We start from the raw sequence: 72,089 nt of genomic DNA on the forward strand, positions 1-72,089 counted from the left end.
ATTTGGGGAAATTGGTTGTGGGTATTAGGGTTTAGGTGATGTTTATATATAAAGTTGTTAAATTTATATAAATATGAAGGTTTCAACATCAGGGTTGTGTCAGCAACAGCCTCTTGAAGGTATTGTATCTCCTTTATTTTTTTCTTATTTATTACTTTCAGTTTTTAAATTTTGTTGAATGTTGATACTAATTAGTTTGAATGTGAGTAGTATTTTATCGGTTAGTTGTGTGTGGATTTTACTGGGTACGTTTGTTGTTGTTGTTATCGGTTAGTTGTGGTATGTTTGTTTACTATGGTAAGAAAGTTGAACGGGTGAACCGTATAAGAGTCGAAAGATAGGATTAGTTTATTTAGTACGTTTATTGGTTTGTTGTGGTATGTTAATTATAATATGCTAAGTAGTTAATGCGGTAAAATATCGGATATCGGTCAAGTACCGATATTTGAGATATCGGTTATTGCAGTGGGATATCGGTAATTATAATATCATGCTAAATTTATATATATAGCAATTTAACACTAATAATTCGGTATATTCCCTTACCATTAACAAATTAACCTTTTGCAACTTCCAAAACACTAACAATTGTAGCAAGTAGGAACTGACCAAGACTTAAAACACTAAGATTTAACACTAACAACTAACAATTAAGACTTAAAACACTAATAGCAACAATTAGAAGAAAAATGAATGGTAGAACTAAGAAGAAAGTACTAATATCGGGAAAATCGGTGATATATCTGTTAAATATCGGTACCAATATTTTGCACCGATATCTCGGCAGGGACTGATAACCGATGTATCACTGATATATCGGGATATTAACTACAAAGGGGATATGATAAGAATATTAAAGTTTATTTGGTTGTTAAAAGTTAATCCTAATTAGTTCGAATGTGAAAGAATGAAGAAAGTTAAACAGGCATGTGCGCAGCTTCCTTGGGGCGGGAGGGGGTGCCCGCCCCCCGAACTTTTCGACGCGTAGTGTTATGAACAGTACCTTCGTATAGAAATTTTTAGGTATATACGTTTTTGCCCCTCGGAATTGGGAAAAATTGACCCCCCAAGCTTCGCCAATATAAACAGGTGAACCATAAAATAGTCAAAAAATAGGGTTAGTTTATTTAGTATGTTTATAGGTTTGTTGTGGTATGTTTATTTGGTATGATAAGAATATTAAGGTTTATATGGTTTCCTAATTTGAGTCTAATTAGGTGTGTTGGTGAATAAGTTAGAATTTTTATATAAATAGAGGGTTAGTGCCTATGTAATATATGTTCAAGTTTATTCTATAAAAAGTAAAAAACCGATTGTTCGTTCGAGTGTTGTTTTTGGGGCCTGATTTCGAATATACATCCCTTTTCAGTTGCTCTCTTTGTCATCCTTTATGTTAATGCTTGTGTGTTGTAAATTTGTAATCTTGAAAGGAGAAAAGAAATGCTTGAATTCAGAGCTATGGCATGCTTGTGCGGGCCCTCTCGTGTCGTTACCGATGGTCGGAAGTCGAGTGGTTTACTTCCCTCAGGGCCATAGTGAGCAGGTTTCTAACACTTACTATTTGTTTTAACTTGCATTGCAATGGGTGTGTATGTTGAGTGATCTGAATTGGAATTGGAAGCCAGGTTGCCGCAACTACTAACAAAGAAGTGGATGCTCACATACCGAATTATCCAAATTTGCCGCCTCAGTTGATCTGTCAGCTTCACAATGTCACAATGCATGCAAGTGTTAATGTGTTATCTTTTCGTTCGTGTTACTTTAATTATATGATCATTGAGGAATCTAAATTTTGGTTTTAAAAAGCACACATAATGCACGAGGTAGGGGTGTTCAGAATTCGATTCGGATTCGTAAAATTCGAAATTCGACTCAATTTGAATTCGAGGCCAGTAAATCGAATACGAATTTATAATTTTAAATTTGATTTGAAATTTGAATTCAAATTATACATAATTATTTATTTATTATATTTATACATAATACACACATATAACTTTAATTTGGGCTATAGTATAAACTAATCTATAAATTTAATCTAAGTCCTAAAATAGCCCATTACCAAGCCCAAATAGCCCATAACGAATTTACATATCTTAAAAGAATTTGAATCAAAACGAATTAATTAGAATTTATCCAAATTATTCGAATTCAAACTTTTAATCGAGTTCGAATCGAATTGACCAGTTTTTAATCGAATTCAAATTCCAGCATATAAAAAAATTAGTCGAAAAAGATTCGAGTAATTCGAAAATTCGTTAATCGATTCGATGAACACCCCTAGCACGAGGCGCTGAGGCCTCATGCAGTTCTGGGTCACAATTGGTTAATTTTAGGTTTCGTAGGAGGTTTATACGTGAAAACAACCTAAGGGATGCAGAGATTATGAAAGGCTTACTCGATAAATAGAATAAAGCTTATTTGACTGTACATACTACATAGACACGCTCCTAACATACATGATGTGAGGCCTTCGCGCCTCGGCTTTTGGGACCAAAACGCCTCGAAGCTCCTTACGCTTTTTTAAACCAAGATCCGAGAACCTAAAACTCATAAGAAGGATTGTTCGATTGTGTAATTGCAGGCGGATGTTGAAACCGATGAAGTGTATGCCCAAATGACATTGCAGCCCTTGACCCCTGTAATCTTTTGTTATAAAATTAAAGTTTGGATTTTTTTATATTTAGTCGAAAGTTTTTATAATTTCGATGTGATGCATTTTAGCAAGAACAAAAAGATACGTTTCTTCCTGTTGAGTTGGGTACTCCAAGCAGACAGCCAACTAATTACTTTTGCAAGACGTTAACCGCTAGCGATACGAGTACCCATGGAGGATTCTCTGTCCCTCGCCGTGCAGCAGAAAAAGTCTTCCCTCCGTTGGTAATTACTTTTCTACCCTTCTGGTTTTACTGTTACCAACAGAAATGGAAGATGACGCTCTTTTTTGGTTCTACAGGATTTTTCCCAGCAGCCACCTGCACAGGAACTTATTGCGCGGGATCTCCATGACGTTGAATGGAAGTTTAGGCATATTTTTCGGGGTGGGTATCTATGTCATTTCACCATTTGAGCTGTCATACGAATCTATTATTCATCACGTATATTTTTTCATCAGGCATAATTGCTCATATGCCATATAAGAATCATCTTGTTGCCTTTAGGTCAATGCTAGAATCATAGAATATCTAGGGCTGACAATAGGTCACCTGTATAAGACACGATTAGACCTGTTTACTGAAAGGTACACTACGTGATTTAAAAAAAAAATTAGGAGGCTGGGATCCATCATTTCTTCTTCTTGGTACATAAAAACATACAGCTGTGTTATAGACATGAGATATAAAGTAGTTAAACGAGTTGTGTTCGTGTTTAATAATTGTGTTAATCGCGTTGACAGATACCTGTTAAACACGATAAGACACGATTTGAATATCATGTTTTGTTCATCGCGTGCAGGGCAGCCCAAACGCCACCTTCTTACCACAGGGTGGAGTGTGTTTGTTAGTGCAAAGAGGCTTGTTGCAGGAGATTCTGTGCTTTTTATTTGGTATTTAATTTAATATATTAACATTACATATAATTAGTCTTTATTTTATATTTATTATATGAATATAAATGGCATGTTACTATGTCTGTTAACCGCCTAATATTTTTATGGGTGTTAAACAAAAATTTAGGAACGAAAAAAATCAACTCCTTTTGGGGATCCGCAGAGCGAGCCGCCCACAAACCGTAATGCCATCGTCTGTTTTATCAAGTGATAGCATGCACATCGGCCTCCTCGCTGCTGCTGCTCATGCAGCTGCTACAAATAGCTGTTTTACCGTATTCTATAATCCAAGGTGACAAAAACATATATAACAAGTTTGCTAGTTTGTTTGTGAATTGTGACTATTTCTGTTTTTTTTTTTTTATTAAAATCTTATTGTATTCAGGGCAAGTCCATGCGAATTTGTTATTCCTCTTTCGAAATATGTGAAAGCTGTGTATCATACTCGTGTTTCTGTTGGGATGCGTTTCCGGATGCTCTTTGAAACTGAAGAATCAAGTGTCAGGAGGTAAATTATCTTATCTGGAAGACTGGAATTAATCAATGCCAACCAAAATGAACAATATATTATTCTGATATATAATATTAGTAATCAGTTGTTTCATTATTATCGGGTAGTATAATACATGATCTTTATCTTGTTAATGCTATATCTTAAGTGAGTATTATTATTATTGTCTAGGTACATGGGTACAATAACCGGCATTGCTGACTTGGATCCTGTTCGCTGGCCCAATTCTCATTGGCGATCTGTTAAGGTAAATCAGAGAAATATTATTTTCCATTTGTATATAAGTCTTAGGAAAACAAGCCGGTTGGGTAGGTGGGTGAAATGGGTTCGGACCAAAATGGGTTCGGGTCAAAACGGTCCGTTTGAAAAAAGTATCAACTTGGAATCGTTGATCTCTACCTTAGTTTTAGAAAGCGCGCCTAGGCGCGAGGCGCATCAAGGCTCAGGGTCCCTCGCTGCGCCTAGAGTAAACCCAAGAAGCGGTGCGCTTAGGCGCTTTTTTGTTAGGCAATGAGGCACTGAAGCGTGCACTTTAAGGACCTTATACGAAAATTACATGTTTAGCTTAGAAACAGCCATACCTGCGAGGACATGAAGATGAAACACTTGCCTATTGACAAAAATGGAGATGAAACGGCTATTATATTGCCAGAAAGAACGATTTAAAGAGCTTGAGCGAAGGAGATGTAAGAGTGATGGCTAGATATGAAATAGAGATGGAGATAGAGAGTGACTGCTGAACATTTTTAGGGTTTACACCCTTTTTACTTTTTATCTTTTGTTTTCACAAAATTACATTTTCATCCTTAATGTTATATTGGTTTAAAATTTTAACCCAAAACTTTTTCTAACTTATTTCTTTTCCTTTTCTTTGCTTTTATGGAGTTTTATTGATTGTACATATAACTTCATTAGTTGTACTTTGAGTGTATAGTAGAGATTTTGTGCTTCTTAGGTTGTACATATGGGTTATTTAAATATTAAAGCATATATAGAGGTTGCTTGTGTCTAAATTTTGGGTAAATTGATACTAGAAACCTTTGGGAAATATATAAAACATATATATAATTAACTGCTCCTCGCTTACGAAGAGCGGTGTGCTCTTGCGCCTTGTGCTTTGCGCCTCGGTTTTAGACCTTGTCGCTTTTGTGCGCTTCTCGCTTTTTATAACCAAGATCTCTACAATTACTGCCCCTAGGATAAACATTAAAAAACTTCTCAGCATTTGTAAGATTTGATAAACCATTATGTTTTCATTTTCTCTCGGGTAGGTTGGTTGGGATGAATCAACAGCGGGTGAGAGGCAGCCACGTGTATCATTATGGGAAATTGAACCGCTAACTACTTTTCCCATGTACCCATCACTGTTTCCCCTTCGTCTGAAACGCCCTTGGTATCCCGGAGCCTCATCTTTTCAAGGTATCTATTTGTTTTACTTTTAAGAGTAAAGTACACAGATGGTCCCTGTGATTTACCAAAATTTTTTATTTGGTCCCTAGCTTTCCAAAAGTACACAAATGGTCCCTGTGGTTTGCACTTTGTAACGCATTTAGTCCCCAGCTTTTTCCAAAAGTACACGGATAGTCCCTGTGGTTTGCATTTTGTAACACATTTAGTCTCTAACTTGGACATGCTAAAACCTTTAAATTTGTTGGTTGGGCCTAAATATGTTACAAAGTGCAAACCACAGGGAGTATCTGTGTACTTTTGGAAAAAGTTGGGGACCAAATCCAAAATTTTGGTAAACCACAGGGACCATCCGTATACTTTACTCTACTTTTAATAGTGATCAAACCATTTTCTTTTAACTTGTAAAATCGTGTTTTTTTTTGTTTTGTTACACAGACGGTAGAGATGATGTGGTTAACGGGATGGCATTTATGAGAGGTGAAACCGGGGACCAAGGACTCAACTCTCTGAACTTTCAATCGGTTGGCATGCTTCCGTGGATGCAACAAAGACTAGACCCATCGTTAGTTCAAAGTAATCTTAATCAGCAGTACCAAGCCGCATTACTCGGTTTAGGAGTCGGAGACGCTTTAAAACCACAATTTATTCAGTTTCAGCAGCAGCCCGTTCAATACCCTCCACAACATTCGGTTTCAAACGCATCAAACCCGCTTTTCCAACACTCTCAGCAACCAATTCCTCAACAATTTATGCAAGGTCAAAGTCAAATACCTCAGCAAGTTAACAGTCAACCAGAGGAACAACAGCAGCAGCAGCAGCAGCAAGTCAACGGTCAACAGCAGCCGAATTCATTTACCGAGCCATTCGTAATCCCACACGAGCAGCTTCGAACAAAGCCGCAATCAAGTGTCCCGTCCCACTCTTTTCAGAAAACAGAATTTATGGACCCGCTTTTGAGTTTCTCAAGAACCGATCAACCGAACCAGCAATCATGGGGGTCGAGGTTTGCTCAACCGCAAGCCAACGTGTCGTCGGGTGCACCATCGGTTTTGCCGTATCCCGAGAAAACCAATGGTACGGACCAAGAAACCTCTGTACGGAACCATGGTTTATTTGGTGGAAACAATATCGATTCATCTGGGCTTCTACTTCCAGCTACTGTGTCAAACGTTGGTACTTCATCAACCGAAACCGACTTAACCGCCACTATGCCGTCAGGGGGTTCTGAGTTTCAGAACTCTCCTTACTTCGGTTACATGCAAGATTCTTCTGAGTTGTTGCACAACACAGTACCGACTGAACCACCGAACCCTAACCGTACATTTGTCAAGGTAAAAGAACTGAAACCAACAACCATATGGTAGGGGTGCTAAACGGGTCGTTTTTGTGGGTCAGCGGGTTCAACCCGACTCAAAGCCGAAAATTTTAGACGAACCCGAACACGACCCGAACCATAATTTGTGTCATACATATGAACCCGAACAGGCGAACACGACCCGAATCTTCGTGGCTTGACTTGAACACGACCCATTTAACCCTAAGTTTTTATTTTTTAATTGTTTTTCGCAAAATAATATATTAAATTTAATATTTTACTACAAAAAGCAAAAATGTATATAATACAATTATAATTATAAAAGATTTTGTCAATTTCTCTTTATAAGTTATAATTATGGCATGAAATACCCACCGAATTTAATTTATGACATAAAACATATTGTAAAAAAACAGAATATAATATAGATGGGTTAAGAGGGTCAACACGCTAACCCAACCAGGTTGACACGAACCTGACCCGTTTAGCTAAACGGGTTTGCGGGTTTAACCTAAAACTGACCCAAACCCATTTAGACTAAACTCAACCCAGCAATTTCGTTTTAGGTTCGTGTCATGTCAGAAATTCACCCCTTATCGTATGGTGTCAGTATTAAAGCTTCTATCTTTCCCCATTTTTTGTTAAAATTAGTCGCGGGTCTCTTGTGTTTTCAGGTTTACAAATCGGGTTCAGTTGGGAGGTCACTAGACATAACGCGGTTCAACAACTATCCTGAACTTAGAGAAGAACTGGGTCAGATGTTTAACATCGAGGGGTTGCTTGAAGACCCTCAAAGATCAGGCTGGCAGCTTGTATTCGTCGACAGGGAGAACGATGTGCTTCTTCTTGGAGACGGACCCTGGGAGTAAGTCAAATTACCTATTTACCCATCATTACTTGTCAACATGGTTGTAAAAATCGCGCCTAGCCTCCGATTAATCGCTAGTCCGGGGTTCACCTAGTCATTTTCACCTAATCAGCCAATTAATCGTTGGCGGTCAACGGTGATCAAATCCGGTCCTAATCGGCTAAAAATCGGTGGTAGACTAGCAATTCCGGCCAAAACCTGTAAATTATGGCAATTAATCCTATCTACTTCAAAATATGGGTCGAAGGTGTTAAAACATGTCTACTTAGAAAAGTTACATAAAAATGTGTGTATACATATAAAACTGAAAATTACATATAAAATCCCAATCTGGTAAATCCCGATTAATTGCTAGTCGGTACCCCAACTGCCGACTAGCACCTAGCGATTCTTACAACACTGCTTGTCAAACAAGAAAAGAAATAGTTACTAGTGTGTAACATGTGCAGGGCATTTGTAAATAGTGTCTGGTATATCAAGATTCTTTCGCCTGAAGATGTGCAGAAACTTGGAAAGCAAGAGTTGGAAAGCTTCAGCCAAAACTCTAGTGAACGAATCGGAAATGACAGTAGAGACCTTTCTGGACTTCCTCCAATTAATGGGTTCACTTAATTTTTCGGAATCATTAAAGTAACCAGAATCTTGTTTGTGGGTCCCTTTGCTTTTGATAGCGTATGTCGTGCTACTACTTTGTGGGTCCCTTTGTATCGTATATGAGTCGGTTATGGTCACGTTTGGTAGGTATTTTAGTTGTAATGTGGTAATTTGGTATATGTTAGACAAGATTGGAAACTTTAGAACATATATGGAGCCAATGTTGACCCTACCTTTGTAATGATATGATACTAAACATGTTAATTATTAGGGATTTTATGTTCTTTTGTCATAATTGCCATATAATTGGGGGTTCAAGATTCAGGCAAAAGTTGATTGTTAATGATGTTTTGTTGTACAATGTTTTTTAAGGTCCCTAATGGATTATAAAAGAATGTTTACTTTCTTCATGGTCAACAATTTTCGAAAATTTCTAGATAAATATAAAAATCAAATTTCTTGGTCCAAGAAGCTAAGAATTGTAGCATAAATTTGCTTGGTATAAGGTGAAGCAAGTTCAATAATCTGGAAAGTAGATAAATCATTATTATTTTGTTTATGAATAGTTACAAGTTAGGTAATACTATGATTATACTTTTTACTTGTACATCATTTTTTATTTTATTAAAAATGACTCTAATATCTATATCTATACAATCTAATAAAAGCCATACCTGGGGACACATATCCCTCATCTAGGGCCTCAAAATCTCATTTTCCCGCCATTTCTCTTAACTCTTCATTCCCCTGATGTGAACACATACGCGGGATCCGAATGACTCATTCGGGTCAATAATGTTCATTTCATATATAAAGCAACAACCCTCATTCTTCTCCTTAAATTGCATATGATATAGGTTTTTTGATTTCATTTGATACGATTTAAGATTTGCGTTTTTTTTTTCTGAGATTGATCGTATTTAGGTCATCCTCAAGTACATGCCTAATGAGGCTTTGTTGTTGAAGGTGTACGACGATGTTGCAGGTTCTTGGTGGTGGCTAGGGTTCGTATGGTGTAAGAACGACGATGGTCTAACATCGAGTGGTGGGTATTGTTATTTTATATTTGTTAAGCTTTGCGTAACTCAAAAAGAATTCTTGACAGGTGGATCTTAATTCTCAATCATTTCTTGGACCTGAAAATATGCCACTTTCTGTCTTATAACAACCACCACTTGACCTTTATTCCCTTTTTCAGAAGCTTCATTCAAGGTAGACATGAGATCGTGTCTTAGTACAGGTTTTACTATTTTTTTTTTCTCTCACCAGCAACTTTATATTTTTCTTAATGATTTAGTGAGTCCGTACATGAAGTTGTAAGCTGGGGATTCAAGGATCAACACCTACAGATTGAAGTTACCACTTTCTATTTGAGAAAATTTGCAAAGAAAAGAATGTTAAGATTCCAAATTGACAATGCAGGGAGTAAGAAGTATTTTTTGTCGATAGGTGAAAAAGTTTAGTTTTCAACAACTTTAGGTGCTTTTGGTGCACAACTATCATTTAAACATGAGAGATGAAACAACTTGATCCATAACGTGCATTTCCCCTTTGGATCCTTAACCTCAAGGATTTAGCTGGAACGTTTGAGGAAGCTATGAGCATTGAGCAATGTCGGAGCAAAGTTCCCATGTAATGAAGGACGAGCTTTAAAAAATATTTTTTTTTCTAAGGTGAGTTTGTTAGTTATATGTATTCTTATATGATCATAATATTATATAATAATGCAATAATATGTAACTAATTATATTTATAATGAGAACTTTATATTTAAGGAGTTTAATTTGCACGTTTTTTTCGAAAGTTAAGTGTTCATGGAAAGCAAATACGACTGCGGAGGTACGTTACGAGCTCCGCCCCTCGGTTTGCAAAGTCTGTGCCTCTGTGGTCTAGAACAAAAAGCTTATGAAAGCAAGCCCATGTCGGGTCATTTTCTACTACGGAAATAAGTTGCTAACACTCTTTTCGTTGCAGTTTGTAACAGGAAAGGTACATCGATATGTAAAATAATTTCGGAGATCAAATCCGGAGCCACCTGGATTTACTTGAATGTAAGTTGGGTTAAATTTTATGTTGCATTGTTTTTTCTATTTAATATGCGATGAAAATAGTAAAAAAAAAACAATGTGCTTTTTTGCATGCTCTACCTTTGTATATCTCACATCAAGCTTGAATATACAAAGCAGCTTCTTAACAAAGTTTTGCCATTATAAATGGATGGTAAAAAAAACCCATAATGGTGTTAGCTGTATGATTTTGCAATAGGTATATATAGCCGCAAATCAAGATCCGCTCTACTTTTGTGAAGCCCATAATGATGTTAGCTGTACGATTTTGCATTAGCTATATATAGCTGCGAATAAAGACCCGCTCTACTTTTGTGAAGCATGTTCTTTGTAAAAATGCATGGTATATACACCTGCAAGTTAAGTTTTAATACACGGTTATGATACATTTAGATAATTGTAAGTGAGATGAAGCCTTTTGTAATATTACTTATAATATATAATTATACTGATCTTATATATCTGGTGTGAATGTTGAATTTTAGGATCAAGATGTCTTCATATGGTCATCAGATGGATTGCGAATATTATGCATGAGGTGTCTCGGGTCATGAGGGGTCGGGTATGCATATTGAATCATGAATGTGAATATTTTGTGCGAAGTATCTCGAGGCAATTATCATTCTATCATTTGGGGAGTTTGGTAAGAACAAGGTAATTATCGAATGAAAATGATAGCTTGCCGGAATTAATAAGCCCAATTCGAGAGGGGCGTAACTCTCCGATACAAAGGTTTCAAATAACAAAAAACAAGAACAGAAAACCAAATGACAAAAACGTGAAATTAAAGCTACCACTACTAAATTAATTAACTACTGCTAACTCCCCACTAGCCACTACATTTCTTCTCGGGTCACGTTCTTCTTTCTTCTAGAATATATTCTCATTAGTCGAATCGTATTAGAGTCTCGAGTCAAGAATTAGCTTTAGTTTTCCATCTTCTAATTAGCATTACCCCTTATTTTATAGGTTTCATTTTCACATATGTTGATCTGTTACAAAGGTTTAATACATTGGTATTTATTGAAGCCTCTTATTTCCAATTTTGACATTTTATTTTTATTTGATTTGCAAATGGTCAACTGAAATTTTCCTAATGGTGCCTACTTGCTGCAACAGTTGCACTCTTCTTTCTATTCATTTCATACAATTTAATTTGGCTTTTTTTTTTTAATAAAGTTAAATTTTCATTCCAATCATCAGGGCAAATTACATAAGGATAGCAGGTAGACGAGCAACTAACTGCGCCGCCATCCCTTTCTGAATAGAAAACCCTAATCTACTAAAAACAAAGCCTCGCCCCTGAGGGGTCGAAAAGTTGCTGTGGACCACACGCTGAACCCTGGACAAGAAACGAACTGCCTCTGGCGCCAAAGAGCCAAACGTGTCAAACGAACTGCCTTTGGCTTCTAAGTTGTATAAGTTTATAGTAACTATTCAAAGAGCTACATGTTGATAGTCAAAATGATTACAATTGAGTTTCTAAAGTATGTGTTTGTATGATTTTCATGACAGATATGAGATATGTGTAATTAGCACCACTCTCAGTTCCCCAGTTTCATTAATTACCTCGCTTTCATCCTTGCACGGGTCAAGGTAATTTGGTTATTTATTTGTTTGTTTGGTAGCAAAATGGATGATCATGAGCATAAATGTATTCAGAAACAAACAAGTTTGCTTTTTTAGTCAATATCCATCTCGCGCACGCACAATCACACACTCTAAAAATGTGAAGTTGTTAAACTGTACTTTATAACTAGAAACTTATAAAAGAATAATAATGTCCTAGGGGTCGAACACGTTGAAAGTAATACCAAGTCTACTTTTAATGCATATGGTCACATGTCTGGCCTTTGCAAGTATGTATTTTCGTCATCCCACAAGTTTATGGCTTATGGTTAACTGCATAATGTTGGTTATGTAATCTAAAATTTGTTTAGGATTTTTGGGGTTCATAGTAATAGTCATGTTTGTAAGGATGGTGTCAATAATGAGTTATATAAATTCACATGAGAATAAGACTTTGAAGATGATTTGGCATCACGTTTGGAAATCATTTTACACCACCTAATATGCGAATTTGGGAAATACCAAGTCATTTTTAATCCTCTAATCTCTATTGTTGGCTAGGTGTAAAACATTTGGTTTCACAACTCAAATGGCTTTTTTTTTTTCAAATTGTATGCAATTATATGTCTCTAAAAATAGTTTCTTAAATAACAATAGTGTATTAGATAGACATATTCACGCCAACTTATTTTGATACATTTTTTAATGGTTTATAGAGTATGAATCTCACATTTTGTTCATGAAGGTATTCGTCCTTTAGCAAATGCAGATGCAATTTGTTTCTTTTACGATTTTCCTTTTCCTTATCCTTATTTTCTCTCACTTCATTGAATTGACGATTAGCTGATTAAGTAGCTTATGGTGTGAATTGCAGCATTTGGATACTACCATTTTGGCAAAGTTGCAACAACTTTCAAATTCATACAAATACTTTTTCCTACTTTTGGAGTGTTTTAAATTTATAGGACATGTAGCAGGATACTTATTTATCTTTTCATTTTGTATGCAATTCATTTGTGTACTTGCTTTCTTTCATTTTCATTCACATTTAATCACTGTTTAAAATAACAGTTCTCATTGTTACTGGATAATGATGGGAGTTTTTCATACTCATACCAGTGATAGAGTGATTACTATGACCACCGATTGGGAAGATATTAACTTGGACTAACTTTTTTGCTATAATTTTTTATATTTACATTTATATTTTATGATTTTGTACAATTATCATCTTTGTTTTGAGTTTGTTACCGTAATTATGATCAAAAAGTCAAAAGAACGTTTTTTTTATACTATAATCATATCTAAATTGAAACCGTCACACTATTTTAGTAATTTTAAAAAGTAATAAAATTGTTTTATCATCTTTTTTTTTATTTTTATAATTTTGAAGGCGTGACGACGCCACCAAGTAAAGCACTAAACTTTTGCCCGAAGATTTAACATGTTTGGACCTTTTGTTGTTTAGTATAAAACTGTGTAAACATTAAATCCACAAACGAAACATGTGACACACGATATCCAATAACATCATCTTTAATCATAGATAGTGATTAACAAGTTTAGAAATAAACTTTGAGTTTTTATCCTAAGTAGTATTTTAAAGTTTTTGGATGGTATGATATGATTCAAGTCAAACAAATTTGGTTAGATGATTATTGTTTTTTCAATTGGTCAACAACGAATGCGATTTTATTAGTTACGAAGCTCCAAAAAGCAGAAGTATTAGAGTAATAGGCTATCTATTGATATCTCGAACTACAGAAACGTAATTTCATTATTTATTTTTCTTTTCGTTTTATTTATATCAATAATAGTACGTTGGTTGTTTTATTTACTTTATGAACCTGAGAACTCCATAATAATTTTTTTGGAGAATTTCGTTATAATCATCATAAACGTATAATGTTCTTTGTCAATACCACGAAAACATATTATTTTGTCAAACCGCGAAATTCACAGGTATTAGCACTAGTTCTACATAAAGCACGGGTGAAGGATAGTGGGGGCGGGAGGGGGTAGCCGACCCCCTGAACTTTTCGCTCAATAGTGGAGAGTATGTAGCTTTCGTATAGAATTTTTGGGTAGATACGTTTTCGACCCCCCGGTCGGAAATCTCAAGCTTCACCATTAACATAAAGTATACTAAAAATGACTCTAATGTCCTACATAAAGTATATTGGACGACCATCACATCACATATCACCAATGACTTTCGGACTATATTTTTTTGGTGACAACGAAGAAAATTTTACGTTCATGTTAGAAAACTTAATAGTAACATAATAGATAATAGGCACATAAAACAATTTTAAACACGTTTAAACTTACCCCCCCCCCCCCCCATCCATTTGTAAGAACATAAGAAACCGAAAATAATCATAGGGTGAAGGAGATTACAACATTTGTAGTGTTTGTTGTACAGAGTGATGAAGTGGAATACAAGGAATCAGGAGTTTCCCTCTACATATATCCACAAAATATTTACCGATTCAGGCGGTAGGAACTTAAAATTCATTATGATTTGCACATAATACATGAATTTTCCGGCCAATTTGCGAGTCTTGTACGTGTTGTATTGAATTTTATCAGCAAAGCATACTTTTTGTAACGATATGTAAGTAAAAGATTATAGTCGAGATTATCTAGTATGAATGTATGATGCGAAGTCAAGTCCTTCGGGTTTTTATGGTTTGAAAGTAGATCGAAGTTCAAGCCTGTCTCTTGGTTGTGCAACTTTGTAATTATGTAGTTTATGTGTGTTGTGTTCTTGGTTGGCCGCCCTGTTTCGTGGGTTGGTTAGTGCTTTTTAATGAAGGTTATGTTTAAAAAAAGTGGGTACCCGACTATGTTACCGTGTAACTCCTTCCTACTAGTGATAGCAATGAGTCAGGTTCGGGTCGGGTATTGGTAATCCCATACCCATACCTGCTTGTAAAATCGTGTCCCATACCCGACCCCATACCCGTTGGGTATCGGGTATACCCATTAGTTTGTTAAAAGATATACGTTGGGATTTCCAAATACATTTCTCTACTATTATAATTATTATATAATTTTATTTATATAACAACTATTATAAACAAAAAATGTACTTTACATACATATAAGTTTTATCATAAACTAATAATAACTTTAATATACTTATACACTGATGCGTGTGTAGTGTGTATATAATTTAGATATATTATTAAGCCCTTTTTACACCTTTAGCCAAGTTTTAAATTTATAAAACACGATATTTACTAACACTAAACACACATATGGGCAAGTGCACCCATCGTGGACGTAGTATAGTGTTGGTAAGATACCGAGGTCGTCCAAGGACACAAGAGCTTTTAGTACCGGTTTATCCTCAACGTCTAATCAAATCAAAAAGTTAGAAAAAAGGTTTTTAAACTAAGAAAATAAAAACTAAGTAAATGCTGAAAAATAAAAATAAAATAAAAACAGATAGACAAGATGAATCACTTGGTTCCGACTCGTGTATTAGTATAACCTTTGATTATTTTCGCACTTTTGCACTTGTTTAAGAGATTATCTTAGTTATTGTAGTAGGCCCCTCTTTTGAAGGTGACGTACCCTCAACCCAGTAGTTTGAGTCAGCAAGGATACAATCCTAAAGGGTTGGATTATTGGAAGATAATGAATTAAGTTATTAATGCAAATTATGGTAGGCCCCGCTTTTGGCGGTGACGTTACCCTCGGCTAAGTAGTCTGAGTCAGCATGGATACAGTCCTAAATAGCCGGGTTATAGTATTAATAGTAGTTAACTTATGAGGGGGTCAAAGAGTTTGGATCCCCGCCATCCAATACCTATGGGCATTGAAGGAGATCCTACTAAATTTGACCCAGGTCCCTTGCAGGACCTCTAAACGCTGAACAAGGGCAAGACCCTTACCAAACCGTTCCCTTAACCCCCGACCAGGTAGCCAACATACCTCCATATAGACCGTGGAGATATGAATGGTGAAAATCTTTTATTTTATATAGACAGTAAAATAATGCCAAGACACCACGGACAAACGATAAGGAAAGATCACCTTCAACATAAGCAACTAGTTATTAAAGTCATTAATACAAAACCAAATAAAAAGTGCAAAAGATTAAAAATAAAAAGTATTATACTAAACACTTGTCTTCACCAAGTGATGTAAGAGACTTAGGCAAACATGGCCTTGATTGTCAAGAACTCTTACGATCAATCTTGGATCCCGAGACGACTCACACACTCTACGATGGACAATGGATGATGGTGGTGGATGATGGTGTTATGGTGGTGGTGGGTGGTGGATGAAGTGTGAGAGAAGTGGTGTGCCAAGGGATGGATTGGAATGAAACCAAGCACTCCTATTTATAGGCTGAACAGAAGGCTGGGCACGGCCCCGTGTCCGCTGGACACGCCCCCGTGCCCGTCTGACACTATCTCTCTTCATTAATTGTAATTCGCAATTACAATTAATGCGCCTGTTGTACTTTCGCCACGCCCCCGTGCTCACTGGACACGGCCCCGTGGTGGGCAATAGAAGCTTCTACAGGTTTGTCTTTTCTGCTGCTTCTTGGGCACGGCCCCGTGCTGGCTGAGCACGGGGCGTGTTCAGGCTTCTGTTTTCTCTTCTTCGCTTGGGAGGATGCCGTTGAGGGTTCGGGCAGTCTACTTTTATTCCTTTTCTTGTATTTATGTTAGAATTAGCTGTCTTTTTGCTTCTTTTGTGAATTTGAGCTCATTTCATCCTGAAAATACAAAAGGAAGACAAAAACACTCTTTTTCCAATATTAGTACTTAAAAAGGGTTAGTTTTATGCCTTAATTGATGTCATTTATATGTTGCATTTTACACACATCAAATACCCCCACACTTGAACTTTTGCTTGTCCTCAAGCAAAACTCTTTAAATGTGGCTTACACTCCCAAATGGAATGGGTAGAAGAGAAGGTTTTTGACTTGTCATAGAGTGTCGGGAATCCAAGATCTTTTTGGGTTTTATTTTTATTTATTTACAATCCTATTCGTTATGATTTATTTAGAACGTTTCATAGGATAAATTACTTATTCGGGCATAACATGCCTTTTTAAAATTCCATTTATATACAAGTTCACATACCTCACGGGAGAAATCACTCAACACTCGGCCGAAGGTGTATTTTTTTTTAGTGAATCACTCGAGAGCGGCATGGAACTTACGCCTTCCATAGGCTTGCCAAGCAATCAATCCTCCTCCTTTTTAACTTTATACCTTTGTAAATATCAAGAGGACTTTTTGGGTGAAAGGTCAGGCTTGGGCTAAAGGTGGGTGGTTGGGTTAGTGGTTAGTAAAAGGGCGAAAGGCGTAAAAAGCGTCGGTTTTCGTAACACATTTTGTTTTTAGTGACTTTTTATTTTGAAGTATTTCTCCAAACAAGCTTTTGTTTGCATAGCTTTGTTTGTTTTTTACTTCATCATTTTTTTTTCAGTCACATAAAAGATCGAGCTTGCGAAAAACCGAGCTTGTTACTAAAATAAAGGGTGAAAAATAAAAAGGGTTTTTTGGTGGGTAAAAAGGGTTTAGGGTAAAGAAACGAAAGGTTTAGGCTCAAAGGGGTTAACTAGGGGGATTTTGGGTATATGGTAAAAAAAATTGAAAAATAATGGTGTAGAAAGAAAAAAATGGTTAGTCCTAATGCCTCCATCATTTACTTACTTGGGTTTAAGTTGGTAAGGACCGGGAATGAATCGTCGTGGCAAGTTCTAGAGTTGTAAGAACCAAGCGACTATTCACACAAGAAACGAAAAATGAGCATTTAGTCTAAAGATGTAAATTTGTATGCTCAATAAAGGCTCAAAACTCACTTTTGTGGGAATGGGTTTTTAATGTGATCAAGTATATATAATAAAATTTTAACTAGACTTGTTATGCCGTTTCATAATTTTCTTATGTTGGTTCTTGTTATCACGACGCTCTCGGTTGTAAATTTTATAAAAATATAACCTTATTAATCTTGTGATTCCTAACTTAAACTTTAGACAAGTAAGAAAAATTGAAAATTTTTGAAAAAAATTTGGGGTGTTAAGCGGTTCCAATAGAGTTTTGTGTAAGGCTTGTTGTTAGGACTTGCAAAATTTCAAAGTGTTAGCTTCCCCCCCACACTTAAATTACACATTGTCCTCAATGTGTCCCAAAAATAAATTTTTAGGTTGATTGGATGTGCAATGTGGTGTTAAAAAGCAAAGATTTATGTTACTGGCAGTCTGGACACGGCCCCGTGTTCGCTGGACACGACCCCGTGTTCGCTGGACACGACCCCGTGTTGAACTGCCAGTATCGAAAACTTACAGAAGGTGAACACGGGGGCGTGTTGGTTAGACACGGCCCCGTGTCTGGCAAATAATTGCAGGTCAGTAACCAAACAGCAGGTCTGGGAGATGAACACGGGGGCGTGTCGGCTGGACACGTCCCCGTGTGGACAGTCTGTGAGCCTGAAAAACAGGTTTCGTCTCCCGGTTTCTCCATTTTGGTCCTGTAAGTGCTAAGGTTTAGCACTCTAACCTTTGATTTGTACCTGTTTCATCACTCAATACCACACCAAGCAAACATAAAACATCCTACATTACCATAGTTAATTGTCTCCAAGCATAAAGTAGAAAAATAAAACGGAAATAAAAAGTAGTTCAGGAAAGTAAATTGTTCAACAAGTGGCACGCAGGCCATAAATTGTTCGATAGAAAAGGGTACTTAAACCTGTGGGCTCATCATCAACCCGCTCCTTATCCCTTCAAACGTCCATGTCTTCATCGCTATCATCACCTCCATCCCCATGCCCCGCCATGTACTCCCGGATGCTACCGATATCATCTTGTATATCGTTGATGTTGCGCTCAATAGCTCCAACCCGGTGGTATGTGTTGTTGGCGAGGTTGTAGGTGTTCCTGGTACACATGAGGTTTTCCTGCAAAAGATCATGTAAGCTTTGAAAGTTAGGAAAACCGCCTCCTTGTGAGGAGGATTGACCCGGATCACCATGGGGTTGGTACTGGTAGTGGGGAGGTGGTGCATGAAGAACTAGGGCCTCCTGTGGGTTCCATGCATAGCCTTGCGTTCTTTGGAAGCTCACAGTCCCGTCTTCCGCCTCATAAAGCAAGTTCATGGCTCGGCAAATGTGGTAGTCAACTCGTCCCGACCATGGACTCCTTTCAAAGGACCTTGGAATTCTCGTGAAATGCTTAAAAAGACGGTACACCCATCCCCCAAAGAAGATAGGTGTTGGAGCTCGAGCAAGGTGATTGAGATGCATGTTTCGCAATAGGAGATATGGAACATCGAGAGGCTTTCGGTTGTGGATGCAGTGAAGGACAACCAAATCTTTCAACCCCACAACGCCACTACTGTCGTGACGCTGGTTCAGCGAGTAGGTGAGGAGCCTGCGAATGTAGCGGTATAGCGGGTCCCTCAGTTTGGTACTCTTAGTGCTGCTACGGTTGTAGATTCCTTCACTGATTTGAGCCCATGCGGCTTGACGTTCGGTCTCATCCAAGTCTCGTAATCCCCCAGTGTTCTCCTCATTTCCCGATTCCTCTTCACCGTATAGTCCTATTATAGATCCAAACTGTGCCATGGAGATTGAGTACGTTGTCCCGCCACACCGAAATGCGACCCCTTCATTGTCAAACGGGTCACACCTCGAATTGAAAGCGAAAGTACTATAAAACTCCATTGTGCATTGATGCACCGACCGAAGCCGAGTGTTCAATGCAACTGGTAGTGGCCCTGTCACGATGTTGTTGAATCGGTCTAGTTGGTTCACCATGGTTAACAAGTCCGTACATGCTCGCCTAGGGTACTCCTCGGGTCTTGTTTGGAGTATTTCATATCGCGCCCTAGCATCGAGTTCGCTTGCATTGAACCTTGTGAACTTTGACATCTGAAAGAATACACCAGAAGTTAGTACGAAACAAAGAGATTTTTAAAGGAACTGCAAACAGTGGGCTGGACACGGCCCCGTGTCCAGGCGTCTGTAACCCAAAAACTTCATTTTTCGTCCCGGTTCCGAAAACCTGAAAATTTTTATCCCAATAGTTGCGGTTTCCCCCGAAAATGAAACCCTAAGTGTCGTTTTCCCCAAAACAAACCGTTTACCCATCCAATTTCGTCTTTTTCGGTTCAAAAACAAGGGTTTGGGGTTTTAGTAGGAAATCGAACGAATCTATCAACAATACATGTTTATTTACTTTCTACTACACTAATCTAAACTACTACTAACAGATTGCATCAAAAATTTGAAGTTCGATCCGGATGAACACGAAGAACCCTAGATTTTTCCCCAATTTTTTGATGTTTTAACTACATGCAAGTAACTAATCTAACTACTAAAGATGATAGAATCATACCTTGATGTTGTTAAACGTGGTAGTGACGTCGGAAATCTGCGGAAAATCGCCTAGAACCAGAGCGTTTTCGGCAAAACGGGGCGTGTGGAATGAGGTAACTGTTGTGAAAAGAGGGTTTTATCCCGACAATCGCCTCGACACGGCCCCGTGTCCAGCGGACACGGCCTCGTGCCGAGCAAAGTTTTAAAATTTTTTTTTGTTGCTTGTGTGCATGCCCCTTTTTTCCGAAAATGGTTAGAAGACTTACCGGTTGTTTTTGACGTACACTTGCCTGTTCGTAACATGTCAGGTATGATGTTGAGTTTATTCGTTAACCGTCTGAAGCGAGATCTCCTCTTCCTCATCCTCAATGGATCCTCGGTAGAGTTTCAGCCGTTGGCCATTGACTTTAAATGGTATCCCATTTCGAGCTTTAATTTCTACAGCACCGTGAGGAAAAACATGGGTGACGGAAAAAGGTCCTGACCACCTAGATTTTCGTTTACCAGGAAATAATCGAAGTCGTGAATTAAACAATAGAACTTGATCTCCTACCCGAAATTCATTTGACTTAATATATTTATCATGTAAATTTTTCATTCTTTCCTTATAAATTTCGGAGTTAGAATATGCATAATTCCTTAGTTCGTCTAATTCATTCATTTGACAAAATCGATTTTTACCGGCAGTTTCTAAGTCTAAGTTTACATTTTTTATTGCCCAGTAGGCTCTGTGAGCTATTTCTACTGGCAAGTGACAACTTTTTCCATAGACGAGCTTATATGGGGTTGTGCCTATAGTGGTTTTATAAGCAGTTCGAAAGGCCCATAAAGCATCGTCTAATTTGTCGGCCCATTCCTTTTTATTTAATCCTACGGTTTTTTCAAGTATTCGTTTTAAACCTCGATTAGTCACTTCGGCTTGCCCATTTGTTTGAGGGTGATACGCTGTTGAGACCCGGTGATAGACCCCATACCTTGTTAATATTTTTTCGAGTTGATGATTGCAAAAATGGGTACCTCTATCACTTATCAAAGCTTTTGGTGTCCCGAAACGAGAAAATAATTTTTTCAGAAATTTTACCACTACTCTTCCATCATTTGTTGAAAGAGCTTCGGCCTCCGCCCATTTAGACAAATAATCGACTGCCACAAGTATATATTTGTTTCCTTTTGACGGTGGGAAAGGTCCCATGAAATCGAGTCCCCACACATCAAAGATGTCACAAACGAGAATGCCATTTTGGGGCATTTCGTTTTTGGAAGAAATATTACCTGATCTTTGGCAAGCATCACATGTCTTTACAAGGTTTTGTGCATCCTTGTAAATGGTTGGCCAATAAAACCCTGAATCAAATACCTTTCGTGCGGTACTCGCGGCACCATGATGTCCTCCGTATGGACCTTCATGACAGTGACGGAGAATTCTTCGTGCTTCATTACCATGGACACACCTTCGGATGAGCTGGTCGGCACACATTTTGAAAAGATAAGGGTCTTCCCAAAAGTAATGCTTTACATCAGCAAAGAATTTCTTTCTTTGATGATGCGGCCATCCTTTTGTGACTATACCGCTAGCTAGATAATTAGCATAGTCGGCATACCATGGCTCTTGTCTACTCTCCATCATCTCCAAGGACTCGGTGGGAAATTTTTCGTTGATTTGTTCGTCCCTGGTTGCTTCCAAAGCTGGGTCTTCTAGGCGCGAGAGATGATCTGCAGCAGTGTTTTCTGCTCCTCTTTTGTCCTTGATTTCGATGTCGAATTCTTGGAGGAGTAGAATCCATCTGATCAAACGGGGTTTTGCATCTTGTTTCTTGAAGAGGTACCTGATGGCTGCATGGTCTGTATAGACTATAGTTTTAGAAAGAACAAGATAAGAACGGAATTTATCAAAAGCAAACACCACTGCTAGTAATTCTTTTTCTGTAGTTGTATAATTTTCTTGTGCATCATTAAGCGTTTTACTAGCATAATAGATTGGGTGGAAATGCTTTTCTTTTCTTTGTCCCAAGACTGCTCCAACGGCAAAGTCACTTGCATCACACATGATTTCGAAAGGAAATTTCCAATCGTATCATGATAGGTGCATTGACTAGCACTTCTTTGAGGGTTAGAAACGCTTGATTGCATTCCTTGTCAAAGATGAAAGGTGCATCTTTTTCAAGTAATTTTGTTAGAGGCCTTGAAATTTTTGAAAAGTCCTTGATAAACCTTCTATAAAATCCGGCATGCCCAAAGAAACTTCTGATTGCTCGTACGGAGGATGGTGGAGGTAATCGAGAAATAGTTTCTATTTTTGCTTGATCAACTTCCATTCCTTCGCTTGAGATTTTGTGACCGAGCACTATTCCCTCTGTTACCATGAAATGGCATTTTTCCTAGTTAAGGGTGAGGTTAGTTTCCTCACATCGGGATAGCATTCGTTCAAGATTATCGAGGCATTGGTCATATGAGTCTCCAAAGATGGAAAAGTCGTCCATGAAGACTTCCATTGTCTTTTCTATCATATCATGGAAAATGGCTACCATACAACGTTGGAATGTTGCAGGTGCATTACATAGACCGAATGGCATGCGTCGATATGCGAAAGTTCCGTAGGGGCATGTGAAAGTTGTTTTCTCTTGGTCTTCTGGTGCTATCGGTATTTGAAAGTAACCTGAAAAACCATCTAAGAAACAATAAAATTTATGACCGGATAGTCGTTCTAACATTTTATCAATGAAAGGCAAAGGAAAGTGGTCTTTCCTTGTCGCTTCATTTAATCGCCTATAATCTATACAAACTCTCCATCCTGTGACGGTTCTTGTTGGTATTAATTCATTTTTCTCATTAGTTATTACCGTCATACCTCCTTTCTTTGGGACTACTTGGACGGGACTTACCCACGGACTATCGGAGATAGGGTAGATTAGTCCGATGTCAAGCAGCTTGATGACTTCATTTTTAACCACTTCTTGAACATTAGGATTCACTCTTCGTTGTGGTTGAATTACTGTTTTGTAGTCATCATTCATTAAAATTTTGTGCGTGCACATGGAAGGACTTATTCCTTTAATATCTACAAGCTTCCAAGCGATCGCGTTTTTATGTTTTTTAAGGAGATTAACTAATTTTTCTTTTTCTATGTTACTTAATTTAGAAGAAATAATTACAGGTAAACTACCATCTTTGCCTAGAAAAGCATATTCCAAACCTTTAGGAAGTTCTTTGAGCTCAATGGGTGGGTCTTTAGAAGACACCTTATTTTGTGGCTCATCTAGATCAAGAACCTTAAAGGTTTGTTCTATGGCGATTTCTTCTTCAACAAAGTGGTCATCTTCTTTAGTTGTATCGGGTGGCTCAGCTTCATCTTCAATTAGGGGGTCATTATTGCCAAAAGGATATTTCATTGAACGCTCAAGATCTATGCTCCTTTTGAATGCCCCTAATTGAAGAGGTAGATTGTTGAATTTCCGTTTTTTCAAAGCCTTATGAGTTTGTACAAAAGGTTTTCCCAAGACTAGAGGGGCGTCATCAAGGATGACAAAGTCGGTTGGGATTACCATTTGATTTGTTTGAACCAAAACATCTTCAACTACACCGATTGATTTTATTACTTTTCGATCGGATAGAAAAATGGGTATTTGAAGTGGAGTAAAATCACTAATACTTAATTTTTCAAAAATGTAGTTAGGCATTATGTTAACACAAAGATCTTTGTCAATGGTGATATTACTAATAAATGAATTTTGAAAGAAACATGGAACCGGTGTAATGTTAATTTCAAAAGGGTCTTCTTTTATTAGCGAGGTCTGATCATTAGTTAACTTAACACTCACTATTTCTTTGATTTTAGCACTAGTGTTTAACTCTTTTAAAAACTTGGCATGAGGGGTTACTAAACAATGATTCTCGAAAGTAGGTGACAAGAGATTAATTTCTTCAAAATTAGACTCTTCTTGTAATTTAACGTTATTGGACTCACCTTTTTCATTGTTTAACTCATGTGTCGGTTTTTCACTTTCTTCCATTTTTACATTTTCAACTATCTCTACGTTATTATTACAATTTAATTCTTCTCTTGCGCGGGACTCCTCTTCCCTTGTGAGATTCTTTCATGTAATGTTCGATAGTTTTAATATGTTCTAATATCCTATTGGTCACTTCGGTGAGAGAAAACGAATTTGGATCCTCAAAGCTTGAATCCGGTTGTTCGATCCTTGGCTCCTCATAGTACTCATATGAAGTAGATGGTTCATACCATTGTTCTTCATTGTAAGAATATGATGGATAAGGGTCGAAACTTTGTTCTTCATAGTACTCATATGAGGTGGGTTGTTCACGCCATGGTTCCTCATAATAAGAATATGAAGGTGGTGGTTCATATCTTGAATCTTCAAAGTATGAGTATGAAGGCTCATACCTTGGTTCATCAAAATATGAGTATGAGGGAGGAGGTTCATACCTTTGGTCTTCATAGGGTGTGTATGAAGTTGATGGCTCGTACCTAGGCTCCTCATAATAGTTGTATGAATTGGATGGTTGATATGAGTTATTATATTGAACCGAGCGTGCGTTACGACAATTAGTGCAATAATTACCCCTATAATCATCCTCATCATAGGTGTAGTTGTAACCTCCTGAGTATTGATCCATAAGAATCACTCAGCAGACCACAACTGAGTCTCGGGACCAGAAAATAAAATAAAGACGGAAATAGAAGCTGGACACGGCCCCGTGTCTGGTGAACACGGCCCCGTGGTCAGGGTCTGTATCTGGGCGTTTTAATTAAAGTTACTAGTCACGTTGGACACGGGGGCGTGTTCAGCGAGCACGGCCCCGTGTTCAGACTCTGTATCTGGGTATCTAACTAAAAATATGCAGCACGGGGGCGTGTTCAGCGAGCACGGCCCCGTGTTCAGGCTACTGTAAATGCAAACTAAACTAAAATGCAGAAAAATGTGCGCGCGTTTTTAAAAGGTTTTGAAAAACTAATTAGGCCGTCGATTTTAAACTTTCTTAAAATCCTTGTGTCCCCGGCAGTGGCGCCAAAAACTTGATGCGTGTGTAGTGTGTATATAATTTAGATATATTATTAAGCCCTTTTTACACCTTTAGCCAAGTTTTAAATTTATAAAACACGATATTTACTAACACTAAACACACATATGGGCAAGTGCACCCATCGTGGACGTAGTATAGTGTTGGTAAGATACCGAGGTCGTCCAAGGACACAAGAGCTTTTAGTACCGGTTTATCCTCAACGTCTAATCAAATCAAAAAGTTAGAAAAAATGTTTTTAAACTAAGAAAATAAAAACTAAGTAAATGCTGAAAAATAAAAATAAAATAAAAACAGACAGACAAGATGAATCACTTGGTTCCGACTAGTGTATTAGTATAACCTTTGATTATTTTCGCACTTTTGCACTTGTTTAAGAGATTATCTTAGTTATTGTAGTACGCCCCTCTTTTGAAGGCGACGTTACCCTCAACCCAGTAGTTTGAGTCAGCAAGGATACAATCCTAAAGGGTTGGATTATTGGAAGATAATGAATTAAGTTATTAATGCAAATTATGGTAGGCCCCGCTTTTGGCGGTGACGTTACCCTCGGCTAAGTAGTCTGAGTCAGCAGGGATACAGTCCTAAATAGCCGGGTTATAGTATTAATAGTAGTTAACTTATGAGGGGGTCAAAGAGTTTGGATCCCCGCCATCCAATACCTATGGGCATTGAAGGAGATCCTACTAAATTTGACCCAGGTCCCTTGCAGGACCTCTAAACGCTGAACAAGGGCAAGACCCTTACCAAACCGTTCCCTTAACCCCCGACCAGGTAGCCAACATACCTCCATATAGACCGTGGAGATATGAATGGTGAAAATCTTTTATTTTATATAGACAGTAAAATAATGCCAAGACACCACGGACAAACGATAAGGAAAGATCACCTTCAACATAAGCAACTAGTTATTAAAGTCATTAATACAAAACCAAAAAAAAAGTGCAAAAGATTAAAAATAAAAAGTATTATACTAAACACTTGTCTTCACCAAGTGATGTAAGAGACTTAGGCAAACATGGCCTTGATTGTCAAGAACTCTTACGATCAATCTTGGATCCCGAGACGACTCACACACTCTACGATGGACAATGGATGATGGTGGTGGATGATGGTGTTATGGTGGTGGTGGGTGGTGGATGAAGTGTGAGAGAAGTGGTGTGCCAAGGGATGGATTGGAATGAAACCAAGCACTCCTATTTATAGGCTGAACAGAAGGCTGGGCACGGCCCCGTGTCCGCTGGACACGCCCCCGTGCCCGTCCGACACTATCTCTCTTCATTAATTGTAATTCGCAATTACAATTAATGCGCCTGCTGTACTTTCGCCACGCCCCGTGCTCACTGGACACGGCCCCGTGGTGGGCAATAGAAGCTTCTACAGGTTTGTCTTTTCTGCTGCTTCTTGGGCACGACCCCGAGCACGGGGCGTGTTCAGGCTTCTGTTTTCTCTTCTTCGCTTGGGAGGATGCCATTGAGGGTTCGGGCAGTCTACTTTTATTCCTTTTCTTGTATTTATGTTAGAATTAGCTGTCTTTTTGCTTCTTTTGTGAATTTGAGCTCATTTCATCCTGAAAATACAAAAGGAAGACAAAAACACTCTTTTTCCAATATTAGTACTTAAAAAAGGGTTAGTTTTATGCCTTAATTGATGTCATTTATATGTTGCATTTTACACACATCAACACTTATATGTATATACTTCACAACATACAACATATATACTATTATCAAATACATATATAAAAAAATTATATTTCACATTATGAACATACTAAACTAAGGGGCTGTTTGTTTACCTCTTAATGAGGCTCTTAATGGTTCAGACCTCTTACTGGTTCAACACTTAATGGTTCAGACTGTTTGTTTCACGAGCAGATGTCTGAATGGTTCAGACATTTGCCTCTGAATGGTTAAAACCTTTAATCTGAATTGGTCAGACATTTGCCACTGAACGGTTAAAAATTATACAGGCTCTTAATGGTTCAGACCTCTTACTGGTTTAGCGCTTAACCATTCAGATGTTGCCAAAGTCCAAACAACCCCTAAAGAGTAAATTACAAAAATTGTCCTTTATGTATGCTACTTATTGCAAACTGTATCCTTTGTCATTAATAAATAAAGTAAACGTACTCTATGTTTACAAACCCTTGTACGTTATGTCTTTTAACCCAACTCAGTTAATTTTCATAGTTAAGTCTGACCAATTGGACCCCACATGTAACACCCCGTGTTTCGAAAGTCAAAGTCAAGATTGAAGTCAAAGGAGGAAAAGGTTGCTAATTGCGATCTGTCTCCCCTTGCTAAATTCCTGTTTTAACTTCTTTGACTCGTAGTTAGTCTATTTTATGTTTTACGTTAGTTGTATTATGTGAAGTAATTAATTGCAATCGCAGCAATCAACGAATATTTATCGCTAAGAATCGCTTTACGCCTATGAACAATAGGAAGTAACAATGCGATAAAGTCAATTAAACGCTAATCGAACTAATCTAATCGACATCGTGCTCGCAACTCGAATTACGCATTTTTGGTTTTGTTATACGTGTGTGTGTACCTTATGTGTTACTTGTGCATGTTTAATTATGTTATGCGTGGTAATCAATCGAATCGCAACCGAATTCAATCGCAATCGAATCGCAAACGCTAAACAAATACGAAATAAGGATGATTGTATGTTGATATAGTATGATAATTAGTGGAGAAGAGATAGCGCGAGATATGAGTAGTTGGGATTAAAAGTAATTTGATTAGGAAACTTTATCGCATCGCAGCACTCGCAAACGAAATCGAAACAACAAAACTCGTCGCACCGAACACTCGAACCAGGCGACCAATCGATCAGGCAACCAGCCGATCGACCAGCCGTCTGCCCGGACTGCCGTCCGATCGGACAGGCTGTCCGATCGAGCTGCCTGGCCGATCGGCCAACCCTTTCCTCTTTTGGAACCCTATAAATACTCATGTCACTTTCATTCTTTCTACTTTTGGCAACTCTTTGACCGAATAGCACGCTCTCCTCACCTTTTCTTTGATTTCTCTCGATTCCCGTAAGATCTCGTCCTAAATCTTGTACTTTCTTAATCTACACGCACTCCTACACCTTTCTATCTTTTGAATCTTAACTTTTAACCGTGAAATCACCAAGATTCAGGGTGTTCTAGGATGACGTCATCATGTGTTCTTGAAGAACTTCATGTTTTGGCCTCAATCCACCAAGAACTAACTTAAATCTAACCGATTTCCACATAAACAAACAAAGATCTCTCATAGATCTAAACATATTCACAAAGAAAAGGACTGAAAGATGGTTTTCCAACTTTCTTTCAACTCTTTTACAATCAATGCACTCAAAACCGGTGGAGTCGGAGCTTGTGCCGACATACTACTCATTCTTGTGGTTGTGTGGCTCAAGATCTGGATTTTATCCACGAGGTTCACCGATTTCGGGTTAAACATGGAACACCGTCACGAAAAGTTAACTGACCGGATGTCACACCCCGATTTTCCACGTGTCACCGGTGGGCCCGGTGGGGAGTATCGTGACGTCATGGTTGGCAACATAATAGTCAAACAACACAATATTATTAAGCACAGCGGAAGCAATTAAAATATAATACAACCCAATTTATTATTGTAATATCAACTATCACAATATTCGGGAGCTTATCCACAGAAGGATCGAACATAAAATGGAAACAATAGTTCAACAGACTTCAGGCATCTTAAGCTTGCGAAACTCTTTATTGATGCTAAGGAGACAATCCAGCCAATTACGTTTAGTACCTGCATTTAGTCTTTTTGGGAAAATACGTCAGTTTACACTGGTAAATACAATCAACTGACTCATTTTGGAAAATGATTTAAAAATTGGTTTGGATGCACATGGCATAAATGTTTTTATAATTTGATTAAAGTGCACAAAGGCAAGATTAATCTTTTTATTAACTTGGGAGAATTATTTAATATTATAATCTTGTGAACGAATTACATGTTACTTATGCGTTCAGTAGCCCGGATCTAGTCCTGGTTAAAGATCAATAGACACACCACATAATTGAGTTATACACGGACGGTGTACGCCTACACGCCGTGCTCAGGTCGTGGCCAATCTCGTAAGATGATGCCAAGGATATCCGGGACATGGTCATTAACCCCCCAAAGGCTGTAAAGTAAACAAGACTGTTTAAACGAGCCGATCAAATTATTCAACTACCCACTAAGCGTGGAGATTTGATGCTCGATCAAGCGGTACGCTATGTACCGTAACCCAAGCCCGTATAGGGAAAATAAGTTAAAAGTATTTACCTGATGCAAAGTATAAATCACAATAAGCAAAATGCACGTAGCTTTTACTGGTTCTCCTAATCTGGAACGAAGGTTTAATATAACCTATTAGAATACTAACGGGTCTTTTATTAAGCTTAAGCTTAGACCGACTAGTTTCAAAGATACGGTTCGTACGCACGATTAAGCGAAGACCGGATAGAATGTGATTTAGACCCGACAAGTTCAGAGACTTGTTTAATGTGGGTTTATTATTCACATTCTGGATTTTGAGATGAAACCGATAAGGTTTGACCCGTGTCGGTTAATTTATGTAAACTTGTTACATAAACCGAACCGAACGCGTAAAATGCGTAACGGGTATCCGTAAGAGCCATATACAGGTTTCCTAAGTTAATATGCTTCAAATATGTTGTGACATCAGTAGGATGTCTTTCATTATGCCCCGAACTAATTTAAACACAAACTATGCTCCGTAGGGGTAGTTTGGTCGTTTTAAAGTTTGTAAAAGCGCTTAGATGTTTAACTGAGTTACTGGTCTGATGTAAACAGCAAACATACTCAATTTGATGAGTTATAACAGTAGGCTAAAGCATATATGTGAAATTTATCATTTTTAACCAAACTATACCCCGTAGGGGTATTTTGGTAATTTCACATAAGCCGAAAAGCTCAAAAACGAAGTCTGAGTTAATCAACCTTTTCTTACTGTTAGAATATCATAATTTGCCTCATATATCAGTAGGTATCAACCCGAGTATGTTCAATATGATTTCAAAACATACTATGCGTTAAAAACGCTAAATAAGGCGATTAAAGGCCATTTCCGGGTTTGATACTTAAATCTGATACTTTTATATTTCCAGAAGGCTTAAAATAATTTATTTATTATATGTGGTCGGTAGCAAAAGGTTTGGAGTCGTTTCGATAAGTAAAACTCATTTTTATGGCCCGTAAGGGCAAACCGACAATTACCGGCTTAAGCCTACGACTACTAGTTATGCTCAGCCTAAAATTAATTAAAAATCTTTAGAAATGCCAAAATAATATATTACATCAGTGGGTATTAAGTTTGATACCAAAAAGTAGGCTTAACTAGGCTATACGCTAATTACGCCATTTTATTAACATAAAGCATTGATTTAGCGATATTGAGCATAACTCTTAATCTACAAGTCAAACTGATGTCAAACTTTGCATACAAGTTTATATATCGGTAACTAAGGTTTCTACACTTTTACATTTTCATAAATCACGTTTTTAAGATAATAAGGGCATAACGGTCAACATATGAGCAATTAACGGAAATATGCATATTAATTGGATAACTAGTGAACCAAGGTGCATAATCGTAGAGGGTTGTTCTAACATGTATCCTAATCCAATTAAAGCTCTGAGGCATTTCTAAAACATGCCTAAACGGGTCAGAACTGAAAGTCAAAGTGAAAGTCAAACTATGTGACTTTCGGTTCCGAACCGGGTCTAAACAGGAAATAGTCGGGTGGAACATGTTTAGACATGTTCTTACACTTATTACTAAGTTATAACAATGATCAAACAGGTTGTATATGTTCTAGATAGCTAATTATGCATAAATGACATTTTAAGCATCCAGTTGACTTTTTAATTATATGTTTGACCCGACTTTTGACCTGGTTAGAGTGGTGATCAGGGGAAACCCTTTTGAGGTTTTATTACCCACATAAATACCAATCTATAACTACTTTCACTTCGACTAATCACTGAGCTAACAATGACTAATCGTTAAGTCAACCGTTAATTACGACAGTTTGACTTTTAAGCTAAAACTAAGCTAAAAATTTATTAAGAACGGTCAAGCAAACTTACAAGAGTCCTAAGCTTGACTAGTGATCACTTGAGAGTGCCTTGGAGCTCCAAGAATGATCAGACTTCAAGAATGAATGGTGTGAAGAATGTTGCAACTTATGGTCCTTTATATAGTGGTTTTAGCCACCACAATTTGTTGACACACAAGCCTACAACCCACCACAACTCATCAACACATATCCTAGATGTTCTAGGGGTTGTTAAGGGGCCAAGCTTGAAGAGGCAAGTCGAAATAATGAGGTTACAAGGGCTGGGGCAGACAAGGATCAAAGAAAATCAGTTTCTGTCCAGACATGGCAGTGGTGTAGCGCTACTGCATGAGTAGTTAGTGCTCGCGCTACGCGAGCCCCTAGGGTCATCCAACAAAACTTTTATTAATTGCAGTTTTGGTCCCTGGCTCTTCAAACTTCGATTAGGCACTTGTTTATTGCATTTTGAGCCCTCGTAATTGATCTATAAGGGCCTCAAGACATATACCCACTTTGTTAAGTCCCCGGGTAACTTTATTGTTACCCGAAAAGGCCTAACTTTCAACGTTGACGCTTTAACCCCTCGCACACGAATTCGATCATAACTTTCTCATACGTTAACGAAACTTTACGAAATTTAAATCGTGCATTCTAGTGAGCATGATTAACATTTACAAAGCTTCGAGTTTGTCAAAAGGTCACTCAGAGGTATATCTTTAAACATGTTGACACATTTAACCCCTGTAGTTTGTAATCTCTCACTTTTAGCTTCGTATGATCCATGATTTATTCGTTTGAAGGTATGAGCATCATGTAGGGTTAATGTACATTATATTTATTCACAGTTGACACTTAGAATACGTATATTCACATACTTTCCATGTTTGTCAACTTTAGTCATTCTATAATATTTCTTTCACACGTTCAAACTTTATGACACGTGTCAACACATTACAGGACGTGAATTTTCGAGGTGTTACATCCTCACCCCCTTAGAATAAATCTCGACCCGAGATTTACTGAACTAAGTAAGGGTACTTTTCTTTCATCGTGGATTCAACCTCCCACGTGAATTCGGAACCTCTACGGGCATCCCATTTGACCTTAACAATAGGTACATGCTTCCTTCGAAGCTTCTTTACCTGTCGACCTTCAATCGACAAAGGTTTTTTTTTTCCACAAACTCTAAGCTCTCATATATATGCACATCTGTATGTGGTATAACGAGTGATTCGTCAGCGAAACACTTCTTCAGATTGTAGATGTGGAACACATTGTGAATTCCACTGAGCTCTTCTGGTAAGTTTAACTTATAGGAAACTGACCTAATATGTTTGATAACCTCGAAAGGTCCTATGTATCTCGGGCTTAGCTTGCCTTTCTTACCAAACCGCATCACACCTTTCCAGGGTGACACTTTAAGTAGGACTTTGTCACCTATTTCGAAGTGAAAATCCTTACGCTTAGGATCAGCGTAACTCTTCTGCCTATCCCGGGCAGCTTTGAGACGGTCTCGAATCCGGACAATCTTGTCCGAGATTTCGAACACTATCTCTGGTCCTGATAACTGGACGTCTCCAACTTCCGCCCAACAAACGGGCGATCTACACTTTCTACCGTATAATGCCCCAAAAGGCGCAGCCTTGATGCTGGTGTGGTAGCTATTGTTGTAGGAGAATTCGATTAATGGTAGGTTCTTATCCCAACTACCACCCAAATCGATTGCACATGCACGTAGCATGTCTTCCAACGTTCGAATAGTACGCTTACTCTGACCGTCTGTCTGAGGATGGTAAGCCGTACTAAAATTCAAACATGTGCCCCAAGATTGCTGGAAACTCTTCCAAAAATGCGACGTGTACCCAGTATCTCTATCAGAGATAATAGACACAGGTATGCCATGTAAGGCTACAATCTTATCAACGTAAAACTGGGCTAACATGTCGGAGCTATAAGTCTCCTTGATGGGTAAAAATGTGCTGACTTAGTCAGTCTATCAACTATAACCCATATTGTATCATTTCCTTTCCTGATCTTTGGTAACTTGGTAATAAAATCCATGGTTACCATTTCCCACTTCCACGTAGGAAGTTCAGGCTGTTGTAGCAAACCTGATGGTTTCTGATGCTCGGCTTTGACTTGCGCATGAGCCAAGCATTTAGCTACATAGGTGGCCACAGACTTCTTCAAGCCTATCCACCAATAGTTTGCCCTTAGATCCTGGATAGCTGATGGCAAATTTCTAATCGTTGACTAATTAGGGTTGCGGCAGTTAATGCGTAAGCAAAATGAACCGTCTTTCTTATTTAACAATATCAACTCTCGGAATATCGAGTTAGGCTATATGAACCCTCTATTTAAAAGCTTAATTAATCAGGGTTTCGATTCTTCCAATGATGGTACTAGCCGTCATGGAGATTTCATAATAATGCAGTCTTAAATGGAGTATTAAAACTTAATTCTACCTGCCTTCCAGGAGGTGAGCAGGGAAAACTTATGAGAAGATAATCAAGGTACAAGGAGGCTACAGAGATTTTCCACATCTCAGGCTCCAGTTCATCCACCATTGCTCGTGTCAAATAAGTGACACCTTTATGTTACTAGTTCACGAATTCCTTAATCAGGAACATTTACTTAGAAAATTCCACTCTGGATATCTTCTTTGAATACTACTAGTCGACTTTAGTACAATATGATCATTGGGATATCTTAGGGGTTCCATGTATTAAACCTCCATGCTGATCAGACATGGAATTAATCTATGGGACACACTAGGATACGCCAATCCTCATATGACACTTTTATCAACATAGTTTGGCATTCGCAGGCGATAGAAAACAATGAAAAAAAAAATTAAAATAACATATGTTGTCGCACTCTATGCAAAGAAAGAGTGCTTTTAGATTTTCGGAAGGACTCCTTGCCGATCCATAAGAATCGGTTACTATGGTTTCCTTGGTAAGTTATACCTTGTGGATGATAATAAAAATTTTGCTAAGTTTATGGTTCATGAAGATTTATTATTGCCTGTATTAAAAACAGGACACTTAGCAGATGTTATCATTGATAAATGATAAGGAAGTTTATTGTGCAAGTGCTTATATTAAATCAATAATGGAAGTTTCACAAACTAGGCACCTAGCTCAGTTGGCTAGGCGCGCGAAAGGTGCGGCCTAGACCCAGGTTCGACTCCGGGGACGGCCAATTCCACCATTTTTTTTTGTTTAATTTTAATTAATCGTACGGATACGTGTAATTATGAGAGTTGTCTCATAAGGAGTCTTGATAATTAATTGCTTCTTATCACCCATGATATGGGCTTGATTTTTCGAGGCAACCAATCGATTTTTATCACTTTATTGAGTCCTTATATTTAACAGAACTAGGACATCGGAAAAATGATTCTTTATGGATATAAAACATCCATCTAATAATGCTGAAGCAGTCTCAGAGGTATACATGCTTCTTACCGAACTTTCGTTGCTTTTTATTAAGCCTGTACTCGCTCTCTTTCTCAGATTTCTGGGAGTTATCCTCCTTCTTTGGTTCATCCTTCATATTTGAAGTGTGAGCATAACTCTCCTCATGAGTAATTTAACATGGTTTTGAATGAGATTTAGAGCGAGAAGTATTCAGCTCTTTATATTGTCTCATGACCTTTTCCATGGTCCTTTCAATTGCTGCGTCAACCACAGCCCGATGATTAACTCCATTAATATTGAGGTTTACGTTTGTAGTTTTATCAACTTTCGTCGCCTTAATAGTGTTGCGACTTTCGTCTACCTCACCCGAGTTTTCCATACTCGAAACTTGGTATCAATCACCAAGATTTACCCATTATTAGTCATCATCCTGATGACCTGACTTACATTAGCCACGGAATTCATAAACCGTATGGGCTATTCTGTTCCGAACATTCATAGCGAATGTTATTTTGAACGAAATTCCATTATATTTAGCCTAGGTCACAACTGGACCATCAATGGCATTCAAAGTTTGGAGCGAGTCCAATACTTGCTTGACCGGGGACTATAATGTCACAACTGTCTTTGTCACAATTACGATTATAAATAGCTCAAGGGCTAGCCTTTCATGACTTCGGTTATATATTTTTATACATATATGGTATAGAAGCCTGTCGCGAGGGACGTAGAAAATATGGCATAAAGCCCAGTCATGAAGGACATAAATGATTATACGGCACGAAGGCCTTATCACAAAGGACATTTAGATATGGCACAAACGGCCTTGTTATAAGGACATTCTTCAAATCTGGTACAAAGGCATGTCACCAGGAATGTTAACATTTAATAGGTCAACTTGTCACGAATGACCAATTATAGCACATAGGCTTGTCCTGAATGACTTTAAAACATAACTCGATGGTCTATTTTCAAGGACCTTAATTTATTAGCCGCAATCTTATTAGATTAGGGCTTCCAGGTTTGAACGTGGTTCTTCACCTTTGGACAGGGAGTCATGGACCACAACCGTCATCGTCTTGAAGGACGATTCATTTGGCAGAAAAGAAACCAATCAACATCACTAATGGATGTTTATATATAACCATCGTATCTAATGATATTAGTCATGATCATATCGATCATATTGACTATTAGGTTTGGGTATCATCACACCATTTTGACTAGGGGATCATAAAGATCACTACTATCGTTGTCTTACCGACACCAGAATAGGGTATAGCCCGTAGGCATTTCATCGCGAGGGATGTTAATATTATGATCATCATACTGATGATACCAGTCAGGATCGCAACGAGTATAGATTATGGGGTTTGAGTATAGCTCACCCCTTTGGCAAAGAATCACAAAAGATTAAAATTGCCTCGTCTCGATTGGACAACATAATATAGCCTTTAGGCAAAACATCTCTAAGGATGTTGAAACTGTTTTAATCATCGTATTGATGATTTTTTTTCATGCTCGCATTGATCGTATAGACTATTAGGCTTGAGCATAGCTCACTACCTTGGACATGGAATCGTAACGATCACAATGTCTTTGTCACACATGGACAATATAATATGGCCCATAGGCGAAACATCACTAATGGATGTTTATAATAGGTTCATCCTATTAGAAGATATAAGTCATGATTGCATTAATCATATTGTCTATTTTGGCTTGAGCATAGCTCACCACCTCAGACAAGGAATCATAAAGATAACAATGTCAATGTCTCAAATGGACAATATATTATAGCCCGTAGGCAAAACATCACTAAAGGATGTTAAATAATATTATCATCATATTAAATGATATTAGTCATGATCGCATTGAATCATGTAGACTATTATGTTTGGACATAGTCCAATATTTTAGACAGGAGGTCAAGGCCATCACTGTCGTTGTCTTATCGGACAACAAGTTTAGCCCGTAGGCACATCATCACTAACGGATGTTCCTAATATGATCATCTTATAGGATGGTATAAGCCATGATTCCTAAATTTCTAGGTTTAGATAAGGGGATTGGAAGAATCCAATATAAGGATGACTGTTGTGATTTTCTCGAATCACATTAGTCAAGAGTGCTAACACGTTCCTAAGTGTTAACAAGGATCTGAATTCCTTGAGCAGGTTTCACCATCTTGGCCGCGTAGGCCAGGTTTCACCTTTAAGATTTCCTTTTAAACTGCTTACTGACAGGGAAGGAAGGATATTTATTTTATTCAGGATTTTTATCATAAATCCTAATTCATAAGTTAATAATAATAGCACAGATGGCCTAGTCGCGTAGACAAGTTAAATTTATAAGCCATGATTTCAGAGAATCGCGGCATTAAGGTTTGAATCAAAGTTCATTACCTTTTTCCTGACAGGGAGCTGTAGGCTGCCACTGTCTTCAGTTTCAGAGGACATTAACTATAGCCCGTAGGCACTTCCCTTCTAAGGGATGTTTATTACAGAATTGCCCTTAGGGAAATTCATTAACCATGGTAAACAGAGACCATATTTGGTTAATTTATTATTCATATATTTATTTAGGATTTCTATTATAATTTATCCTAATTATAAAACATTAACAGTTTTATCAGTGGCACCCAACGGCCTGGTCACATGGACATTTATAAATTTTAAGCTATGATTTCAGAGAATCAAAGCATGAAAGTATATTGGCACAATAGGCCTAGTCACATGGACAATTATAAATTATATGCTAGGATTTCAGAGAATCAAAGCATTTGAGGTTTGAACCCAGTTCATTAGCTTTATCTGACAGGGAGTCTTTGCTACCACTGTCTTTTGGCTCATATGGAAATGAGCAGGGCCCGTAGGCATTATGTTACCACGTATGGTTAAAATATGATCATCTTAATTAATGATGTAAACCCAGGATTCAGAGATCATTAAACTGGGTTAGGAATCTTTTGAAGAATCCTTTATAAAATGACGTGTGTGATTTTAAATGAAATCACATCTGCCAGGAGTGTTAACATGTTTTAAGATGTTAACAGAGATCTGAATCTTTTACACAGGTCTTACTATCTTGACCCGGTCTTATAATTGACACGAAGGCTAGGTTTCACTCTCAAGATTCTTAATTTATGATTTGAATCTTTTTAACAGGTCTTACCATCTTGGCCCGGTCTTATAATTGACCCGTAGGCTAGGTTTCACACTTAAGATTCTTAATCAATGATTTGAATCTTTTTAACAGGTCTTACCATCTTGGCCCGGTCTTATAATTGACCCGTAGGCTAGGTTTCACACTTAAGATTCTTAATTTATAATTAACGCAGAACAATTTTAAATTGAGGTGTTAATATGGATCTAAATCTAATTATGGAATTACCGTCTTGGCCCGGTCTTAAAATGACACGTGGCTAGGTCTTGTCCTTTTTAGACTTTGCCATTTTATTATAATGGTAGATCTTATAAAAGAAATGTTATTTTACATTTATTTAATATTTCTTGTTTAGAATGAAAGTTTAAACTTAATCATTCCATTATATAAAAATAAAAGTATAAAGTTGCCCTAAGCGGGACTTGAAAGGAATAATGTTGTCCTCGTAGGGACTGAAAGATAATTATGTCCTTATAAGGACTAATAAGGAAACGATCTTCAATAAAAGGAGTTTCTTCTTCATTTTATTTCTGAATGCTTTCTCCTTGGATGCTCGTTTCATTCTAGCCGCGGTACGAAGCTCAGCATCTCAGGGCTCCGGGTGTGGAGAACTCCTATTACGGCTTCTTCGCTTGGCGACGTATCCAACAAAAATTTGAAAGTAAAAATTTCAAGATTAGGATTGAGAATATTCCTAAGTTAAGTCTAGACTCAGAAGGTTTAGATATGTGCAATTTTGTGTAACTGAGATTAAACACTAAGGCTAGTGTTTAATTCACTCAGTGTTGGCTCTGATACCAACCTGTCACACCCCGATTTTCCACGTGTCACCGGTGGGCCCGGTGGGGAGTATCGTGACGTCATGGTTGGCAACATAATAGTCAAACAACACAATATTATTAAGCACAGCGGAAGCAATTAAAATATAATACAACCCAATTTATTATTGTAATATCAACTATCACAATATTCGGGAGCTTATCCACAGAAGGATCGAACATAAAATGGAAACAATAGTTCAACAGACTTCAGGCATCTTAAGCTTGCGAAACTCTTTATTGATGCTAAGGAGACAATCCAGCCAATTACGTTTAGTACCTGCATTTAGTCTTTTTGGGAAAATACGTCAGTTTACACTGGTAAATACAATCAACTGACTCATTTTGGAAAATGATTTAAAAATTGGTTTGGATGCACATGGCATAAATGTTTTTATAATTTGATTAAAGTGCACAGAGGCAAGATTAATCTTTTTATTAACTTGGGAGAATTATTTAATATTATAATCTTGTGAACGAATTACATGTTACTTATGCGTTCAGTAGCCCGGATCTAGTCCGGGTTAAAGATCAATAGACACACCACATAATTGAGTTATACACGGACGGTGTACGCCTACACGCCGTGCTCAGGTCGTGGCCAATCTCGTAAGATGATGCCAAGGATATCCGGGACATGGTCATTAACCCCCCAAAGGCTGTAAAGTAAACAAGACTGTTTAAACGAGCCGATCAAATTATTCAACTACCCACTAAGCGTGGAGATTTGATGCTCGATCAAGCAGTACGCTATGTACCGTAACCCAAGCCCGTATAGGGAAAATAAGTTAAAAGTATTTACCTGATGCAAAGTATAAATCACAATAAGCAAAATGCACGTAGCTTTTACTGGTTCTCCTAATCTGGAACGAAGGTTTAATATAACCTATTAGAATACTAACGGGTCTTTTATTAAGCTTAAGCTTAGACCGACTAGTTTCAAAGATACGCTTCGTACGCACGATTAAGCGAAGACCGGATAGAATGTGATTTAGACCCGACAAGTTCAGAGACTTGTTTAATGTGGGTTTATTATTCACATTCTGGATTTTGAGATGAAACCGATAAGGTTTGACCCGTGTCGGTTAATTTATGTAAACTTGTTACATAAACCGAACCGAACGCGTAAAATGCGTAACGGGTATCCGTAAGAGCCATATACAGGTTTCCTAAGTTAATATGCTTCAAATATGTTGTGACATCAGTAGGATGTCTTTCATTATGCCCCGAACTAATTTAAACACAAACTATGCTCCGTAGGGGTAGTTTGGTCGTTTTAAAGTTTGTAAAAGCGCTTAGATGTTTAACTGAGTTACTGGTCTGATGTAAACAGCAAACATACTCAATTTGATGAGTTATAACAGTAGGCTAAAGCATATATGTGAAATTTATCATTTTTAACCAAACTATACCCCGTAGGGGTATTTTGGTAATTTCACATAAGCCGAAAAGCTCAAAAACGAAGTCTGAGTTAATCAACCTTTTCTTACTGTTAGAATATCATAATTTGCCTCATATATCAGTAGGTATCAACCCGAGTATGTTCAATATGATTTCAAAACATACTATGCGTTAAAAACGCTAAATAAGGCGATTAAAGGCCATTTCCGGGTTTGATACTTAAATCTGATACTTTTATATTTCCAGAAGGCTTAAAATAATTTATTTATTATATGTGGTCGGTAGCAAAAGGTTTGGAGTCGTTTCGATAAGTAAAACTCATTTTTATGGCCCGTAAGGGCAAACCGACAATTACCGGCTTAAGCCTACGACTACTAGTTATGCTCAGCCTAAAATTAATTAAAAATCTTTAGAAATGCCAAAATAATATATTACATCAGTGGGTATTAAGTTTGATACCAAAAAGTAGGCTTAACTAGGCTATACGCTAATTACGCCATTTTATTAACATAAAGCATTGATTTAGCGATATTGAGCATAACTCTTAATCTACAAGTCAAACTGATGTCAAACTTTGCATACAAGTTTATATATCGGTAACTAAGGTTTCTACACTTTTACATTTTCATAAATCACGTTTTTAAGATAATAAGGGCATAACGGTCAACATATGAGCAATTAACGGAAATATGCATATTAATTGGATAACTAGTGAACCAAGGTGCATAATCGTAGAGGGTTGTTCTAACATGTATCCTAATCCAATTAAAGCTCTGAGGCATTTCTAAAACATGCCTAAACGGGTCAGAACTGAAAGTCAAAGTGAAAGTCAAACTATGTGACTTTCGGTTCCGAACCGGGTCTAAACAGGAAATAGTCGGGTGGAACATGTTTAGACATGTTCTTACACTTATTACTAAGTTATAACAATGATCAAACAGGTTGTATATGTTCTAGATAGCTAATTATGCATAAATGACATTTTAAGCATCCAGTTGACTTTTTAATTATATGTTTGACCCGACTTTTGACCTGGTTAGAGTGGTGATCAGGGGAAACCCTTTTGAGGTTTTATTACCCACATAAATACCAATCTATAACTACTTTCACTTCGACTAATCACTGAGCTAACAATGACTAATCGTTAAGTCAACCGTTAATTACGACAGTTTGACTTTTAAGCTAAAACTAAGCTAAAAATTTATTAAGAACGGTCAAGCAAACTTACAAGAGTCCTAAGCTTGACTAGTGATCACTTGAGAGTGCCTTGGAGCTCCAAGAATGATCAGACTTCAAGAATGAATGGTGTGAAGAATGTTGCAACTTATGGTCCTTTATATAGTGGTTTTAGCCACCACAATTTGTTGACACACAAGCCTACAACCCACCACAACTCATCAACACATATCCTAGATGTTCTAGGGGTTGTTAAGGGGCCAAGCTTGAAGAGGCAAGTCGAAATAATGAGGTTACAAGGGCTGGGGCAGACAAGGATCAAAGAAAATCAGTTTCTGTCCAGACATGGCAGTGGTGTAGCGCTACTGCATGAGTAGTTAGTGCTCGCGCTACGCGAGCCCCTAGGGTCATCCAACAAAACTTTTATTAATTGCAGTTTTGGTCCCTGGCTCTTCAAACTTCGATTAGGCACTTGTTTATTGCATTTTGAGCCCTCGTAATTGATCTATAAGGGCCTCAAGACATATACCCACTTTGTTAAGTCCCCGGGTAACTTTATTGTTACCCGAAAAGGCCTAACTTTCAACGTTGACGCTTTAACCCCTCGCACACGAATTCGATCATAACTTTCTCATACGTTAACGAAACTTTACGAAATTTAAATCGTGCATTCTAGTGAGCATGATTAACATTTACAAAGCTTCGAGTTTGTCAAAAGGTCACTCAGAGGTATATCTTTAAACATGTTGACACATTTAACCCCTGTAGTTTGTAATCTCTCACTTTTAGCTTCGTATGATCCATGATTTATTCGTTTGAAGGTATGAGCATCATGTAGGGTTAATGTACATTATATTTATTCACAGTTGACACTTAGAATACGTATATTCACATACTTTCCATGTTTGTCAACTTTAGTCATTCTATAATATTTCTTTCACACGTTCAAACTTTATGACACGTGTCAACACATTACAGGACGTGAATTTTCGAGGTGTTACACCGGAATTGGGTGGTTCCTGTCCGATCAGGAGCACCAAGTAGTGGTGAGGTTACTGTTGTTTTGCACGTTGTCACAACACCTCGATAAAAACGACAAACAATCAAACAACCAAGGGTAAGACGAACAGGACGAGGTGCCGTCCGATCGGACTGCTGTCCGAACGGACAGTCACCTGAACGACCGGCCAGCCGAACGGCTTGTACCTTGGGTCCCACACTTAACCAACTTTATCTGAAGTTTGAGTATTGAACGAATTGCTATCCGATCGGACTACCATCCGACCGGATTGCCCTTTGGATCATGAGATACTTGGACTTTAACACTTAATCGATTTTTCAAACATGTTCAATGCTCTAAGGTTGCCACCCGACCGGACTACTGTCCGATCGAGTGACATCCTGCTGAGAACTTGTTCTCGCTGAAGTGCCAGCCGAACGGGTTACCGGCTGATCGAACGACCGTCCGATCGACCGACCGACCTGAAAGGTAGAGACACTTCAATGTTTTTCAAAATGCTACAACAAAAACTTCAAAAGTCAAACCATCATACACAAACACATCCTTCCCAAAAGAAGAAACAATCCACTCGAACGGCCATCCGACCGGACAGCCGTCCGAACGGACTGTCACTCGCACAATCAGTTGTCCGATCGGACTACCATCCGATCGACCAGCTATTCGACCCATTAACACTTGTTTTCGTTTTACGCGTCACTTATCGTTATGCTACCAAACTATTCAGGCTAACCTTACTCTCAAGCGCTCCCTTCAATCCATCAACCGCTGTGAGTATACTCGATCCCTTTTTGCTTTATGCACTTTTGGGTGTTACATACGTTACTTATAAGAAATCACATCGAACATACTACGCAAACTTTAAACGCTAACCGTTACCGCATGTTATACGTGACTTAATGAATGCTTGTTTGTATTGTTTACACATGGAATGCTGTCTACCTGCCTTAACGACGATAGTACTATAGTTTGGACTCAGCACCCGTTCACACGAGGGTTGTTAAGGACAATTACTTGCATGGATTACAGTGGTGATCATGTATTGCGAACTGCCTTGGGCATTCAACCCACAGTCATTGGTATTGATAGGTTCATGTCGATAACTAACATGCTTCGTTTTCCTCTGTGTACCTGCTAGTTATGCGTAAACTATTTCGAACTCTATATGCTATTATCAAACTTGTATACTCGCCTTTACACTATGTGTATTGACTTTATTTTAACGTACGTGACAGGTGTTTAGGATGCTTATCTGCTAGGAAAACGAGGCTAGAATAAGGTCCTAGAGGCCAACAAATAGTTGTCGGTACAAATGAAACCTGAGTTGTCGGAGCAGAACTATTTGCCTAGATTTTGGTCTGTAATAATTGTACTATCTTTTATGACATGGTATGGGACATGTTGTTTTAAGTAATTGATAATTATAATTGTTATGGAAACTTCTGGACAATTTGTTTCGCTCAGTGCCACGCCCCGATGTTTCCGCCATCGGTTGGGGTGTGACACCACATATGGGTTCTTTAGTCATTTTACCTTAAATATTAAAATAAATAATCATAAAAAATAATAAATACGTTAATTATGTTTAAAAAAGATTATACATTTGAACATATATACACACATAATTCTCTCTCTGTATCTCAATTCTATCTCTCTCTAACTTCCCTTCCACCCTCACCTACTCCCACCGGCCACCACCACAACCATCGTCACCAACACCCACCTGCCACCACACCCCACTTGCAACCACCGACACCAACACCACCATCCACCTGCTACCACCCCCACCTACTCCCACTGGCCACCACCACAACTACCGTAACTAACACCCACCTGCCACCACACCCCACCTGCAACCACTAACACCACCATCCACCTGCCACCACCCCCACCTACTCCCACCAACCACCGTCACCACCACCCACCTGCAACCACCAACACCACCATCCACCTGCCACCACAACCACCATGAAAACCCCTCAAATCCACCACCGTAACCACCATGAAAACCCCTCAATCAAAGTTATCCTCTCAATATTGTTTGACTAGAAAATCCTTTACCGGAAGTTCCATAGTTTGCAACGTCCTCAATCAAAATAAAACAGTTTGCAATCAAAGTTACGGTGAATCACATTGCAATCAACGTCCTCAAACCCACCACCATCTTCCACAAACCTTTACCGGAAGTTCACCGCAGTCATCCGGAACCCTTGATTGTACCAACAACCGCCTATGTAGCTTCCTCTACCCCCAACCAACCCCCAATCACTTGAACCGATTGAATCCTTGTCATTTTCTTCTTCGTCTGACCTCACCGAAACCCTATTCTGATCATATTTGCCATAAATCTAAACCCTAATTGTGGTGGTGGCCGTTGCTGGTTGCAGGTGAAGTGGTGTTGGTTCAAGGCGGAAAATACACAATAGAGAATGGTAGAGGGTGGTGGCAGATGAGGGCGATGGTGGAGGACTGGAAGGTGGTGGCAGATGGGGGCGGTGGTGGTGGTGGATAACAGAGGAGATCGGGAATGTAGAGAGAGGGGTAGAGAGACTATGGGGTTTTTCTTATGAGTTAAACTTATTTGCCCTCAATATAAATAAATGTCATATGTTTTTTTTTATAAAATTGTTTTATATAGAGAAATTGTAAAAAAGTCTAATTTGCGCTCAAATGGGTCCACTTGGTAAGATTAACTATGAAAATTAACTGAATTAGGGTCAAATGACATAATGTACAAGGGTTTGTAAACAGAGAGTACGTTTACTGTATTTATTAAAGACAAAAGACACAGTTTGCAATAAGTAGCATACATAAAGGACGATTATTGTAATTTACTCTAAAATAAATCACTAATAGACAAAGATTAATGAAAAATATAAATCAAAATATTCGGTTATATGATCGGGTATATAGTTCGGGTAAACGGGTATGTGGTTTCGGATAATCTGATCGGGTATCACTCAATCCCATACCCAACCCATACCCGCGAAATTTTTAAAACTAATCCCATATACAGCCTAATACATGTCGGGTATTGGGTATACCCGTCCCATTTGTTTCAGGTATACCTTTTGAGCTCGAGTATTTTTGTCATCCCTACTTCCTACATCGTACTCTGGCATGAATAAAACAAGATATCCGTAAAAATAATTGTTGTAATTTTCAGTTTTCACTAAAACTTTAACGTCAATTTAACATGGTCATGATTAATATTTAAAGTTATTGTTATTCTTATCATTAGTACATTCATAAAGTAGTTCTTTTTTAAATTTTATCCAAAAAGTACCTGTTACAACGAATAGATATTATCAAAATAAAAAGGTGTAGTGTGGCTGCTGGGATTCGAGCCCAGGTCTCCACGGCCACAACGTGGAATTCTTACCACTAAACTACAGCCACATGTTGGCTTCTTTCTAAAGCTTAAACTACATATCTTTCACATATTATGAATTTATTTTAATAATTTATTTGATTAATTTATTTTTTTATAATCATATTAATTAACTAATAATACGTTGGGACTAAAATCATACGACATCACGCTATTTTTACTTTTTTTTCTTTCTAAAAATAATATATGAACTATTATAATTTATGATGTATGAACTTTCACTTGGTGTGCTATTGTGAACTCATATGTTTTTGCTACCCGACTTTTTTTTCTTTCTAGAGATGATATATGAACTTTTATAATGTACGATACTACGATGTATAAACTTTCACTTGGTGTGCTATTGTGAACACATATGTTAGTGCTACCTGATAAACTTTCACTTGATGATATGATTTATTCGTCTTGTGACTTACTTTTGTTAGTCGAGTGTCAAAAAAACCTTATTATCACTAGTGTTACTAAAAGCTATTTGTTTTTATTTTACGAATTTATTTTATACAAACTGTATGCCCATGGCTTTATAGCCTAGTGGCATCTTGGGGGTGGGATAAAGCTTTGGGACCAATAGGTCCTGGATTCGATTCCCACAAGGGGGTTTTCCCATATTTATTGGGTTTCCTCCTGAATTGATGTATAGGCATTATGCCTAGTGGAGATGGATATGATCGGGTCGCTCCGCTGGTGGCACGATGATACTCCAGTAGTCCGTCAGTGATCCAAATTTGCCGTTAAAAAAAAATAAAAATACAAACTGTATGTTCTCACAAAAATAAAGTAATTTCCGATATATTTAAAAAAACTCACTCGAAATCAGCGGGTATAATTTTGAGACGAGGCGAAGTGACCCAAGCTATAAATCACAATTGGCCATCTCTCTCTCTATCTCTCTCGATCGACATTACAATCATGTCCATATCTCTCCGGCCCTCCAGTGATCCATCCTACCATCGATCATCACTGTCAACCAAATTTTCACTTATCGATCTGAGATTTGTTTCTTCTTCTAGGATCTACAACAACCAAATACTCTTTTTTTATATATAAATCACATAGCGTGGAAAACAGTAACAACCAATATTTAATTTATGATCTTTTTTATTTCGAGCTGACCGGTTGAGTCATGAACGAGCTTGAGTTGTAATCGAGCAAAGTCTTAGCTAAAGGTTCAACAAGGAAATAAATTCGGCTCAAATATTTGCAAGAGTTCATCTCGGTTCGAACTCAACTCGAATTTTAAACAAGGCCACTCCGCTTAGCGCAAAACTTTACGAGTCGATTTTGAGCAAATTTTTGTAAAACGAATTGAGTCGTAAACTACCAAACAATAACAGTAGATATAAAAAGTGAAAGAAATGGAAAGAGTTAATTACGTTTTTCGTACCTATGGTTTGTCAAAAATCACTATTTCATTTAATTAGTTTAAAAATTGACAAAACAGTCCATGTGGTTTAAATTTCGTAATTATTACAGTCCACCCAAACTAACACATCAAGTTATTCTGTTAGTTTATTTGAAATGACTATAATGCCCTTGTTCTTAAAATTAATTTTAAAATAAATAAAGAGTTAGTTACGGTTTCCCCTGTGGTTTGTTGAAAATAACCATTATAATCCGTTAGTTCTAAAAATTGCCAAAACAGTACCAGTATCCTTCACTTTACTTTCCACCCTCCCCGTTTCTTCAGACCTGACCACCTAATTTTCCCCATCACAATCGACGTCTGTAGGAAAACTTGTGGCCTAATTGAAAAACTTGAGGGGTGGAGATGAAGTATTGGCAATGCCCTGTGTAGCGGTCGGAGTTGATGGAATTATTGGTAGAAAAATAGTTGGCCGATGATTTGCTTGAAGAGAATGGCCATGAGGTTTGGGGGTAGGGGACTAGGGGTGGGTGATAGTTTGATGACGGTGGTAGGCATAAGGGATGGTAGAGGCGGTCATCGTTCAGGTATGTTTGTGTGGTGATTGGAGATGTTGAAGATGGATAAAGTGGAGAGTGTGTGGAGCCGGAGTAGGTGATCTTCCAGCTGGATTTGAGGAAACAAGGAGAGCGAAGAGTAGAGTAAATGATATTTGATAAATAAAGTTGTTAACCGTCATTGTTGGTGAGTTGAAGGTGGAAGTTGTAAACATATTGGTATTGTTTTGGCAATTTTTAGAACTAATGGACTGTAATGGTTATTTTAACAAACCACATGGACGAAAAACATAACTAAATCTATTTATTTTAATTTTAATAACAAGGGCATTATGAAAATTTCAAATAAACTAACAGGATACATAGATGACTTTAGTAAGAATAGACTTTAATAGTTACGAAACTGAAACCAGATGAAATAGTAATTTTTTAAAAACCACATATACCAAAAACGTAATTAACTCAAATGGAAACTTCCAAAGCTATACATGCTTTGTTTTTTTTTTTTCTAACAATTATGACTTTTGGGATGTGCTTTTTTTCTAACAATAGTGACTTTTGGCCATTCTTTTTTTTAATGTATATCGTCCCGTACACGTAAATTTTTCATGTATATTGTTCCTACACGTAATGTATATTGTTCCCTACACGTAAAAACAAATTTCCACATTTTAAACATATTCTTTCCCCGACCCTCTTTTTATAAATTACTAATTTTGTACACAAATTTAACAAACCCATCATGGCTGCCGAATGTAGCATCCCGGTGATCGATTATCTCAAATTCCCAAATCAATCATCGAAATTGCTAGTGGCTAGTGAGGAGTGGGGCTGTTTTCGGCTGGTCAACTACCACGATGTCCTTCCACGGACTCTGATGTCCGATATGAAAACAGTGGTTCGATCTCTGTTTGATTTACCAGTGGAGATCAAGCGGAGGAACGTCGATGGCATCGCCTTTAAAGGCTATATAGCTCTGACAGCCAAAAATCCGTTGTATGAGGCCCTAGGGCTATATGACATGGCGTCGCGTAGTGACGTGGACAACTTTTGCTCTCAATTGGATGTGTCCCCCCAACAAAGGTATGTACATATTTCCAGAGGCGTATCTGAGAATTCATGTACCTTATTCGAGTTTGAAAAAATATGCTTATCCTTAATGTTTTATTATTATTATTATTTAATTTTAAAATCAAATAGGTATCGGGTTCACTAAAACTAATGCCAATGGGCTAACTTCCAAAACATAAAAATTGTTTTGTAAATTGGCCTATTTTGGAGTTGGTATAGGTATAATATTTAAAAAAAAATAACATATATATCGGATTTTTTTTATAAAAAACACGTGCCCCTCGAAATCACAGGCCCGGTGCGGTGGTCCTCCCCGCACACCCTCATCACCGCCCATGCATCTTTCAATTGGACAAGTTGTACGATCAACTACATTGACCACTTGTTCTAGTCAACGGTAGGGTTGTTCATGAGCCGAGCCGAGCTAGGGCAAGCTCGGGCTCGGCTCGATTATAAACCGAGCTGGCTCGGCTCGGATTTGAAACCGAGCTGAAAATCTAAGCTCGGGCTCGGCTTGATTTTAAACCGAGCTGGCTTGGCTCGGCTTGGTTTGGCTCGATTTTAAAAATAAAAATTAATACATAGCTCTCAAAATTCAATATTCAAAAATATTATTCAATATTTCAAAAGAACATATTCAAAATAAGTTCAACCTAATACATTATAATCTAAAACCACGTTCAACAACGCAAAACAAGTTTTATATTTCAAATAAATACAATATTTGTTCATTAGCACGGCAATCAACCTTTAAATATGTCATAGATATCAAACTACAAGCCTAAATACATGTAAATAATAATAACTTTTTTGTAATATATTATATGTATATAAAAATAAAATATATTATAAGTAAAATAATTCGAGCTAAGCCAAGCCGAGCTACCAAGCGAGCCAAACCGAGCCAATTTGGCTCGTCAGGAGCCGAGTCGAGCTAGGCTCACTTTCTAACCGAGCCGAGCCGGCTTGGCTCATTTTCAAATCGAGCCATATCGAACGAGCTTTTTCCTAGCTAAATCCGAGCGAGCTCCGAGCCACGAGCTTTTTGGACAGCCATAGTCAACGGTCAACAAAATGTAGTCCTTGGATTGATTTGTACGGTTGAGATATAATTTGGTTAATTTTTGTTTTTATTAAAACTAGTAACCGCCGGATGCGTGTTGCGGATGACGGGTTAATAATATTCAAAACATTCTACAAGAAAACGAAAGTTGTACAATGGAAAAAGTTGTTTTTGAGGTAGATCGAAAATCATAAAAACGAAAACCCATATTAGTTTGATAACATCAATACCGATACTAATGTTCGGTCGGTATCGGTTTAATTCGTCACAATACAGGCATGACATTGGTTTAATGAAATGTGCATAATTTAAGGGATTCAAAAGTAACTATAGAAATATTAATTATTAATTAATGTAAAAAAAAACGAACGTCGTTCCATTTCAAAAGATCAAAAAAACGTGACTATTGAATAAACAAACTATATACGTAATTAAAATTATTTTTCAAATTTCCTTTTTGTTTTTGTGACAGGGACACAATTTTAAAATACTCAGAAGCAATACATGAGCTTGTTGTAGGGATTGGAACAAAATTAGCTGAAAGTTTAGGGGTGTCAACTGAAAATATGGGAATTGAGATGTGGCCATGTAAATTCAGGATAAACAAATACCATTTCACCCCTGAAAGTGTTGGATCTCCTGGTGTCCAAATACACACTGACTCTGGCTTCCTCACCATCCTCCAAGATGATGAAGATGTTGGTGGTCTAGAAGTCATGGACAAGTCGGGCGAGTTCGTCCCTGTCGATCCATGGCCGAATACCCTTCTTGTTAACCTCGGCGACATGGCAAAGGTGTGTCATTAAACAATGTTGTTTAGGTGGTTGGAAATCAGGCCCTTCGATCAAACACAAAAACACCGGATGAACGAACTGTTCGACTCTTTTTATTATTTAACAATGAAAAGCACACCAAATACATTAACCCTAACGCTAACCCTCTATTTATACTAAATTTATTCTAGTCCTAACGCCTAACCCAACTAAAACTTTATTAATATAAATAAATATTAACTAGATAAACCTATCTAATAAAATCAACAATTATCTCTATAAAGACTCAATAAATAATTCACCTTAATTATCTATAGCCCGTCTTTATCTTTATCTCTTTAATTCAAAATTAACGTCTTCATAAGTTTTTTTTTTTCATTTCAAATTTCTTTAGGTCGATCAGTTACAATATGATGATGTTTGATTGTATTTGAAGGTGTGGAGCAATGGAAGATTTCGCAATGTGAAACATAGAGTGCAATGCAAAGAAGCTAAGATTCGAGTAACCATTGCATCGTTCCTTTTGGGGCCTAGAGGGATGGTGGAAGCTCCAGTGGAACTAGTGGACGATGAGCATCCCCGCTTGTATGTCCCTACCACTTATGAAGATTATAGGAAGACGATGCTTTCATTGTCGTTGCAGGCATGTGAAGCTCTTGCTCTCTTGTACACACCAAAGTGATAAACCATTATGATTCACTTGAAGCTCTTTCCCTTAAGACGACCAAACCATTATATCAACCATGGTGATGCTGCTACTTTGGAATGGCACGTTTTAGTTTATTTTGGCATCATTGTGCTTAAATAAGTTTTGTTACGACTTAAATTACACCAAATCCGTCTTGGGCGGAACTCAAACCCTTCACATCAAAGGGAGCAACACATTAACTCCAAAGACTTTGCAAATTGAACCCAACCCCCGGCTCCTGTGCTTAAATTAGTTGATGTATTAGTAATGTGTAATTTTAGATGATTAATCGTATTCAAATAAATATTTGTGGGAATCCTCCCGTCAAAAGTAACACTCCATATTGAATGAGTATGAGTATATAGAGAAAATCATTCTAATCTCTAAGTGCAATCTTAGCAAGTATCAAGTATGTAGACTTCACATATGTATTTTAGTGTGCACACATTAACATCGTATTCATTTTTATATACAGTTTCATGTCTTAAATCTTTAATTAGTGACCCCCCTCAAGGTGTGCATTTGTGTTTAATATTTTACAAAAAATTATAGTATTAAAGGGATACTAAATTTGCCTTAAAGGTATGAGAATGGTTTGAAGTAGTTATATCTTCTTATGAGGTCCTTCGGTTCATTCATTCAATTTTGAATTTTTATATGTATATTAGATGAGCTGTGAACATTCTATAATTTAGGTAGACATGTAAGAGATTCTTAAGGATAACTTTTTTAGTCCTTTTGTTTCCTGATTTCTCAAGCAAGCTTGTGCTCCATTCAAATATTGGAAAAAAGAAAATGTATAGGAAGCAAGTTTGTGTTCCATTCAAATTTTAGAAAAAAGAAAATGTATACGGTTTAGCCACTTAAAGAAATACATTGATTTTACAAGTAACCCTTGATCAATGGTGAATATATCAAGAATGGGAAATTTATCATGTATATATGTACGATGTTTTTTTTATATTCATGTACTAGCTTATAACCCCGTGTATTACACGGGTTAAATGACGAAAACATGTAAATTATAAACTTTTATATAATCTTTATTAATGAAAATGACTTATTTAGATAAAATAGTAAAACAAAAGAACAGTTACATTTTCGCTATTCAAAATAATTTTCTAAGTTTTCACTTCTCTTTTGAGATACTACAATCCATTTTATTATGTCTACAAAAGAAGTAACACTAAAAAGTAAAAAATATGATCATAAAATTGTAAGTATTTTTAAAAATAGTTATAAGTTATAAGGTTAAGGTAAATGAATTGTAATTAAATTCTACTATGTATATTAATGATATAATAAATACTACTTTTAGATATATGGATCATAAGACAAGATATGAATATCATCATTATATAGAAAATATTACATATTAAAAAAATCATACTAAAAATAAAGTATACGTTTAAAAAAGTAGGACTAAAGTTTTTTAAACTATAAATTTGAGCGTCTACAACAACTTTTTTAATTAGTAGTTGACATTTAAATATTTAAATTAAAATTTTTATAATATTATATAATGTCTTTATTTAACATGATGATAATGTCTTTAGTTGCGTAATATGATTGAAATTAAGTTTAATATTTAAAACTCAATGTTATTAGGAAGTTGGACCATTTTTTAAGATGAAAACATATTGATAGTAACATAAATTTAAAATTGGAAGAAAATATTGAACACGTGTATTACACGGCTTAAGTAAATATAATGTTATATACTTAATAGCATATATTATATAGGGAGAAGATCATGCGAGAACCACCTCTTATTGCGAGAACCGCGAGAACCAATGTGAACGCATGGAAATTTTGTAATTATATTATACTTCTCCAATAACACGCTTCTCCAATATCTTGTACTGTAACCCTAAGTTGGTATCAGCGACCAGAATCACTGAATCACCACCGTCTACGTTGGTCACGGCGACTAGAATCACCGTCGTGCTTCATCACCACCGTTCCTCCTACCATTGTTCCTATTGTAACCCTAATCGTGCCACACTCCTCAATGATTCTGATCGTGTTGCCTTAATTACGAATGGATGAAGAATATATGATCTATGATTACGTTTTACTGCAATAACATCGAATACAATACGAAATTTGGAGCACTAACTTTATATATACGATGAATTTTGGAATATCAGATGGTAAAATCGATATGAGGTTTATGGTGTACCGCTACTGAAAGGACGAAGACGAATTGCTGATGTAATCGGGACGAAGACGAACTACTAAGAACTGCTGATGCCTGTGAGCTGATAACTGTTGATGCAATTCAAGTGTCGAACGTGATTTTTGTATAATTACACCATCCTGCACATGTGCAACGGAAGACGGATATGTGAATGTTAAATAAAAAGGTTAGAAGTTGTTGATTATTTAGTATTGTTATTACATTTTATAGTAATTAAATATGAGTTTATGCACATGTGCATTATTGTATTACTTTTTTTGTTAATAATGTAATCAGGACTTGTGCTTCCATTTGATTGAATGTTTTTCTTACCTTGCCAGATGCTAGGTGTTTATGAGAAAGCCTGCTTAGTGGTGGAATATAGTGTTATTGGCCTACAGGTTGACCATTTGCCATATCCAGTCTGCAATATTGATTGCTTACAACTATTTTTTCAATGAATAATGGATTCAAACCGAATAAACTCTGCAGGCATCAACAAAAGCTGGAATGTCTTGTGTGATTACCTACACATCTTCAACCGCAGAACATGACATTACAGATGACATAACGAAATACCCCGACTTAAGTGACGTAAGGTATGGTAACAGTTTCGATTTTCATTTTCAACCCATATTCTTCTAAGCTAGTTTGCAACTTGTGGATTGACATTAAATTGTGGGATCAGATCAACTAAAGCTGTTCATATATAGTTTTCTGTAACAGAGTTGACCATAAAGTCAAACCATTACATTTGTCTTGCTACATATGATTCTGAAGTTGTGCTAACTTGTAATATTATTCTGAAAATATATACATAAATCATACGATTTTGTATTGATACAAGATCTTTATTACTTATAAAGTAATCATATTATATACACTGTTTAGATGTCACAGAACCATTGCTGGTTGAGGTCAATCAGATATACCATCTTGCATGCCCTGCTTCATCGATTTTCTATAAATACAATGCTGTAAAGGTGTGTATTCGTCCTCATCCTCATTGCAGCTAGTAACTACAACAATTTGTTATGTCCCTTTCACTAAATGCCTCCAAAAATGATTATAACGGAACCTTAAGGAATGTGTAATTCTTGACAGACAATAAAGACGAACGTGATTGGCACGCTAAATATGCTTGGTCTTGCAAAGAGAGTTGGCGCAAGGTACAAAGATTGTTCTATAATTTTGGAACTTTAGATTATCTTGTTAAACTTTTTTCGTTATTGAATTTTGCTTACCTCAACCTCAGAGGTATACAGTGATCCTCTTGTGCATTCTCAACCTGAGACTTACTAGAGGTATACGGTGATCCTCTTATGCATCCTCAACCTGAGACTTACTGGGGTAGCGTCAACCCAAATGGTAAGCCAGCACCGTTATCTATCTTCATCAATTCTTGTTTTTTTTCATAATGTTCGCACCGTTTTCAACATTGAAACCATACCCTCTAAACTTATCGATGCATAGTTTTTTTTATTGTCATTATGTTTTAACTACATGTACTCCATTTTCAACACACCTATTATACATCGCAATGTATACATTATGCACATGTGCATTGCCAACATATACATGTGTATCACATTACCAACACCCCATATTCATCACTAATAAGCATTAAACAAATCACTGTTTTTTACATTCATTGCTTTTATTTCCATACATTACATAATTCTGCACATGTGCATTATGTTGCCAACAATCCATAATCATCACAAATAAACTATTAACCATCGGTACATAATTATGCACATGTGCATCAAATTACCAACACCTCATACTCATCACCAAAAAAAATTGTTAAACATTTATACATCGTGCGTATACACACCATATACCATATTAATCACAATATTATATGTTTTTCTTTTTCTTTATACAGGCACAACTATGACTTCTACACCTAATGGCACACCATATTGGATACCCGATGTTGATGCTGAATACATGCCTATTATAAACATTACGTTTAACCGCTTGGGAGGATGTTGATTCCAATGGTACTGATGAAGATATTGATGATGATGCTAAAGACCCTGCATATATATATGAACCTGATCAACCTCATAAACATTCATCCAGACGTCATAAAACATTCAACGATTCTTGATTATCCTATATATAATGATAAACAGTTTCTAAGCATTTTTCTTTTTGTTTACAATCATGTAGCACTGTCTGTATATGTATTCATACGTTATGATTGCAATCATGATACTTTGATATCAATTACTTATTATACATAAGCGTATGTAGTTTCATTATTGACCACCTAACATATATTACCAACACGGTTACTGTTTTGAAAAATGCACATGTGCATACGTGTTTACTATTTCAATCCACATGGTTATTCTTTCGAACAATGCACATGTGCATACATGTTTAATGTTTCACTACATATTGTTATTGTTTCGACCAATGCACATGTGCATACACGAATATCTTAATTGCATATAATACGTTTTCCTTTACATATACATCATCATATGCAATATGGTACCCCATACGTAATATGGTACCACATACGTAATATGGTACCACATACGTAATGTGATATGTTATATCAAACTTCGCACATGTGCAATACCAACATTTCCTCTACCAAACAACATAATACATCATATATTAACAAACACTATCATCCGTAATACGTTATACATTACCAATATACCTGAACAATCAAATATTTTTAACCCATCAACCACCATATAAGTCATCGTATACGTCAAAATTTTTATATTAACCGTTATCGTAAAAATTACCTACATCTTACCATCAAAAGACATCAAGACAACAAAAAAATTGTCTTTGTGAATTGCATATCCACAAACTACCTACATATAACATTCGCATTAGTTCACAACCTCACACCTTCTGATCTTCTTTCCATTTACTAACCATCTTCCGACACTCCTCATGTTTCAACGCCTATGCTGTCTATCATTTCCCTGATATTTTTCATCGGTCAACCAATTAATCAAATACGTCCTTGTTGTCAATCCATGAGCAGTTTCGAATATTTTTTTCCTGCATACATTACATATATTACATCAATTATTTCATGTATGCACATGTGCTGTAAACATATTACCAGTTTCGGCTCAACCATTTTGGTGGCCTAAGGCGAATTAAAAGCTTGTGGCCTTTTTCCAAAAAAAAGGAAAATAATTTGAGAAAAACTTCTTTCAGCCGACGTAACAGTTACTGGAATAGATAACATAATTTTATAAGCAATAAAAGTTGGATTTTTAAGTGACATACTTAACATACAAACTAAAATTTCACATTAATGCGCTTAGTTTCTAAAAAAAACATGTAAGTACTTACTGGATTCCACTGCAAGTAGTGCAAACGAATGTCCATAGGTTTGTACATACATAGTGTGGTCCCTGTTTAGCAAAAAACATGAGATATATTAGGAATATTGGTAGCAAAATTCTGTATAAATGGCGATCTAGTACAATAATACTCAAAACAAAGGCAATAACACAATTGGAAATTTAACAAACTGTTGCAGTTAATAAACCTCCTATTCTCTGGAAGTTTAAGCAGATTGCTTATGGCTTTCTCATTTCTCTCTTCCTCTTTGAACCGACTCATCATTTCCCAACTCTAATCCAAGCCCTAACTTCTAAAACAACATCAAATCAACAACTTATACATAAAACAAATCATGAAAATCAACAACTCATACATACAACAAATCATCCATGATCAAAAACACAGTTTCTCAAAGCAACAACTCATACATACAACAAATCATAAATGATAAAAAAAAACACAATTTATTCCATAATTAACTAAAACACCAACAAAAAATAATAAAATAATAAAAAATAAGATCAATAAACATAAATTATCAATGAATATGTGCATTAACATTAACTTTATCATCACCATATACACTATGCACATGTGCATTAACATAAACGACCTTGTTAACAACCTATGCATTAAACTTATCATCGCTATATTAACTATGCACACGTGCATCAACATAAACGACCTTGTTAACAACCTATGCATCAACTTTATCATCACCATATTAACTATGCACATGTGCATAACTATGTGCACATGTGCATTAACATGACTAACAGTATCAACAGGTAATGTTTGATTCAATTGAACAACCTACCCATTACCAACTTAAATTATGTATCACCACAAAATATATTTAAATTTGTTGAGTAACAAAACCTACATACAAAACACACACACACACACACACACATAGTTACCACATTACAATTTGGTGTATCACAACAATCACCTCGTATCCCTTAAACATCATATACATCAAACCATTTTTGCTAACTCAGATATGAAACTACGATTTAAAAGATCTGAATCGACAATTAAGCATCATGTTAACATATGAAAGTGCAAAAACAAATTGTATAAACTTACAAATTCACATAACTGTGTAGCATCATGTTACGATGGTTTAATCTGATTTTTGGGATGTTACAATTTGTTTCCTTTGTCCTCTCTAAATGTATACTTCCCCTTATTTGTCCTCCTTCAATGTCATCTGCATCAACATTAACTACCTTATTCACATGTTATTGCACACTATGCACATGTGCATATTGACTTATTATTACAATCTATGCACATGTGCATAACTACATATTACACAAAAATTACCTTAATATCCAATTATGTTAAACCTATGATGGAAAAATATGCACATGTGCATAACTATATATCACACAATACAAAACGAAATTTCAATCGACAAATTATATATCATATAAAAGTGCAAACGACAAATTATCTATCATATAACAGTATAAAAGAATTGTATAAACTTGCAAACTGTGTCTCGATTTATACGACAACATCTATATTACAAATCCGTCAACGATTCGGTTGGCGGCGACGATTCCGACGACGATTGATTTCCGACGATACCGTCGTAGTGACACACTCATTGAATCATCTATTCTTATAATCACTGGACGAATTTTGGGAACTAACCTCGATTATATGACGAAATATGAAATATTTGCTGGTAAAATCTTAAATCTAAGATAAAATCTCAGTCCAGATGCTTCGATATGGTGAACTGATGATGGTGAAGTGATGATGTATTCGAGACGATGATGAAATCCATTGTAATCGATGAATTTTTGATAGATTCAGGGTGAGAAATGTTGAGAAACTTGAATGTAATCAGAGTTTTGAAGAATGGACATGAAAGTTTAAATTAAATGTGATTTAATTTATTATTGAATTCCGAGAGTAAAGGGAAGCAGGTAAGCGGGGTTTTTAAAGTTGTTTGGTATTTACAAAATTGCCCCCTGTTCACTTTGGTTCTCGCGGTTCTCGCAATAAGGGTGGTTCTCGCATGAACCCCTCCATATATATATATATATATATATATATATATATATATATATATATATATATATATATATATATATGTCTTTTAAAAACCATTTAGTGTTCGCTTTAAAGATAATTTGGTACTTTATTTAGATAATCCGCTTGTAATTTTAGTCTTCTAAGTTATATACTATAAGTACTTGTACATGTGATTTGATACTTTGTTAGTAATTATTTTTTATATCCAAATAATATATTTTATCTTAACAAATATATATGGTTAGGGTAGAATAAAAATTTCGACAAGTTGTGAGAACTTAGAGAACTTGGCCTTACAAAAGGTTTTTTGAATTTTTTACAAGGGGTGTGAATGAGCGGTTAGAGACTCAGGACGTTAAACTTTTTGATTTTGGATTCAAATGGTTAAAACCACTAAAACATAGGGACTCAAAAAGTAATTTACTATTAATTAAATTTGAAATTATACGTTTGATCTCTAAATATATTAAATAATATTATACTTATTATAATATTTGATACATTTATATTTGTTATAGATAATTATTAATTAATTTGAATTTATACGTTTATCTTTAGCTATATTATTTAATGTTATATTATATTTTGTGTATAAAAATTAATGTGTAATACTATTATTAAAAGGGAGGTGCACCAGAGAGTGACACGTGTACAAAAAGATTTTTGTTTATTAGTATAGGAAGATATAAGGTATACCAACTTTCATATGTCACAAAATATGTCAATCTTGATTATCTTGAACTTTCAACACAATTTATTAAGTTGTAATCAAGAAAAAATCTACATTGGCATATTTTTTCTTCAAATGCTCAACCAAAAAAATCAAACCTAATCATGATTAATCATAATAAGTCTAACTACCTTATTGCTTATTACTTGTTTTGTCGTGTGTCGATTTTCTTTGTATGATGCAGTGGACAATGGTAGAGGGAATATAGAGACTGTGAATAAGTAGTTTTTGAGTCGAGATAGCAATTCAAATAAAATATATGTTATGAACCCAACATCTAATCTTGACCATGTTAATTGCGTAGGGTTCCATATGAATATTTAATTACACACACACACACACACACACACACACACATATATATATATATAGGGAGAAGATCATGCGAGAACCACCTCTTATTGCGAGAACCACCCTTTATTGCGTTAGGAACCACCCTATATACATATATATATATATATATATATAGGGTAAGGTTCATGCGAGAACCACCCTTATTGCGAGAACCGCGAGAACTAGTGTGAACTTATTGTAATTACATGGAAAACTTTAAAATACCCGCTTCCTTCGTTAAGTTACAGTTACCAACGGACGTCAAATAGAAAAATAAAATACACACCAAATAATATCCCACGTCCGATAAACCAAACAAACGATCTAACACCCGTCACAGCGATTCATACGAACAATCCATTCTTCGAAGGCGATTTATACGAAAAAATCTTCTTCATAGGCGATTTATACGAAAAATCGATCCTGTACGCTCAACGATATCACCAATTTGTCATACAAATCGCCGTATCGTCATACATCAGAGGAATTAGGGCTAATTGAGGAATTAGGGCTAATTTGAAAGAATTCGTTGATTTTTGATGCACAATTAGGGATAATCTGCACAACTAGGGCTAATCGGATTAGCGATTCATCACAATTCATCAATCGTCATAAATCAAGCGCCACTCCACTATTTTGTAAGTGTAGTCGATTAAGTTAATACGACTGTTATTGTTAGACTCATATTGTAAGTGTAATCGATTATGTTAACACGACCGCACTAGTTTGCAAGTGTATTCGATCATGTTAATATGCCTGTTATCATTAAATTCAGATTTAATATTCCGTAAATAAAAATTTAACAGATCTATTATTAGTTTCATACCTGTATTATTAAGAACTGTGTTTCATATAACGGATGTTATACAAATGATGATGATATACAAATGAGTTTGATATGCTCAACTTATTAGATTCATGCCTGTATTAGTTTTATATAACTGATGTTATACACATGATGATGTTATACAAATGAGTTTGATATGCTCGGCAACACGAAGTTCGAATTGATACATTTATAATCTAAGTTTGTTTGTAAGTTAATGGACATGTGCATTGTAACACCCCGTGTTTTCCCAGAAGTCAAGTCAAGAGTTGACTGTTATTGGAATTAAAGATCAATAAAGATTAATTTTATTTTAGTTTCATTTTGATTTTCATATTATTTGGAGTAAGTGTTGTATAATCAAACTAATCGGCCGATAATCGAACTGTGAATCAACGACCGACTGTGAATGATAGGAAGTAACAATGCAATAAAGCTAGTCAATCAATAATCAAGCTAATCAAATCAATCATCGAACTCAAGTGTGGATAATTTTAATGCTTTTATACGTGTGTGTGTGCCTTACGTGTTACTTGTGCATGTTACTTTTATGTTAAAAGGTGTGGTGAATCAATCAAATCAATCGAGACTCGAAGGATAATCAAACTCAATCGAAACCGACTTTGAAAATAGGTTGTAAGGATGCTTGTATGTTAGATATAGTAGTTGGGACTGAACGTAATTTGAATAGAAACTCTATCCTACTCTACTCCTCAATCTATCGAAATCGAAATATCAAAATATCGTCGCGAAACACTCAAAACCAGGCAAGCCGATCGGACAGGGCAACCTGATCGAACAGGCTAGCCGATCGAACAGGCTGTTCGATCGGGCAGCCGCTCGATCAGGGATGCTGTTCGATCAGCTAACCCTTTCCACTTTTGGAAGCCTATAAATAGGGCTGTCCTTGTCAAGCTTTCCACTTTTGGAAAAGCTCTGACCGACCAGCCTTCTATTCTCGCCATTTCTCAGATTTCTCTCAAACCGGTAAGTATTTCGCTCCAATCTTTGTACGTTTTTGATCCTTAATCGATTCTCCATCTTTCTATCTTTCAAAATCTGAATTCCAACCGTGAAATCACCAAGATCTAGGTGTTCTTGGGTGATGTCATCATGGTGTTCTTCAAGAACACTAAGTTTGGCATCATTCCACCATGAATAACTTGGATCTAACCGATTTCCACATGAACAACCTAAAATCTACCAAAGATCTTAACATTTCACGGTGGAAAAGGATTGGAAGATGGGTTTTCATCTATCTTTCAACTCTTTTACACTCAAAACGGTGAAAACGAGACTTGAACCGATTTATAAATCAATCTAAACAAACACATGGTTCAAGATTCGGGTTCTACCGAGAGATATACCGATTTCGGGTTAAACGTTAAACTTAGGTTCCAAACCGTCTCTGACCGAGTTTGGGTGATTCCTGCTCGAGTCAGTGGGCTAAGTGGGGACTTCAGTTTTGTGGTTCAACTCGTAGTCAAACTATCTCCAAATCACACCAAGTAACGGGAATAACCAAGTGTTAAGAGATAGGCTAACCAGGTCAGAATGCTGGCCGAACGGTTAGGCTGTCCGATCGGACAGCCCAACCGATCGAGCAACACCAGCCGATCGACCGGGCTAACCGATCGACTAGCACTTAGACCCACCAACTCACAAAAGTGTAGTATTGACGAGGTGCTGTTCGATCGACTACGCCACTCGATTGAACATTACTGCTCGAATCATGAGATACTATACTTCAACACTTAACCTTCTCGAAACATTGGAATGTCACCCGATCGAGCATGCCACCCGATCGAGTGACACTTTGCCAAACCTCAGCTGCTAACCGATCGGTTGGACCAACCGATCGAACGGACTGTTCGATCGGCCAACTTGAAAGGTAATACAAACCATCATACACAAACACATCCTTCACATCAAAGGAAGAAACAATCCACTTGAAAGAACCAGCCGATCGAGCCAGCCGGCCGATCGAACGGGACGTTCGAACGGACTTTAACCCAATCGAACAGCCCACTCGATCGAACAGCCGTCCGATCGAATGGTCTATCCGATCCAGTTTCCACTGTTTACTTTTCCGCATTACTCATGGTATCGTTATCGAACTATTCAGGCTAACCTATTCTCAGTGCTCCTCTCAATCCACAACCAACCACTGTGAGTATACTCGATCCCTTTTTGCTTTCAGCACTTTTGGGTGTTGCATACGTAATCTATCAAATTCACGAACAACACAAACTATTTGAACGCTAACCTACTTGCATGTATTACTTGACTAAATGATTGCTGTTTATTATGTTTACACGTGGAGTGCTATCTGCCTGCTTTAGCAACGTAGTACTATAGTTTGGACTCAGCACCCGTTCACACGGGGGTTGCTAAGGACAATTACTTGCATGGATTACAGTGGTAATCATGTATTGCGAACTGTCTCGGACAGTCAACTCGAAGTCGTTGGTATCGATGGTCCCATGTTGATAATTTACATGCATCGTTTGCCCTTGTGTACGTGCTTGGTTATGCGTAAACTTTTCGAACTTTATATGCTATATCAAACTTGTGTACTCACCTTTACATTATATGTATTGACTTTTATTTTAACGTATGTGACAGGTGCTTAAGCTACTAGCGTGCTAGGGAAGCGAGGCAATAATAAGCTTCTAGGAGCCTGTGACCTTAGGACAGTGTCCACATACCTGCTCCAGGGCCATAATTCTCTGTAGATCTTGTACTGGCACCTGTAGTCAGTAAGATCTACAGTTAGCCGTCTAGAAGTCTTAAAACAATATTTAATTCGGTCTGTAATAATTAAGAATTTGAGTTGTCGGAACAGTTCCCATATTGTTTAGTTGATTTCTATGATAACTTGCTATTATTTGGGACACGGTATGGGACGTGTTATATAACTGAATTGTATGATAGTTGTTATGGAAACTTCTGAACAATCTGTTCCGCTCAGTGCCGCGCCCCGATGATTCCGCCATCGGTTGGGGTGTGACAGATTGGTATCAGAGCCATAACTATAGGGAATTAGGTTAGACACGATCTAGTCCGGATCGCTGTCTTAGAGACCTAGACTATAGCTAGGAACCAAGAGACCAAGTTTATGTGCTTATTTTATGTTGTTTCCTTCTATTCTATCATTACATCCGAACTCCGAGCCAAATTTTGTAGTTTGGACGGGATTAGGAGTGAAACCCGCGAATTCCTGCCTAAATTACAAATTTTGCCAATTATTCTGTGCGATTTTCTGTCAACAAACGGGGGAGAATTATACCAAATTAGGGCTGAAACCCGTAATTTGATGAAAACTTTCCTCTAAATTTTCTTAAAACAAGGAAGAAATTGCTGAGCTAGGGGTGAAACCCTAACCTTGGCAGTTATTCCAACTTTATTTTATCTCGCCAAGGCAATTGACGGACTCCAACGACCTGAACTCACGAGTATGGCCTAGAATGCGCGTGCATAATGCCCAAGAATCGAGGCAGAAACATGTCCCCTAGAGTCGAAAGTGACGACAAGTCAACTGTGAATAGTTAAATTGCCATGGTTAGTCAAAGTCTAGTAGCCGCAGACAATCCATTTTCCGATTTTGAGTGTTGCTTCGTTGATTTTATATGATTTACCTGTTTACGTGTTTTAAAGATTCGTTGATTGCTCCATTTGTTATTAATCTGCGTGACTTTTGTTGCTATCCTATCCCGATTCAAATCCCTGTTGATGAGATCTAAACGAAAACAGTGTGCTATGCTACGCTATACGACTAAGTTAGACGATACAATGTGATGCTATCCGATATGCAAAACGAACGACACTCGACTTGTGGTTATAGGTTTCTGTTTTCTGACAGCCTCTGTGATAAAATTGCGTACGTGTTTAGGAAATTAAGTGCTCTATTTGCTTAATTGCTTATGTGCTCTAATTGCTTCTGTGCTTATATGCCTCTATGATTATGTGCTTATGTGTTTATATGTGATACGTGACGTGAGATGCGACGTGATTCTAAGCTTTAGTAAACTAAGACGTGCGAGATTCGAATTCGTTGTGTTGAGCCCTATGGCGATGTCTATTGCAGACCATGTCGTCATCATCAAGAACTCGCCAAAACCTTTCCCGTCAGGAAAAGAGAGACCGACGTCTCGCCAAGCTCATCTCAAGGTCTGTAGCGAAAGCTGTCAGCGAGGTGTACGAAAACACCAGCAAGTCGTCGGAAGAATCCCGAACCCTCACTGAATCCAGCAAAGCTCCGTTTAGTTTCAAGCAATTTAAGGCGTGTGGGCCGAAGGAGTTCACCGGTGAAGAGGGCCCTACAGGCTTATTTCACTGGTTTGACTCTGTGGAAGTTACCCTTCGTCAAAGCGGATGCCCGGATCATCTTCGAACTCTCAATGCTACCGGTGTCTTCCAGTCGCGGGCATTGGACTGGTGGACAGCCGAAAGGAATAAGCGCGGGAACGACGCTGCCTACGAGCTGACGTGGGAGGAACTGAAGGCTATCATGCTGGACGAGTTCTGTCCTCCCCACGAACGCCAAAAGTTGGAGGATGAGTTCTGGACCATCAAGCAGAAGGAGGGCGACAACGCTGGTCTCACCGCCCGTTTCAAACAACTGAGCATCATCTGTCCAGACCAGGTCAAGACTCCCGAGATGACCATCAAGAAATACATCCGTGCTCTTCCGGATTGTGTTGCAGATTTTGTGTTCGCCGCCAAACCCGCATCAATCGAGGAAACCTACCTACTCGCTGCCGAGATTAACGACAAGCGAGTTAAGGCTGGTGTCTGGGATAAGCCATCCAAGTCGTTGCATCAAGTTACTGCCGCATCAACCGACAACCCTACTGCTCAAGCCTCCAAGTCCTCGAGAAGAAGAAAGAAGAACAAGAGTTGCGCCGCCGCAACCAATGCTGCTCCTCTTCAGTCAGTACCGCCACAACAGCAACAACCACAGCGCACTGCGCCAGTGATCAATGCGCCGCCGGCTAAGCGTGCGTACACCGGCCCCCACCCACTCTGTGCTACATGCTCTTATCATCACCCGGTGGGTGTGGCCTGCCGTTACTGTGCCCACTGCAACGTTTACGGGCATTTCACTGCGAATTGCCGCTATGGTCCTCGTCAAACGCAAGCTCAAGCCGCTGTTAACCAAGCCCTGCTACCCGCTCCTCAAGCTCCTCAAGCTGCACAGGCCCCGGCAAACAATGTTCGGACCTGCTTTGCATGTGGTGACCCTAACCACTTCGCAAACCGGTGCCCGAACAGAGTGGTGAAACAAGAAGCCCAACAACCCCAGCAACAACAACAACAGCCTCAACAACAAGCTGCTCACGCCAGAACTTTCAACATCAACGCACGCCAGGCTCAAGCTGATAACAACGTGGTCAACGGTACGTTCCCTGTGAATGGTATATATGCATCATGTTTGTTTGATACTGGAGCCGATAACTGCTTTGTGTCATTTGAATTTGAGAAGCTTCTTAGACGTAAGCGCTCTTATCTTTCGTCACCCTTCGAAGTGGAAGTCGCTACCGGAAGAACCATTGCTGTCAACTCTGTGCTCCGTGATTGTACTCTCGAGCTCAACAATCATATATTTCCGATTAATCTCATTCCAATGCAGCTCGGAAGTTTCGATGTCATAGTAGGCATGGACTTTCTTCGTGAAAACCATGCTGAAGTTGTGTGTTCCGATAAGATGATTCGTTTTGTGCTAGCTAGTGGTGATATTCTATGTGTTTATGGTGAAACTACTGCAAAAGATCTCAAGCTCATGTCATGTCTTCAAGCTCGCAAATATCTCCGCAAGGAATATCGAGCCTTCTTGGCCAACATTGTTGTAGCAGAGACGGACAAGAAAAGGAAAGTTGAAGTCAAGGATGTTCCCGTTGTCCGAGAATTTCCTCAGGTGTTCCCTGATGATCTTCCTGGATTACCTCCAAGTCGTGATATCGACTTTCGAATCGACCTTATTCCAGAAGCCAACCCAGTGGCCAAAGCTCCGTATCGACTCGCTCCATCTGAGATGCGAGAACTCTCAAACCAACTCCAAGAGTTACTTGAAAAAGGCTTCATTCGCCCGAGCACTTCTCCATGGGGCGCACCAGTCCTTTTCGTCAAAAAGAAGGACGGGTCGTTCCGAATGTGCATCGATTACCGGGAATTGAACAAGCTGACCATCAAGAACCGATACCCCTTACCAAGAATCGATGATCTGTTTGACCAATTACAAGGTGCTCAGTGTTTCTCCAAGATTGATCTACGTTCAGGCTACCATCAGTTGCGGATTCAAGAGGAGGACATACCCAAAACCGCTTTTCGAACCCGATACGGCCACTACGAATTTGTTGTCATGCCTTTTGGTTTGACCAACGCACCCGCGGTCTTTATGGATCTGATGAATCGCGTGTGTAAACCGTTCTTAGACCGTTTCGTCATTGTATTTATCGACGATGTCCTGATCTATTCCAGATCGAGGGCCGAACATGCGCAGCATTTGCGATTGGTTCTCGAGTTGCTTCAGGGAAACCAACTCTACGCCAAGTTCTCCAAGTGTGAGTTCTGGTTGGAGGAAGTTCAATTTCTGGGTCACATTGTGAATAGTCGGGGTATACACGTTGATCCTGCAAAAATTGAGGCAGTCAAGGGATGGGTTACGCCAAAGAATCCGTCAGAAGTTCGCTCTTTTCTCGGATTAGCCGGTTACTACCGGCGATTCATCGAAGGGTTCTCAAAGATTGCTGTACCGCTTACCTCCCTTACTCATAAAGACAAGCCTTTTGTGTGGGGAACCGCGCAGGAGACTGCTTTCCAAACCCTCAAACACATGCTGTGCCATGCACCAGTTCTTACACTGCCGGACGGAAGCGATGACTTCGTTGTCTATTGTGATGCTTCAAACCTTGGACTTGGTTGTGTTCTCATGCAACGAGACAAGGTTATAGCTTACGCATCTCGACAGCTCAAAATCCACGAGAAGAACTATACAACCCATGACCTTGAGCTAGGCGCAGTTGTCTTTGCCTTAAAGATTTGGCGACACTACCTGTATGGTACAAGGTGTACGATCTTCACCGATCACAAGAGCCTACAACATATCTTTAACCAGAGAGAACTCAATATGCGTCAACGCCGATGGGTAGAACTTCTCAACGATTACGACTGTGAGATCCGTTATCACCCAGGCAAGGCGAATGTAGTTGCAGACGCCCTCAGCAGAAAGAATTACGTGATAGGTGTTCGAAACATCCAGGCTCAGTATAACCTCGAAGCTCTCATCCGCGAAGCACAACACGCTTGCTTTAACGAGCGTACGTTGAAGAAAGAACGAATCTATCACGAGGGAACTCAGCTCGTGAGCAAAGCCAACGGGATATTCTATTATCTGGACCGAATCTGGGTTCCGAGGAGGACAGATCTGCGAAAGATCATCATGAACGAAGCCCACAAATCCCGATATTCCATTCATCCCGGTGCGGACAAAATGTACCAGGACCTTCGCTACAAGTACTGGTGGCCTGGGATGAAAAGGGATATTGCTCTATATGTTGGTAGCTGTTTAACTTGTGCAAGAGTCAAGGCTGAACACCAAAGACCTTCAGGCTTACTCGAACAACCGCCGATACCCGTATGGAAGTGGGAAAGCATAGCTATGGATTTCATAACTAAGCTTCCGACCACGCCATCAGGTCACGACAGTATTTGGGTTATAGTCGACCGTCTAACCAAATCAGCCCACTTTCTGCCAATACGAGAAGACTATAAGGTGGCCAAGTTAGCCCAAATCTACACCGACGAGATCATTAAGAATCATGGTACGGGAAAACTTGACTGGGCCCGAGATTCTGCAAGAAACGACTGGCAAGATCCACCAGATAAGGGAAAACTTGGTGAAGGCCCGGGACAGACAAAAGATGTACGCCGATAAACGACGCAAGCCCCGCGAATTTGCAGTTGGCGACTACGTACTCCTAAAGGTATCACCTTGGAAGGGAGTAGTCCGATTCGGCAAAAGAGGGAAACTTGCGCCTCGATTTGTTGGACCTTTTAAGATTCTGGAAAGGATCGGTAAAGTTGCCTACAAACTCGAATTACCGGAGGAACTCAGCAATGTCCACCCGACTTTCCATATTTCAAACCTTCGAAAATGCGTAGCCGACCACGACGCAATAATACCACTCGACGATCTCCAGGTCAACGAGACGCTACACTTCGTGGAAAAGCCTGTCGAAATCATGGACCGACAGACCAAGCAACTCAGACGCTCTCGCATTCCTATTGTAAAAGTACGATGGGAAGGCAAACGAGGCGTGGAGTTCACTTGGGAACTCGAAAGTGACATGAAGGCCAAGTACCCGCAGTTATTCAGATAGATCTGAAGCATCAAATTGGTAAAATCACACGGCGATGTACGGTTCTCGGCCTAATTTCGGGACGAAATTCCCTAAAGGAGGGGAGACTGTAACACCCCGTGTTTTCCCAGAAGTCAAGTCAAGAGTTGACTGTTATTGGAATTAAAGATCAATAAAGATTAATTTTATTTTAGTTTCATTTTGATTTTCATATTATTTGGAGTAAGTGTTGTATAATCAAACTAATCGGCCGATAATCGAACTGTGAATCAACGACCGACTGTGAATGATAGGAAGTAACAATGCAATAAAGCTAGTCAATCAATAATCAAGCTAATCAAATCAATCATCGAACTCAAGTGTGGATAATTTTAATGCTTTTATACGTGTGTGTGTGCCTTACGTGTTACTTGTGCATGTTACTTTTATGTTAAAAGGTGTGGTGAATCAATCAAATCAATCGAGACTCGAAGGATAATCAAACTCAATCGAAACCGACTTTGAAAATAGGTTGTAAGGATGCTTGTATGTTAGATATAGTAGTTGGGACTGAACGTAATTTGAATAGAAACTCTATCCTACTCTACTCCTCAATCTATCGAAATCGAAATATCAAAAAATCGTCGCGAAACACTCAAAACCAGGCAAGCCGATCGGACAGGGCAACCTGATCGAACAGGCTAGCCGATCGAACAGGCTGTTCGATCGGGCAGCCGCTCGATCAGGGATGCTGTTCGATTAGCTAACCCTTTCCACTTTTGGAAGCCTATAAATAGGGCTGTCCTTGTCAAGCTTTCCACTTTTGGAAAAGCTCTGACCGACCAGCCTTCTATTCTCGCCATTTCTCAGATTTCTCTCAAACCGGTAAGTATTTCGCTCCAATCTTTGTACGTTTTTGATCCTTAATCGATTCTCCATCTTTCTATCTTTCAAAATCTGAATTCCAACCGTGAAATCACCAAGATCTAGGTGTTCTTGGGTGATGTCATCATGGTGTTCTTCAAGAACACTAAGTTTGGCATCATTCCACCATGAATAACTTGGATCTAACCGATTTCCACATGAACAACCTAAAATCTACCAAAGATCTTAACATTTCACGGTGGAAAAGGATTGGAAGATGGGTTTTCATCTATCTTTCAACTCTTTTACACTCAAAACGGTGAAAACGAGACTTGAACCGATTTATAAATCAATCTAAACAAACACATGGTTCAAGATTCGGGTTCTACCGAGAGATATACCGATTTCGGGTTAAACGTTAAACTTAGGTTCCAAACCGTCTCTGACCGAGTTTGGGTGATTCCTGCTCGAGTCAGTGGGCTAAGTGGGGACTTCAGTTTTGTGGTTCAACTCGTAGTCAAACTATCTCCAAATCACACCAAGTAACGGGAATAACCAAGTGTTAAGAGATAGGCTAACTAGGTCAGAATGCTGGCCGAACGGTTAGGCTGTCCGATCGGACAGCCCAACCGATCGAGCAACACCAGCCGATCGACCGGGCTAACCGATCGACTAGCACTTAGACCCACCAACTCACAAAAGTGTAGTATTGACGAGGTGCTGTTCGATCGACTACGCCACTCGATTGAACATTACTGCTCGAATCATGAGATACTATACTTCAACACTTAACCTTCTCGAAACATTGGAATGTCACCCGATCGAGCATGCCACCCGATCGAGTGACACTTTGCCAAACCTCAGCTGCTAACCGATCGGTTGGACCAACCGATCGAACGGACTGTTCGATCGGCCAACTTGAAAGCTAATACAAACCATCATACACAAACACATCCTTCACATCAAAGGAAGAAACAATCCACTTGAAAGAACCAGCCGATCGAGCCAGCCGGCCGATCGAACGGGACGTTCGAACGGACTTTAACCCAATCGAACAGCCCACTCGATCGAACAGCCGTCCGATCGAATGGTCTATCCGATCCAGTTTCCACTGTTTACTTTTCCGCATTACTCATGGTATCGTTATCGAACTATTCAGGCTAACCTATTCTCAGTGCTCCTCTCAATCCACAACCAACCACTGTGAGTATACTCGATCCCTTTTTGCTTTCAGCACTTTTGGGTGTTGCATACGTAATCTATCAAATTCACGAACAACACAAACTATTTGAACGCTAACCTACTTGCATGTATTACTTGACTAAATGATTGCTGTTTATTATGTTTACACGTGGAGTGCTATCTGCCTGCTTTAGCAACGTAGTACTATAGTTTGGACTCAGCACCCGTTCACACGGGGGTTGCTAAGGACAATTACTTGCATGGATTACAGTGGTAATCATGTATTGCGAACTGTCTCGGACAGTCAACTCGAAGTCGTTGGTATCGATGGTCCCATGTTGATAATTTACATGCATCGTTTGCCCTTGTGTACGTGCTTGGTTATGCGTAAACTTTTCGAACTTTATATGCTATATCAAACTTGTGTACTCACCTTTACATTATATGTATTGACTTTTATTTTAACGTATGTGACAGGTGCTTAAGCTACTAGCGTGCTAGGGAAGCGAGGCAATAATAAGCTTCTAGGAGCCTGTGACCTTAGGACAGTGTCCACATACCTGCTCCAGGGCCATAATTCTCTGTAGATCTTGTACTGGCACCTGTAGTCAGTAAGATCTACAGTTAGCCGTCTAGAAGTCTTAAAACAATATTTAATTCGGTCTGTAATAATTAAGAATTTGAGTTGTCGGAACAGTTCCCATATTGTTTAGTTGATTTCTATGATAACTTGCTATTATTTGGGACACGGTATGGGACGTGTTATATAACTGAATTGTATGATAGTTGTTATGGAAACTTCTGAACAATCTGTTCCGCTCAGTGCCGCGCCCCGATGATTCCGCCATCGGTTGGGGTGTGACATGCATAATTATCAACACATATGTAGTTTGTTTGATTTATTTAACATAATATTAAGGTAAGTTTGTGTAATAAACATTTGTGCAATTGTGCATTGCTCGTCGCCAGTGTACACAGA

At 38.0% G+C, this 72,089-nt stretch overlaps 2 protein-coding genes and 1 non-coding gene across 5 annotated transcripts in view; 2 read left to right on the forward strand and 1 right to left on the reverse strand.

Annotated features, from left to right (window-relative positions):
* The window catches only part of LOC110890145 (auxin response factor 8), a 9,011-nt gene extending 476 nt beyond the window's left edge, over nucleotides 1–8,535 (forward strand). Inside the window, exons 1-14 of one of the 3 annotated variants that reach the window (XM_022137716.2) lie at nucleotides 1–119; nucleotides 1,431–1,543; nucleotides 1,622–1,724; nucleotides 2,585–2,641; nucleotides 2,725–2,880; nucleotides 2,957–3,041; nucleotides 3,457–3,547; nucleotides 3,678–3,842; nucleotides 3,936–4,058; nucleotides 4,233–4,308; nucleotides 5,333–5,480; nucleotides 5,907–6,802; nucleotides 7,461–7,651; nucleotides 8,104–8,535. The exon at nucleotides 1–119 is cut by the window's left edge and continues 319 nt beyond it. In XM_022137716.2, coding sequence (XP_021993408.1) covers nucleotides 1,464–1,543; nucleotides 1,622–1,724; nucleotides 2,585–2,641; nucleotides 2,725–2,880; nucleotides 2,957–3,041; nucleotides 3,457–3,547; nucleotides 3,678–3,842; nucleotides 3,936–4,058; nucleotides 4,233–4,308; nucleotides 5,333–5,480; nucleotides 5,907–6,802; nucleotides 7,461–7,651; nucleotides 8,104–8,266 — 2,334 coding nt within the window. In that variant the 5' untranslated portion in view covers nucleotides 1–119; nucleotides 1,431–1,463 and the 3' untranslated portion in view covers nucleotides 8,267–8,535. The remainder of the gene's footprint in view (nucleotides 120–1,430; nucleotides 1,544–1,621; nucleotides 1,725–2,584; nucleotides 2,642–2,724; nucleotides 2,881–2,956; nucleotides 3,042–3,456; nucleotides 3,548–3,677; nucleotides 3,843–3,935; nucleotides 4,059–4,232; nucleotides 4,309–5,332; nucleotides 5,481–5,906; nucleotides 6,803–7,460; nucleotides 7,652–8,103) is intronic. The other 2 variants (XM_022137714.2, XM_022137717.2) reach the window with 2 other exon arrangements.
* Nucleotides 8,536–45,699: 37,164 nt separating this feature from the next.
* Nucleotides 45,700–45,771, reverse strand: TRNAH-GUG. Its single transcript has one exon. It is a non-coding gene; the product is annotated as a tRNA-His (tRNA).
* Nucleotides 45,772–48,387: 2,616 nt separating this feature from the next.
* On the forward strand, nucleotides 48,388–51,594 carry LOC110890147 (2-oxoglutarate-dependent dioxygenase DAO). The gene is made up of 3 exons (XM_022137718.2): nucleotides 48,388–48,766; nucleotides 50,290–50,611; nucleotides 51,027–51,594. The coding sequence occupies exons 1-3, from the start codon at nucleotides 48,426–48,428 to the stop codon at nucleotides 51,270–51,272; spliced, it is 909 nt and encodes a 302-aa protein (XP_021993410.1). The 5' UTR covers nucleotides 48,388–48,425; the 3' UTR covers nucleotides 51,273–51,594.
* The last annotated feature ends 20,495 nt before the right edge of the window (nucleotides 51,595–72,089 follow it).

The sequence above is a fragment of the Helianthus annuus genome, chromosome 7, assembly GCF_002127325.2.
Source record: "Helianthus annuus cultivar XRQ/B chromosome 7, HanXRQr2.0-SUNRISE, whole genome shotgun sequence".
In the NCBI taxonomy this organism is placed as follows: Eukaryota; Viridiplantae; Streptophyta; class Magnoliopsida; order Asterales; family Asteraceae; genus Helianthus; species Helianthus annuus.

Bases quoted from the DNA above. Each gene is read 5' to 3' on its own strand.
- LOC110890147 (XM_022137718.2), top strand. From the start codon at position 48,426: ATGGCTGCCGAATGTAGCATCCCGGTGATCGATTATCTCAAATTCCCA. The intron at 48,767-50,289 runs GTATGTACATAT...TTTTTGTGACAG, and splicing joins GATGTGTCCCCCCAACAAAG to GGACACAATTTTAAAATACT. The intron at 50,612-51,026 runs GTGTGTCATTAA...TTGTATTTGAAG, and splicing joins ACCTCGGCGACATGGCAAAG to GTGTGGAGCAATGGAAGATT.